Source organism: Phascolarctos cinereus, unplaced genomic scaffold, assembly GCF_003287225.1.
Source record: "Phascolarctos cinereus isolate Bilbo 61053 unplaced genomic scaffold, phaCin_HiC Scaffold_7;HRSCAF=346, whole genome shotgun sequence".
Lineage (NCBI taxonomy): Eukaryota > Metazoa > Chordata > Mammalia > Diprotodontia > Phascolarctidae > Phascolarctos > Phascolarctos cinereus.
In genome coordinates, this window is record NW_027556180.1 from 26,037,299 (window position 1) to 26,109,387 (window position 72,089).

The window sequence follows — 72,089 nt, forward strand, 5'->3', positions numbered from 1 at the left end:
CATTATTTCTCTTTATATGTTTAATTGTATTTGGTTTGCTGATATTGACCCTTTCTTGTATTCCTATGTCAATTCACCTGGTTCGTAGTATATAGCTTTGGTTGTTGATGGTGGTTTCTTGGTTTGGTTTTTGCTACATTGGGGTAGTCCTACTGATATTTTATTTAGCTTCTTCACTAATTGTCATGAGTGCTATTGGTTTTTCATTCTCTTTTCCGTGGTGCCTGCCCAAGTGTCCTCTCTCAATTATTGAAAATGTCTTTTGTATCATAGATATTAATTGTTCTTTAATTATTAAAAGCATCCCCTTGCATTTACATTTTGTTTTGAAGGATTATTTTTCTTTAGTAGTTCACTTATGGCCTACTCAATTTCTTTCTCTGAGATGGCTATTAAATCTCTAATATTTTTGCTAATGTATGATCATGCATAGATTTTAAAACTATTTTTTAGATTTAAAAGCTTCTTAATTTTGATTTTATCTTTGTTGTGGATTCACCTTCATTTTTTTATTTTGGTAATTTGAATTGTCTTTCTTGTTAATGATAGATAATGCTTCATTTATTTTGTTAGTCATATAAAAAGTTCTTTGAAGAAATGGAATTATAGAATTGCAGAACTTTAGGGATGTGAAAGCAACATAGATGGCTACTTGATCTCACACATACAGGAAAAGAAATCCCCATTACAACACACTGCACAAGTGATTAAGTGACATTTGCCAGAGGACTCCAGCAAGGAGAACCATTACCTGAGAGACAGCCCATTCTACTGTGGGGCAGCACTGATTGCCAGTATGTTTTTCTTTCTCTTTTCTTTCTTCCTCTCTCTCTCTCTCTCTCTCTCTCTCTCTCTCTCTCTCTCTCTCTCTCTTTTTCTCCTCTTCCTTCCTTCCTTCCTTCCTTCCTTCCTTCCTTCCTTCCTTCCTTCCTTTCTTTCCTTTCTTCCTTTTCATTCTTATTCATTCATTCATTCATTCATTCATTCATTCATTTATTTTTGGTGAAGCAGTTGGGGTTAAGTGGTTTGCCCAAGGTCACACAGCTAGTGAAGGTCAAGTATCTGAGACCAGATTTGGACGCGGGTTCTCCTGACTCCAGTATCCACTGTGCCACTTTGTTGTTGCCCAGATGACATCTCTATTTAGTTCTTTTTAACTTATGTTCATTGAGCCTTTTAACAAGTTGAACAAGTTGAATCTATCTTGAAGACGAGTACTATGTCCCTCTAAGTCTTGTCTTTTAATGTCTTTTAATTCTATAATGGAAGTTGGCCCAAGACGGAAGGAAATTTTTCAAGAAGAAATCCTGAAGACACATGCAGAAATAATTCTGATAAGAAAAACAAGAGGCTTTCTAAACAGACTGATGTGGAATTACATTCTATTCTAGTTAAGTGCAACACATGTTTATTAAGTGCCTGTTAAGAGAATGTCTTGCGTTTTTGCAGTTGTCATTCAGTTGTGCTCTACTCTATATGACCCGATTTAGGGTTTTCTTGGCAAAGATATAGGCGTGCTTTGCCATTGTCTTCTATAGCTCATTTGACAGATGAGGAAACTGAGGCAAACAGGATGAAGTGACTTGCCCAGGATCACACAGTTAGTAAATGTCTGAGGCCAGATTTGAACTCAGGAAGATGAGTCTTTCTGACTTTAGACCCAGCCCAAGCATTACGTTTTACACTGATTGAAAAAAAATATATAAAACCTAGGAGAAGGTTATTGGATTGCAAATTAGGGGCCAGTCTCAGGAAACTGGCTTTGTCTCTGTGCTGTTAACTATTCTATCAGTTATTTGGCATATATGTAAATTTTTCAATTTGTAGATGTTATGAAGCTGGGAGGGACACTGAAACGTTTTACATGGCAGACAGGTTCCAAGAGGGTTTTGAAAGCTTCAATGATGGGTCAAATCTAACAAAAAGGAGGGTATTATATATATATATATATTCCTTCATTGGTTCAAAAAAATTAACTTCACAATTACCAGATGGAGGAGACTTACTAGGTAATAGTATGTAGTGAGGGGATTGATTGACTATAAGTACAGTATACTTCAACTTAATTAAAATGAGGGAGCTGAGTGTAAATGATTAATCACTAGACTTGATGTTAGAAAGACTTGTTTTCAAATCCTGCTTTACATACTCACTAGCTGTGTGACTCTGAGCAAATCACTTAATGTCCCTGTGACCCAGTCTCCTTATCTTTAAAAGAAATTTAGACTTGATGACACTAAGGTCTCTTCTTCCTCTAAATCTATGATCTTATGATCCCTACCATCTTTTGTTGCATTGGAGAGTTTTATTGCTATAATGAGGGAGTTGATTGGCTAATAGCATTCTGTTTCAGTCAGACTACGTTGGAACTATTGTATCTAGTTCTAGGTTTCACATTTTAGGCCAGTCATTGACAAGATAGAGAAACAATTGGCTGGTAGGAGAGGAAACTGGAGATCATGAATTGGAGTGACTTGGGAACAGCCTGGGGAAAGCAGAGAAAACTCTGTGAGGACATGGAGGATTAGGGTTTCAGGTATTTGAAGGACTGTTATATGGAAGAAGGGTTAGATTTGTTTTATGGAGACCCAGAGGGCAGAGCAAGGGAAACTAGGCTAAAGGTGCAGAGAAGACTTGGTTTGAGGAGAAACATCCTAACAATTTTGGAGCTGACTAAAGGGTCAATAGTTTGCTTCAATGGAGTTAGATAAATTGAAACTGAGGAGGTGATGGGTTCCCCCTCAAAAGTGTTTCTTTAAGCAAAGGGTAGATGATTGTCAAAGATGGTATAGAGAAGATTCTTAGTTAAGGACTCTGACACCCTTCCAACTGGCATTCGGTGATTCAGAGAATCTGGGATTTTCTGTTTGAATGGTCATGTACATTAGGCCACTTGAAAAAACAATGAATGAGACATTCTCTGATAAAGCGTCATCAATATTAGCTTTAGAATTCCTTTTCTTTTGACCTTGACTATAGTGTTTCCTAGAAACATTCTTTTCTGAGATTGGGACTCCGTGCAGTTCAGCATGGATATAGCAGGGGTAAGCTCATGGAAGAATCAGGTTAAGTTCATTGAAAATGTCACAGTACTGAGTTGAGCTGTTTATCCAAAGGTTGTGTGGTCCAGGATGGGGGCGAAGTAGTGGATTTAAAATTGAAAGTCCAAGGTTTGAATTCTAACCTAGATTCTCAATGCCTTTGAGGCAGCTGATACCACAGTAAGTACACTGAGCCTAGAGTCAGGAAAGCTTGAGCTCAAATTTGGGCTCAGACACTTACTATGTAACTCTGGGCAAGTCACTTAACCTCTGTTTGCCTTAATTTCTAAAGCTGTACCATGGGGATAATAACACCTCTAAGGGTTGTCGTGAGGCTCAAATAAGATAATATTTTAAATACCACTTTGCACAGTGTTAGCATGGTTGGTGATGTATAAATGGTTATTCCTTTCCCCCTTTCTCTTTCATGTCATAGAACCCTGTGGCAATCTGGTGAGGCCAATGGGCCAGTTCTCAGTACAATGTTTTTAAAAAATAAAATAGGATTACAAAGGAGATCAAAGGTTGGTGGAAATAAGGAATATACATATATAATAACACAATATGTATAAACTATTTATACATATATATATATATATATAATTTCCCACTAAAGTTCACAGACCTTCTATCCAGGGAATATGGATGCCAGGTTTAAAAACAAAGTTATCATTAAGATACCATCTAGATCTAAAATCCTATAAATCTGGTTCACAGTTATAGATTTCTCCTGGATCTATAGTACAGGTTTAATTGAGTACTTTCTCCTCTCACTTGGAAATTTAACCTTTCTTTTCTATGTAGATATCAAAACACTTAACTAAGCCTTAGCGGGTTTGATGGCTTTCTCAGATCACAATTAGAGGTTCTCAACTCTTGTAGAATATATAAGTTCCCTGTTATAAATGTACAAGTTGCTTTTAACATATTATATCTTTACTTCATGTTCCTACCAGAGTATTTAAACTGATTTCTCTAAACTTTTAAGAGAAAGAAAGTTGATCTTATTAGTGGATATAGTTGTTTTGTATTTGGGACTGAAGAATGATGGGGGATTTGATTGAGAACTAATATAGTGCTATGTGATCTCATCATTCCTGCTGGATGTTTGTATCTAATGATATGTATGTATGTATGTATGTATGTATGTATGTATGTATCATCCATCCCATGTGTTTTATTTTTATTCATTTTTAATTTTTAAATTTTTTGTGTTTTTTAAAATTTATTTTTAGTTTTCAAGATATGTATATTGTTGGTGGATATATAGCAACATAGGAACTTTAGACTACATACAAAAAGGGCATTATGGATTATCTCTTCCGTGCCTGAATTTTATAGATGAGGAAAATGAGAACCAACAAGGTGAATTGACTAAGGTCACCTAGCTAGACGTAAGAAGGGGTTGTAAATTGGGACGCATAGTCAGGTGCTCTGATTCCATCTTATCTAGTGATCTTTGACTTTATTCATACTACTTCATCAGAAAGCCTTTCAAAATTCTTGTTATCGTTTTCTGAATGTCTAAGAGACTCAGTTTTTAAGCTTCTGTTACAGGTATTCATTTAGGTAATAAGAAACTGATCAAAATAAAAACATATGTTTTCTACCCTTTATATATACAAATAATGATGACACCCTCACCATTTTATGCCAGTGTCCTTTTAATAATCTATAGATGTGTCAGAGACTCCCTCATCTCTACCTCTTGGATTCCCTGGATTCCTCAAAGTCCCAGGTAAAATTCCATTCTGTATGGGAATATGTTCTCCTTTCCTCTTAATTTTAGTGCCTTCCTTCTATTGCTTATTTCCTCTTTATTATGTATGTAGCATTTTTTTTGGTAAATTATTTTGTGTGTTGTCTCACACATTATACTGTGAACTCTTCTAGAGCAGAGACTGACTTTTCCTTTGCTTAGCACTATGCCTGGCACATAGTAGGCTCTTCATAACTGTTTAATTATTGATTGATTATGCTATCCATTAATGGCAGACAAAAAAGAAGACATTTAGAGATTCTTAATTTGGGGCTAATGTAGACTAAGAAATTAACATGTAGAACTTAGCGATATCTGTTGAAATGCTTCCTTGAGCAGTCAAGAAGCCACCATCTAGCTGTGTGACAGTGGGAAATTCACTTAATCCCTCTAGAACTTGATTTCCTCTCTTCCCATTGCAAAACTCTATGATTCTATGGTTATGGAACCTTGGTGCTATGGTTTTAAGAACTATGTAGTGCTTGGGCCAGAGGAGGGCGCTGCTCACCTGGCAATCCTAGCCAGTCCAGGTATAAAGGGGTCGGAAGGAATAAATTCCTTGAATGGGGAACCTAGTGCTGAGAAATGTCTAGAGCTTTCAGTTCTGAGATGGAATTTGGTTTTGAACTGAGTAGTTATTTTGCTTTGAACCTGAAAAAGCAGATCTTACCTGCTTTATAAGAAAATATTAGGAGAGGTCTTTGAGTTGATGAGAACTGGGAGTGAAATGTGGTGGAATATAAACTCAAATGGAAGTGGAAGGTAAGCCGTGGCATTTCCAACCCTCATTTCCTTAGTAAGTGAAATTTCAGTTCTCCACAGCAGAAATCTAGAAGGCAAGACACTGTACCTTTAAGAGTTAGACTCTATTTCTTCCTTCCTTCCTTCCTTCCTTCCTTCCTTCCTTCCTTCCTTCCTTCCTTCCTTCCTTCCTTCCTTCCTTCCTTCCTTCCTTCCTTCCTTCCTTCCTTCCTTCCTTCCTTCCTTCTTTCCTTCCCTTCCTTTCTCATTCATTCTTTCTTCCTTTCTTTGAATTATTTGACTGAATTTCTTTAATTGATTTTTTTAAATTGAGATTTTGTTGGAGAAGGGGCTCCCTCCATTGATGTAAATACCACTGCATTTGGAGTTGTAATTCCTGGGTTCAAATCCTGACTGTTGTTTATTTACTTTATGACCTCAGGGAAGTCATGCCAACTTTCTGGATCTCAGTTTTCTCACGTCTCTAATTAGGGATTTAGACTAGAAAATGTCCAAGGTCCTTTCCATATCTAAATCTTTGAGCCTTTGATGCCTAGAAGCCATTTATACCTTCGAATATGGCCTTTATTACCTGTAGCCAAAAAAAAAATAATCCTGATCCTATTACTTTATTTGGACTATTGATATACATACTTGTGAATATTGATTACGAATATCAATTTTCTTTTTAGCAATTCAGTATGCATTTAGTAACTTACTGTAATTTATAAAACATAACTCACTTAGGGGCTTCAGGTGCAGAAGGCTTGAATGAGTAAAAATTTCTACAATATTACTAATTTTATTTTTCCTGATTTGATACCTAATCTTAAACAATACAAGAAGATGGTATAATTTCAATTTAACAAGCATTGATTAAATGCCTAGTGTGTGCCCCAAACTGTGCTAGGTTTTGGGGTCACAAAAACAATAATGAAAAGTGTCGGCCCTCAAGGAGCTTACCTTCTACTTCAGTGGTGTCATGACATGAAGATGTCCACCTTATTGGCCAGATATCCACTAACTAGCTGTTTGATCGCAATCCAGCCATCATGGCTTTTCCCTGGGCCCTAATTTCCTTTTCTGTAAAAAAAAAAAGTTTCCTCTCCTGGCTCTGCTTCTGATTCTCTGAATTTCATCACCATACCTCGGCTGTCTTCTCACCCTGAAATCTCCCTCAACCTCTTTGCCTTCCTTCTTTTATTTCTGAACTCCTCCAGGAAATTCCATTTTGAGGAAGTGCCTTGCCTCTGATTCTGACTCTCTGGATTTTGTTTCCATTTGGTGATGTGAGTAACTACCCTTGCTCTAATGTCCTTTTTATATACTATCTTCCCTTGTTAGAATATTAGCTCATCAAGGGCAAGAGACCACCTTTCTTTTTACTTGTATTTATTTGTATATTCATCACTTAGCATAGTGCCTAGATTGCAGTAAATGCTTAATAAATGCTTGTTGACCATTGTTGAATGGGGGAGGCAGATATAAAGAAGCAAGCATTTATTAAGTGTTTACTATATGCACTGTGCTAAATACTTTACACATAATATCTCATTTGATCCATTGGACTAGGTCACTTTCACTTCTAAAATTCTGAGGTCCTTTCAAGACCTAACATCAGTATATTTTCCAAATGTGATGGGACCCAAAAAAAAAAAAATCTATCGTATTATGAGTACACACTGTATCATGAATAGATTTAGAGGTGGGAAATTAATCTCACTTAGGTGTGTCCTACCATCAGCAAACATACTGTCAGATTTCATTATCCATTTGTCAATCCATCAGTTATATTTGGAAGAATTAATGACATTTCTGTTTAGTAATTATAATGAACCATTTCCTTGCTCTTCTTATCTAGCACAACTTTTATAATTTCTTAAACATTAAGGGGAAAAATAGTTCACAGTTACGTTTCCTTTTAAAGAAGTGATAATGAAATATGAAAATGTTGATCATATCTCATAAGTTAATATCAATGAGCTTCTTGTTATATTGATGCTAGCCAAAGGCAGTGAGACGGTAGAGTGCTGATCCTGGACTTAGGAAGACCCACATTTGAATTGTTCCTTGGACACTTATTAGCTGTGTGATCCTGGTTAAGGCACAACCTCTGTGTTTCTATTTTCCTCGTTTCTAAAATACGATACTTTTTGTGGAATAATAAATAGAGAGTTGTCCTCAGGAAAACTTTGGGTTAAATACTGCTTCAGACATTAGCCATTGACCTTGAACAATTTACTTAACTCCCCTGTGCCTCAGTTTCTTCATCTGTAAAATTAGGGATTTTTGCTAGATAATCTCAAAGTCCTTCCTAGTTCTAAATCTATGATTATTATTGAGTATTATCAATTAGCTTATGAGTATTATCTCAGGATGGGGGGAATATGATCATAGCATAAATTAATAAAAACCAAAATCACATATTAAAAAGCTGATGCCAGAATTTAGAAGACCTTGGAAAGTATTGAAAGTGTCACAGTACTGTTTACTAATAAGGCAGCATCCCAAACTGCTTTTCCACAGTCTAGCCAAGTAGATTAATCTCCATGAATCTTTCATTTGAAATTTTCTAATGGTAACTGGCAGCTCTTCATGATAACAACTGTTTGGATCAATGTGATCATAAGTCCAAAGATATTTGGGGAAATCTGGCCAGGCCTTCAGAAGGGCTTCTGTCACCAGAGGATTAGAGGAGGCTGAACAATCCAGGGCTTAGGGGTTCGATGACCTCAGGGTAACACACCAGTTTGGATTTTCAGTTTCATTGGAAGCAATCAAAACCATTACCAAAGAATTTATCTTAATGTTCAGATAAATTTTCAGCTCATTTTTATATAGCTCCTCTTGATGAAGCATTGCTTTGATTCCCTTTAAAACCGAAGTTAATGAGAAGATAATGGAGAATAGTGGCTATAAGCAATTTTTTCACGATCACTCTCATCTTTTATACAGCCAGAGGGCTCCCTGAGAGGGTAAGCTGGATTTATTTTATGTACACAAAAGCCTTCAACTTTTTTTTTTTTTGCATCAAGCTTTTTGATTCCAGCCCAAAGTCCCCAAAACTTACTGTCTAAACACATTTCTAAATCCATAGATCTTTCATAAATCTTGTGTTATCCTTAATAGTAAATTTAAATGGTAACTCTTAAGCTTCACCTTGGTGACATCCATTCTTATTTTATTGGCTCCTTCTCTAGGCTGGAATCATTGCGGAGATATTGTATGTGATGAGGGAGTGGGGATTGCCTGTCACTTGCTGCATGTAGTCAGCTGTGTAATGAAGCCTTCTTTGTGGACTTTCCCTTGTCAGGCACTGCAGGGAGTCCACATACTTTTTCAGCTGGTGAATGACTTCTATTCATTTCATCACTTCTAAACACTCGGTAGCACTTGGGGGATTGTTACTGATGACCATCTCAGTTTGTCTCCCTAATTAGGCAGTAATGGAATCGTTGGTACTGCCAAGGCTAATAGGTGCTGATGCCAGAGAAAACATCATTATGTTGATATGGAGAGGACAGACAGAACTGGAAGCTAGAGGACAGAATCTTAAGCATCTTCTCAAAATTAATTGCCATGACTTTCTAGCTCAGTCTTCAAATTTCATTTATTCAACATCAGTTCAGCCTGAAGCAGCAGATAGAGAGATGGTTTCAGAGTTACTTAGACCTGGGTTCAAGTTCCTCTTTTAATATATAACATATACCAGCTGGGCAGCTAGGTGGCACATTGGATAGAATGCTGGGCATGGAGTCATCTCAGTTTCCTCATCTGTCAAATAAGCTGGAGAAGGAAATGACAAACCACTCCAGGATCTTTGCCAAGAAAACCCCTGGAGGGGTCTCAAAGAGATGGCCATGACTGAAATGACCCGGTAACAACAACAAAAATATGAGCTTCATCTCTTAATGCCTTTGGCTAGTATGTAAGATTATACGTTGAAGAAGTGGTACTGACTTGCCTTGATACAAAGAGCTTCCTCATCTAGGAGTGCTCTGTGCCAATTAAATCACAAGTCCAGTTCTGCCCCTATTTGATTCTTCACATATTGGAATAATAAAATATTAAAATTAGGAAAGATTTTCATTGTACATATTTTCCAAATCATAGATAACAAACAATCTCTCCTCTACCATACTTGACAAATTGCCATCCAGCATTTGTTGGAAGATCTCCCATGAAAGGGATCTTATCCTCCAAGCCTACCCAGTCCACTTTTGGACCACTCTAATAGATAAGATCTGCTTCTTTACCTAAAGTCCAAGTTTGCTTCTTTATAACCCTAAACCGTTGTTCCTTCTACCGGAATCTGGAATCAAAGAGAAGCAAAGCACTTCCTCATGACTGCATCCTTTCAGATACTTGAAGCTAGTTCTCCTGCTCCCGTTGCATGTTGTCTCCAGCATTATGTTGTGAAGTCTTTGGGAGCAGGGACCTTGTACTTTTATTTGTATCCCAATGTTTAGCCCATAGACATTTAAGGAATATTTATTGACTGACCAACTGAGTGACTGACAGACTTAGAGATCATTTTTGGCATCTATATTGCTATTCATTTGGACTTTGAATTTCAGGGTGTCATCACCTCCTGAAAATGCTGAATTATTGGCCAGCACAGTCTAAGGACTGGGCACTGTTCCTGTATTCACTTGCAACAATTCTTCCTCTAGTAGACTCCTTGCCTCTAAATTTCGCCAGATCTTACTTTGGATTGATTAATAATAAATCACCCCAACAAATGTAGCTGTACCTCAAGCCACATATACATATGTACATACAGCAAAAGAAAATGAAAAGGATAAAACCAGACATCAAAGAAAAAAATTAAATTATTTTGGAAGGTGAAACTAGTAAGTGTTCCAGGTTAAAAACTGAAAAGGATGTCCTGGATCTGGTGGACCAAAACTCCCACTGCTTTACTAGAACTCTTAGGCTTATTTTTCCCCAGAGGGATTCTGTTCAGGTCAGGTGTTAGTGCATGAGGCATCAATAAATCATGAAAGAGGTGAAAGCACAAGCACAGTTCTATTATTTCAAATCTCCATCAGTTTGAGCAGTTGCAGGAGGTCTGGAGAATGTTTGTGGTTGAGGAGAGCTGACAGCATGATGCTGCTTGCATTTTATAATTTGCTTAACTGGACAGTGAGTGAAAAGAGATGGCAAGAAGAACACCAAGCCTTTCATCAGATAGCAGTGAAACATATAAGTTGACAATGACCGCTTATATCAAAAGAGACTAGATCAGAAAATGGGTAGGGGGTGATGGAGTGTGTGTGTGTGTGTGTGTGTGTGTGTGTGTGTGTGTGTGTGTGTGTGTATGCATGTGGGTGGGAGAAGGCATAATAAAACAGAAATATGATCTGACTGGTTAACTAAGGTAGGGGGAGTAGCATAGAGGGTATCATAAAAGGCTTAACTGAATGACCTCTGCAGTTTTCAAAGGCCCCAAGGAGGCGCTGAAATTTCAGCTTTTCTAGCTGGATTCTTTATCCCTGGACTATTTCTGTGAACTTTGGCAGTGTGAAGCATGCTGGCTTGTAGTATTTCCATTAATACCTTTTGTTGACTCAGGAAGAGTCAGAAGCAGATCTGTGTGGGCCTTAGGGAGCTGAGAAGGAAATCCTTTCATATTTTATAGCTGGCAGATATTCTTTTCAAGGGAATATGAAATAGCCTACAGGTGAAAAAGTATATTTAGAAGGGTCTCAGAAAAAATTGGATGTGCTCATTGAACCCCTTATCCTGGACTGCTCAATGAAACCTGCTTGCCATGCCCAAGACTTTACCATTCCATTCCTGAAGAACTTCAATGATGGAGAATCCACTAACTTCCAAAAGAGCCTGTTCTGCTTGGAGTTCACTTAGTGGACTTTTTTTTTTTAAAGTAGTCAAGCCCAAATTTGCCACCCTGCACTTTCCATTATTTTTTCTTTGTTCTGCCCCTTGTGCCCAAGGAGAATGAGTGTATGTTTTTCAACATGTTTAACCAGAATTTGTTTTAAGTAGTGTTAAATTCATTATTTAAAATGTCAGGAATTCAATTATGAACCCTATGTCTTAATATACTCCCTCAATACTGAAAATTCCCTTCTCATTAACATGGCAAGGGGTGTAGAATGAGGGATTATGGAACTCTGGACCCATTTAGAAATCTCTTCCCTTCAATGTTTCAAACTTCCTTCACTAACTCTGTCTCTTGTTTTTCTTACCTAGCGCTATGGGACAAGGTATCTGAGCACCAAAGATTCCTATGTGTTATTAACTTCCTTCCTCTTAGCATAGGTTATCTTCCTTTCTATAACAGGAAGTCAGAGGGACTGGGCAGTTCAACTGGAAGAAGCCATAGGTCTCTTTCCAGTGGTCATGAATATAGAACATCTACTCTTTAAGGCAGGGACATTTTTTGCTTTTTAAAAAATTCCTCAGGTGGCAGCTAGGTGTACCAGTGGATAGAGCACCAGCTCTGGATTCAGGAGGACGTGAGTTCCAAGTCAGCCTCAGACACATAACACTTACTAGCTGTGTGACCCTGGCCAAGTCACTTAACCCCATTGCCTAGGCCCCCCCCCAAAAAAATCCTCTACACATTAAGTATACATAAGTCACGTCACATGAAGTCGAATCAGTGAACGTTTATTAAACACTTATGTGCCAGACATTGTGTTAAACTCTGAGGATCTGAGGATACCCCTTCTCCCCCCCACCAAAAAGGCAAAACTAGTACTTGACCTCAAGGAGTTATCAGACGGAGGGAAAGGGTGGCAATGTGCAAACAGCTATGAATATGAAAGAGATATATGGTGTCAACACCAGGTAATTTTAGGGGAAGGCAGTCTGGTGTATAGTAGACCTCAAGAGACAGAGAAGCCTGTTCAAAGTTATCGTAGCTCAGTATCCCATTGTTCTCAGCCCTGTTTATCGACCAGAATAGGGGAGCCTCTGTTGGGGAAGGAGACACCAGGTCTTTAGCTTTTCATATTACCCGCTCTTTGTCATATACTTCTACCTGCAAATTATCATGTTCTTGTTAACCTTTGGAAAGAACTGAGATACAAGCTCTCAACCTTTTCTACTGAGATGGACCTATCTGAATTGTCTTAAAGTTACCTATAAAACCTGGCCCCACCTTGAAGCAATGGCTGATGTCCAATAATCAGCCTGTCAGCACAATTTCTATCTTGATGTACCTCTAATAAAATCCTTTTAATTCCCTTTGGCCTGAGTTTTGCCTCATTAATCAGAGTGAAAAGCCCAAAAGAAGAATTTTTCCTTTCAACAGCCTCCAGTGGAAAGTAGAACTTTAGCAAAATCTCGAAGGAAATCAGAGAAGGCTGGAGGTGAATGTGAGGAGCATTCCAGGCATGGAAGATAGGATAGCATTTGAGGGATAACCAGTGTTACTGGACCATACAATGCACGGAGAGGAGTGTAATATAAGGCGATTGAAAAGGTAGAAAGGGGCCAAGTTGTGAAAAGCTTTAAAGCCAAACAGAACTTGATCTTTGCTCCTGGAGGTAACTGGCAAGCCCTAGGATTTATTGAATGAAAGAGGGACATAGTCAGAGCTGAGCTTTATGAAAATCATTTTAATAGCTAAGTGTAATGAGGAGAGCCTATAGGCAGGAGGACCAATTAGGTGGGTATTACAATAATTCAGGCTAGTGGTAACGAGGGGCTATACTACAGTGGGAGCTGTGTAAGTGGAGAGTAGGGGATATAGGGAAGATGTGGAAGTTGAATGATGAGACTTGAAAACAGATTGGATGTGTTTGGTGAATTCGATTGAGCTGTTGAGGATGACACTGAGATTGCGAGGCCGACCAATCAGAAGCCTATTCTAACAGCAAGAAGTGATGAGGACTGTCCTAGGGTGGTGGCTTATATGAAGAAAGAGAAAGGGACCCTTAGCACGAATGTGAAAGTAGAGGGTCAAGGCTGATCTCTAGTGAGTTTTCTTCCAATTCCAAAAAGAATTTACAAGCCTTGTGCTGCTTAATCTGACCCCAACCTCTCAGCCCCTCCCAGAGCAGAAAACTAAGCAAGCTCTAACTCATACATATTTTAAATAAGCCTCATTATAATGCAGATAGGTTTTAAAACCACAACTAAGAAGAATGGTAACAATTGGTTATCAGAATTAAGAAAATCGGTATCAATTACGTTAGACTTCTGTAATAATAAACATTTATTTTGTAGTAATTTATTTGTAGTAATAGGAATTTATAAATTCCCACCATCTAAGTTTACAATATTCTTGTCTTTATAGAATTTTTGGAGTTGGGAGGGAATGGAGAGATCATCTAATCAACCATCTGCATTTCACATGTGTGAAAATTTCTGGAAGCCCAATCAATAGAAGGTAACACTTCTTAAACATGCCCTCCCTGTCCCCAGCGGAATGTGCTGCCTCCAAAGCAGTGACTTCCGTAGGACTTGAAGCAGTTCACAATCTTTTGTTGCGGTTATTGTAAGAGGCTGAATTAGGTGATCTCTGAGGGACCTTGTTCTATAAACCTGATCCCACCTGTCATCTCACTCTTCAGTCGTCTTCGGTATAAAACGAGAAAGTGCAAGCGCATTCAGCTGTTCACATTCAGGCAGGCGGTGTCAGCTTGGATTTTCAGCAGTGCTTACTCTCCATAGTGGTTGAATGGTATATGTGGAAACTGTTAGTCGATAAACCACCAAGCCAGCAGGACCCAAACACCTTTGAATTCAATTCGCCCAATTCAATTCAGTTTGATTCAGCAATATCGATTAAGCAGCTTCTCCGCAAACAACGTGCACGTGGAGGGGTGATAGAGATTTAACCTTCTTAAAAGGAATCTAGGCTGCCCCCAATGAGTTTATTTTACTGGAGTGACTCAGAGTTCCACCTCCACATTCCCTTCCCCCACCCCACCCCCAAACACATACCAATAAAAACACCATGCACGCAGAGTCAATAAACATTTATGAAACATCTATTATGTGCCAGTCACTGTGCTGAGCACTAGAGATACAGCAAAAGGCAGACAGTTTCGATCCTCAAAGAGCTCACAATCTAATGGAGAGACAACACATAAAAAAGCTGAGGAAGGATAGGGACGTGATGAAGTCCTGTGGCAAGGGGGAGAAATGATCTCAGAAGATGTGAATTTCTGAGTTGATTTCAACTTGCAAAATGACTAAATTCTGGAAATGGTGAAGTCCAGGAAGGTAGCCAGGTGTGAATTTGCTAATGAGGAAAATTCCCTTAGTGCTTTCCTTAAATGGAGGAGGATCAGGAAGGAGCAACACAAAATTAGCTTCTATTACAGGAGTTCTTTTGGGGGCAAGAACCTCTGGGGCATTCAATTTGTTGTAGCCTATGGAGCACTTTTCAGAAAAAAAAATGCATAAAATAAAATACATAGAATCACAAAGGAAATCAGTTATATTGAAATACAGTTATTATGGAGCAGCTAGGTGGCACAGTGGATACAGTGCCAGACCTGGAGTCAGAAAGACTTGAGTTCAAATGTGACCTCAGACACCAACTATGTGACCCTGGGCAAGTCACTTCAGCCTGTTTGCCTCAGTTTCCTCATCTGTAAAATGAGCTGGTGGTGGATGTGGCAAACTACTCCAATATCTTTGCCAAGAAAACCCAAATGGGGTCACAAAGAGTTGGAAACAATTGAAATGACTGAACAACAACATAGTTATAATTTTTTTTTAAGTTCATAGACCCCAGGTTAAGAAACCTTATTCTGTCATTTTGGTCTCCTGACTAACCAAGTGGGTCATCACCAGCAAATAAGAGGATAGTCTGTGCAGTTAGAAGACTTGTGTTCATATCTTTATCTCTGACATTACCTGCTTGTGTCGGCCCTCATTTTCATCATTTACAAAATGAGCCATTCAGAGTAGATCATTTTTAAGTTCTTACTCAGCTCTGAATCTATGATCCTATAAAGCTTTACTCTGTATCTACTTTGCATCATCTAATGACAGGCTTCATTATGCTGTCTAAGTCAATAGTATATCAGCTCTCCTCTCCCTACTGTCCTGAGTCTTGGTACAAGTGTAAGAAAGACATGGGGAAGAGCAGTGTTTGAGCTTGCTATCTGATAACTGATATCTAGTTATAAATTATATAATGTAAACTTTAATATGTGCACCAAAATAATATAATTTGTGTTGTTCAGTTGTTTCAGTGATGTCCAACTCTTCATGACCCCATTTGGGGTTCCAGCTCATTTTACAAATAAGATAACTGAGGCAAACAGGCTGAAGTGACTTGCCCAAAGTCACACAGCCAACAAGTGTCTGAGGCCAGATTTGATATTAGGAAGAAGAGACTTCCTGACCCCAGGCTCAGCATTCTATCTACTGCACCATCTAGATGCCTAAATAATATAATTACAAAATATACATTTAAAAGGATGAAAATTATGAAATGCATGTTTGATACATTTTCATTTTGTTTATTGGTAATGCAAAACTTCTTTTCCTTAGTAAAAGTAATCATAATATATGATTGAACATATTTATTTTTTTTAATACTCGTATATTTCCTGAGGGACGAGGCATACTTGAAAACAATAATATTGTTTAAAAAAAAACAAGTTATTCGTTAATTTAATCAATGAGACTAAGCATTAAAAATCATTTAAAGAATTTTTAAAGAAAGATCTACAATAAAACAATCAAATAACTTTTAGCTTACATAACTTCTGCCGGAGTCGTGTTTCTCTGTGTGAAGATATTTGTCAAACACAATGCAAAAACAATAATCAAAAATGGATTGTTTCTGAATTAATCTATTCCTTTTTCTTCCCAAGATTGTGCTGAATGCACTATAGTTTAATTTCCTATTCATGTTCAGATATTTCAAATTTAGTTTTGTATGAGCGTGAGAAACAGCAAACTGTTTGACTGGACGGTAGAGCTTGGGGAAAGGAACAGTATGTAATAAACCTGCAAAGGTAGGTTGGGGCCAGATTGTGAACTGTTTAAGTGTCATATAGATGAGCTTATAAAGTCACTCGATTTTATTACCAAAAAAGTGTGATACTCAGTCCTGCACTTCAGGAAAGTCACTTTGGTAACTGAGTTCAGGATAGATTGGTTTGGGGAGAGTCTTGTGAAGAGACAAATTGGAAGACTGTTGCAATAGTCCAATTAAAAAGTGATGAGGGTTTGAATCAGATAGGGGTTGTGGAGAGGAGGGATAAATATGAGATAACATGGAGATAGACAAGAGATTTGGCAATGGATTCGATACATTGGATTAGGAGTCAAGGATCACTTGAGGTTAAATGCTGAAGTCCTGGTAGGATGATAGGGATTCAGGAGAGGGATTGGTTTGAGTTTTTTTTAAACTAAAGTTCATGAACTTATTATTTAAATATATGTGTGCGTGTGTGTGTGTATGTATATATATATATGTGTATATGTGTATATATAATATATGTATATATGTATATATATAATATATGTACATACATACATACATACATATATGTGTGTATATATACACACACACACACACACACACACACACAAATACATGACTACTTTAATGTAATTGGTTTCCTTTGTAATCCTATGCCTTTTGTTTCGTACACTTAAAAACATTATTCTGAGAAGAGGTCCAGCGTTTGCACCAGTAGAGCATTTTCTTCTGTTTCCCTTGTGGCATATATTGGCTACTCAGTGGCATTTGTTTTTTTCTCAGGATTATCTATGTACTCAGCATTTATAGCACTAGTTAAGTCCTATTGAATAGTCTGGATTGGAATTATGCCAGCTGTGCTAGCTGGTTAGGTATTCAACCCAAATGGGCTGCAAGAAGCGGTAAGGATTATGAACTCCGTGGTCTAGAAAATGTTCAAGGACTGAATCACTGGATGCTGAGGTGACACAGTGGGCATGAGAGGGGCTATCACCCTGACTGGATGGTGCAGTGAGAAGAGCAACATGAGGGGAGAGAGTTTGTGCATAGAGGATATGGGTTCAAATGTTGATTCTGAGAGTTTTCCCCACATAATATTGTACAGGACACTTCATTCCTCAGGGCCTCAGTTTTCTCATCTGCATGGTGATGATGAGGCATCTAAGGTCCTTTCCACCTCTTGCTCTATAATCCCATACTATATGCAGGACATTCCTGCAGAGTCACTCTTCTCAGAGTCTATGCTTGTCAATTCTTTAATTGCTCTTTCTCATCCACCCACTCTATCCTGACAAGGCATTGTGACTAGGGAAGAGGAGCTACCTCTCTGGTGTGCTGGTATAACTGCTACATAAATCCTTTTCACCTTCTTCCTCCTTCCTTTCTCAGGACAGGAACCCAGAAGCTGGCACAGCTGGTATAATTCTGATCCAGACTGCTCAGTTGGACTCCACTATTCCTTTATGCCTTGCTTTCTATACCTGTATATATGCTGAGTATGTGGACACTAGAGCATCCTGAGCCACAGACCTGAGAAGAGACAAATGCATCGGAGTAGCTGACATGTACCCCAAATTATTCTACAAGGAGAGAAGAAGGAAATGCCATACTGTGGGCATAGCTCTCAGCTCTGCCAACCTCTTCCCTAGCACTCTCCCCACTGGTTCACTTAGCAGCCTAATACCACCAAGTAATGCTCTCTTTTGCACATGTTCTTGGTGGTATCAAACAATGCCTTGACTATACATTCTGCAAACTGCTGGTATGCCAACCTCCATCCTGTTTTCTGAGACCTCGAAATACCCAGTCAGACATCTTCATAAAATCAATGACTTCCCTTGTGTGTGAGCCTCTTTGTCAAGAAAGCTGAGTGGGGAGCTCTTCCTTTGCTCACCCTCCTCCTTTCAGTGAGGCAGTGCCCTCATCTCTCCAAAGTCTTGAGAATTATAAACTTCTGTGATTCTATGAAACAGCTTGTCCCAGTTCACATGGTAACTAGCGATAGTACTTGGATTAGGATTTATTCATCAATAACCTCAGCCAACCTACTATGTGCTTGACATTATGCTGGATGCTGGGAATTCAAAGAGAAAAATGCAAGTCTTTGCACTTGAGGAACTTGCTTTTCATTGGTGATAGTGATGGTGGGTGTGTATGTGTGTGTGTATGCATGTGCACACACATATAATATACATAGCTATTCAAAAGACAATTGTATAGAGCAACATCTAGGTGTTGGGGGAAGCCACTAACAACTAGGGTATTAAGACTGGCTTCCTTTAGGAGAGAACATTTGAACTGAGCCGCAGAGGAAATCAGGGCTTCTATGGGGTGGAAGGAGTAAATTTCAGATATGATGGGCAGCCTGTTCAGAGACATAGTTCTACTCCAACGTTTACCCATAACTTGCTGGATGTAGAATCTTGGGACATTTTCCATTACTTTCTAGAAGGTGACTTTCAATTAACTTCTGGTTGTCTCAATGATTCACTGGGGATGAAGAAATGATTGTAAGCACCAGCAGTCTTAATATTGTGGCAAATAATAATTATCCTCTTTTAGCCAGATGTCATGAAAGTTTGATTGTTCCAGTGACAAATAGTTAATCATCTGCTCAATGAGAACTTTGGAAAATCAGTTTTAAGTCCTACAGCTTTGGCATCTGCATTCAGTTCATCCAAAGTGCAATTCTATTATCATTGTCTCATATTTCTGTTTCATTGAAGAAGAATTCTTATCATCACTGGTGGTTTCCTTCTTTAATATATTACTCCAGGGTATATTCTGAAAATAAAATTTAAAAAATCAAACCTGAGCATAATAATAATCATAGCTTATATTTACATAGCTCTGTAACATTTGCCAAGCTCTTTATATGTTAACATTAGGTCACTACTCCTGTACCTGCTGGAGCTAGGATATAACACCCACTTCTCCCTTAAGGAGCTGCTCTGGACTCATATATGGATTCAATCCTGGGAGAATCTGGCTTCTAATGAGAAAAGTTTGAGGTTCCATTTTCTCACATTCTTCAGCTAATTAAACTTCTGTCCCATCACCCCAGAGGGAAAAATAATGCATAGGTTTGACCTTACATCTAGAGCTTCCTCAAAAGAGGAGAAAGAAGGTACACAATATATTCAGGTATTAGGACTTGTATTTTACTCCTACACACACAAAGAAATGTTAATAGATACAAAAGGCTCACAAAATACATTGATAGAATAACCTAAAGCAGGACTTCCAGATATCTCTAACCCACCAGCTCATCTCCAGGCCTAGACATGGCCATATGAGGAAAGTTACTCATTCACCTAATATTAGAAAAGAATAAACATAAAAGAGGTATCCCAAGTCTAGACTGGACATGCACTTAGATACCATCTGCTCATGGCCATCTGGTGACAAGGGTTGGGGATAGGGCAAACTGCCTCACTCCCAGGAACTTGAAATAAACCAAACCAGAAGAGAAAACTGGAACTGGGAAGGGAGGGATGTTACTTCCTCTTTAATATAAACTCAATCATTAGCATTTCTAACTCAGCGCACAGCAATGGAACTCTTTATAATTTCAAAGAGCAAATCCTTCAGAGTCAAACATAGCCAGTAGTGAGATCAAGGTTGGGGAAAATGTGTAGACTACAATTTATGTAAAAGAGATCTGGGGATTTCAGAGGATTGAAAACTCAAAATGAGTCAACAGTGAAACCTGGCACCCAGAAAAGCAAGCTAATTTATATTACAATGGAGAAAGCTATACAACAGATGATAATTTCATAGATCTATGCCATAGCTGGAACACTGTTCAAATATGGATGTCAATGTTGTATTAAAGGGAAGACATTGAGGAATTGGTCCTTTATTAGAGGGAGGTGAATAGGATGGTAAAGGGAACGGAGATTGCACTGCAGAGGATTGATTGAAGGTATTGAGGCTGTTTGTGGAAAGTTCTGCACAGATAGATGGTGCAATGGATACAGCACTGGTCTTGGAATCTTCATAAGTTCAAACCTAGCCTCAGATATTTACTAGCTGTGTGACCCTGGGCAAAGCACTTAACCCTGCTTCCTTCAGTTTCCTCATCTGTACAATGAGCTGAAGAAGGAAATGACAAATCACTTTAGTATCTCTACCAAGAAAATCCTGAATGAGGTCATGAAAAGTCAGATACGACTGAAAAATATCATCAATGTTATATGACCTGAAAGTTCATATTTCATAATGTTTCTATTTTTCTATGCCCTGATGGAGAAATCAAATGTTCACATTGAAAAAAACAAACATTTCATTTAAATTAAAAAAGAACCAGACATTTAGGAAATGAATTGATCTGCTAAAAAGAGAAACAAAAATCATATTTTTTGTTCATAAATTATTGACCAATATACCATTCTGCTACTGATTTATGAGAAAATAATGTAGTTAAAGAAATGGAATAGGGAATAGGGAAGAGAGAAGAAAAGACAACATAAATATGTCAACAGAACTCAAAATATCTTATTTTGAAACACATCTCCTGCATGGTACTTATTATGGTATGTGTAAATTAATATAAAATATATGTTCTTTCATTTATTTCCCTAACTATGATGAAATCAGAAATAGTACCTGATGGTCCTTTTAAAATTCAGGGACAACTCGTGGAACAAAATTTTAAGTAAGGAATTTATTAACTGTGTTCCATACCTTCCCCAGATACAATTTATTCAAAAATAAACACCTTTGTATGCAAATATATTAAAAATAGGATCTTAAACATCCCATTTCAAAATCTTCCCCTTTAAGTAAGAAAAACTCTCATTGGAGGTCAAAGGCATTTGTTATTGTGAGGTTTTTTTTTCTTTCTACAACAATTTCATCTCTATTTGTTTATAAGGACAAGAAACCATTAAAAAATGCCTTCTTTTTCTAAATCTCTTCCAGAATTCAACAGTGACATTTTGATATATTTTGAAAAATCTAAATCATCACTTATCTGGAGTTCACTTCTCTGATTGCCTCAACAACCAAAAACTGGAAGGAAGAAATGTAATGCCCTCAAAGCTAGCCCAAATAGACATCACAAAGCCCACGCGCATTGCTCTTGGAGAAGTTCTCATTAAGTGACCATTTGTATAATTCTAACAAGCTTGACATGAAATTTCCTAGCAAACAACATATTAATAGTAGTATTTGGATGGGAGATGGGGAGAGCTGTTGGAGACAATCACTGATGGCCACAAAGAATGACAGATTGGGATCTGGACAAAATTAGACACAAAAACTCAAAGATCATAGCAATCTGGCAGTAATTTGGCATAAGGGAAAGTAGCTGCAAAACAAACCTCAGTACTGAGCCCATCATATTTAGTGTTTTACAGCACAGTACAGTACTGCTTCATGCTATTCATAGAGTCAAACAATATCAGATTCAGAAGTTGAATCTGAGGTTCAGCTTTGAAATCCAATGGTACTAGGTGCAACTCGGTGCAGAATCAGAATCTCCACATACACGATCCCCCCAAAAGGGCCATCCTGCCTTGTGATTCATTAAGGAAATGTTGGATTACATTTTGTATAGGATGCATAATATGGTTAAAAGGATTTTCATCCAAATTGCTTACTTTTTTTTTTAAGTTGTGGGAGTTATAAAGTTATAAACTTTAGTTGTCTGGAAAATTCACTGATATAGAACCACTCATTCCCTGACAGTGCTGAGAAAATGAGTCATTTCTGTATTTGAAAAAAAAGAATTTCCTTAACTCTTTTAATGATGGAAGCAGATATTATTTTCTATACAGTCTTCAAGTGCTGGCTTGTGATCTTTCTCACATTTACATAGCACTCTTCTCTTTCTCCCTTGGAGAGCAGTAGATGGAAAACATCTTGAGACTATCTCTTAGGATAGGGTTTATTCTAAAACGATATTTTCCAATCTCCACTATTTTTCCCCTCAAGGCCTTAGTTGTTGCATCTTTTTATCCACACATAGAATGTGATTTGGGAATGTACTGCAGAAAAAAGGTAGCTTTTGCCTAGAACTTTTCCTTTTAAGAGGGACATGCTACCTTCATTGCTATGTAACAAATATTTACTTAGTCTTGCTGTCTTTACCAGAAATTTGTAGTTGATATTTTCCCAACCAGTCAGAAAATGTATGAGGGTAAAGTTGTAAAATTCGTGTCATTTATTTATCTATTTTTAAACTTACTGTACTCTGAAGCAACTTTGTAATGCTCCCTAAAGTGGTGCTGTCCAAGTTAGTAAACCTGCAATACAGAGGTATGCCACTTTTCTTAACATTGATAAATGGGATTTAAAGAAGTACCCATGTACATGACGCTTGATGGTGGCAGGACCGTTTGTCACATGCTCATTAAATGTCAGACCCTTATTGTTTCAGTTAGCATCTTTGTCATGTTGATTGGAAGAATCAGTAACATCTATCCTAAAGTAGGAGCCTTTTATAATACTAAATTAAATGAATTGGACTTAATGTTGTTCATACTAGACATTAATATTTGCAAGCATCTGGTGATTTTATCCACTCATGGTACAAAAGATCAATTTAACCCTTGCCCCCCAAAATAGAATGCATTTACAATATCTCACATCCATAGTTCAAACCTCTGCAATGAAACAAGGCCAAGCTTAGTCATTATAATTATACAGTGTTGTGTTTTTTTGTCCTTTGTGTTTACATTATTGTAGTTGTGTATAGTCAATTAAACAACACACATATTTCTTTTCTTTAAAATTTATATTTGCATGTTTTTGTTTTAATATCACCTCAGTACTGAAATATATTCTTACCTCTTCTCCATGTGGAGAACAATCCCTCGATAACACACACACACACACACACACACACACCTCTCTAAAAAAGAAAGTGGAGGTGGAGGGAGTCAGTTCATCAAAACTTAAAAGCACATCAATGAAGTTTAGCAATATATATAGTGTTCTGCACTCAAAATATTCCACCTTGGCAAAGAATGGAGCAAGGTATATTTCTTCATTTTGTCAAGGTGGGGTCAGCTTGATCATTATTACTATAGTATTTAGTTTTATATTATTTTCTTGTTAGGTTTGTCTTATGTATCTTTTCCCTTGTTCTGCTGATTATACACAGAATTGGTTCTTGTCTTCCTATTTTCTCAATGCTTCATATTTACTGCTTCTGGTGATATAATAATTCATTACATTTACATACCACTATTTAGATAGCCATCCAATAATTCATGAATACTTACTTTGATTCCTATTTTTATAACACAATAAATAATGTTGATGTGGATATCTTGATGTATGTGTTACCCTTCTGTGTGCTTTTACCCTCTTTGGAGTATAGGCCTACCCATGAGATCTCTGGGTCAAAGGGAATGCACATTTTAGTCACTTTTTATGAAGTAATATTCCAAATGGTTTTTACAGAATGTTTGTCTCAATACTCACATATCTGTTCTCCTATAGCTCCTATCATTTACTATTTCCATCTTTTATTATCTTTGTTTCAATTTGCTAGATATGTGTTATTACCTCAGAGCTCTTTTAATTTGCAATTATTTTGTCATTAGTGGTTATAATCAATCTCTTATATTGTATTTTATGGACTTTTGATAATTGTTCATATTGTTTGGCAACTTATTCATTAGGGAACTAGACATGCTATTATTTAAATCAATAATCTGAAGCTTATAAGGTGACTCTCTGCATGAGATTGAAAAGAATTTTTCATGATCCATAGTTTTTTTCACACTGTTTATGTAAATATAAGAAACTCTCAAATGGGGAAATTCTATAGAGGTTAACCATTACCACCTTTAGTCAAATATTAATCCATCTACATCTCCAGAAGGAGTTATCTAGTCTTTGCTTGATGATTTCCAGTGAATCAACACTACCTTCCTCTCAAGAAATGCCATTCTGTGGTATCTTTGGACAGCTGTGATTGATTTTAATGTTTTCCTTATGCTAAACCTTCATATTCCTCCACATAACTTCCACTCTTTCCTCCTAATTATGCCTTCTTAGACTAGGTATTACAAGTCTAGTGTCCCTTTTATATGACAGTTTTTCAAATACTTAGTGACAGTGAGTGGGCTCCACAACTAAGTCATTCCTTTTTTAGGCTAACAATCCTTAGTTCCTTCGACTAATCATCATAGAAGGATTTTAATTATCTTGATTTCCCTTCTCTGGACACATTCCTATCTAAAAATGTCCTCTCAAAAATGTGGTGCCCAGAAGCGAATATAGTAACCAGTGGTCTGACCAGTGTAGAATGCATCAAAATGATGTCCTCCCATGTTATGGCCATATGACATATGAAACGGCAGAGCATCAAGTGAAATGGTATGGTAGAGTGGCTTGATGGTTGGCCATAGAGTCATGGAAAATTGAATTCATGTCCTCTTTCTATAATATAAACTAGATTTTCAACTTTGGGTAAATCATTTAACCTCTTTGTATACCAGGCATGTCTCAAAAACAAAAACAAAAAAGTTGCAAACTATCTTCCGATCTACATCAGTATGGGGAGTTTATAGAATAGTTATCTCCTAAATGAAAGAAAGAAAGAAAGAGAGAGAGAGAGAGAGAGAGAGAGAGAGAGAGAGAGAGACAGAGACAGAGAGACAGAGACAGAGAGAGAAAGAGAGAGAGACAGAGACAGAGAGAGAGAGAGAGAGAGAGAGAGAGAGAGAGAGAGGGAAAGAGAGAGAAAGAAAGAAACAAAGAAAGAAACAAAGAAAGAAAAAGAGAGAGAGAAAGGCTTACTGACTTATATGGAGCTTATGATCCACTAAAATACTATAGCTACTTTTCAGAAGAACTGTTCTCTAGCCACAACTCCTTCTTTTATTTGTGCAGTTGACTTCTTCAAATCAAATATAGAACTTTATATTCAATAATAAATGGCATCTGCTTTTCCCCCACATGAACTTGAGAGTTCTCAAAAATACTAACGTGGTGAAAAGCCAAAATTCTTGTCACCTCAGGGTCTTTTTGCCATAAATAAAAGCATGTTTGATTATCTGGATGCTAATGAACAAAATAGATAATTTCACCCGAGAGAGAGGAAGAGAAAATTATTAAGGTCTTGGAATCACATGGAATTTAAAAAAAAAATAAACTATATTCATTTCTCAGAATTTATTTTTATAATTGGGAATTAATGTTTTCTAAGTAACTGTAATGATCCAAAGTATACACACACACATACACACACACATTCTTTTTAATAGGATGGGGTTGAGATTACCTGGGATAGAGTCAAGATGACAGAGTAGATAGTCTCTACCCCTAATGGAAAAGGCAGCGCACATTTCCTCAATCTCTCTTACAGAACCAAGATTAGTCATTATAATTGCACAGTTTTTATCTTTGTTTTTTTTTTCAAAATAAATTTTATGATTGTAATCCTTGTGAATACTGTTTTCACATTCTGATTTTCAGTTCCTTCATTTTGAGGAAGGTCACAGGCCAGCCATCCTATCTTCCTTTCCCTGCTTTGCTTCTGGCTCTCCTTACTTCATTACCATTCCTCAGAAGCCTGTTTACATTGCACAACTCCTCATCATCCCTCAACTTGCATCCCAACTTCCTTCTCTTATTGGTCAGCTTTTCCTTTAATCTCCATTGGTGGAAAGACCTGCACTATTCATCCTTCATTCCTTTGTTCTGATTCTGATCTAGATAGTGTGTTGTCTTCCTTTATCAGAATATAAGCTCCTTGAGGGCAGGGAATGTATTTTTTTCCTAAAGAGGGAGCCTAATATTGGTATCTCATATCCAGTCCAGTGTCTGGCATGTAGTAAGTACTTAATAAATGTTTGTTTACTTGACTTCATAACTTAAATTTGTATCATTTCATGAAAATCTGTTTCTCCAAATTCTTCATCTTCATCATTTTTTTTTTCTTGTTAGAATTTTTACCTGTCCTTTAGATCTCTAAAATTGTGAGAATTTTCATACTTTCCAAATTCTAAACTGTCAGATCTATGGGGTGAATATAATTATTTCTCTGTTTTCAGAGCAAGTTAGTTTCAAATCAGAAGGGTCCTTCTCTGTTCACAATGAACTAAATTTCCTCAGGCCATAAAGAAGTGATTACTTGATCTTTTTTGGATTGACTTTCTTGAGATTGATTATTTTGACTGGAGTTAAGTGGAGGAAGGGCAGATCATTTTGCTTCTCTCCACCCTTAATTTTAAATACTTATAAGGTAAGAAATAGTTTAGTATGATTATGGTGCCCATAATGGATATATAGAAAGCTAAACATTTATCTCTATTATTTTTGAAATAACTTCTGGCTAGAGATTGGATGGTCCCCAGACTCCCTGGGATTTGTAGTTTTTCCAAGTTTGGAAAGAGAGGAAATAGATGCAAGATCAACCTTTGGAAGCGGAGAGGAAGACTTTCATCTTCAGTGAGTAGGAATTCGGGGGGAGTTTCAGGGAGAATGAGGACAGAAGAAAAGATAGGTGACAGTGGTCTCATGGCAGCAGGTGGTGTCTGCACCTCTGAAGTCCTTTTCCTTAAGCCCATGAAAGATGACCTCAGTCTAAATGGACAAGCTGGAAGCTATGTGTGTGGTTTGTTGTGAGGTAATTCATTTAAGAGAAACACACCAGGGGCAGCTAGGTGGCACAGTGTATAAAGCACTGGCCCTGAAGTCAGCAGGACCTGAGTTTAAATCTGACCTTAGACCAAACATTTGACACTTACTAGCTGTGTGACCCTGGGCAAGTCACTTAACCCCAATTGCCTTTAAAAAAAAGAAACATACAGCTGAGAAGAATTGGCCAGCCATATCTTTCCCCAGTCTTACTTTTGCTTGTGCATTTCTTAAATTTATTTTGCTAAAAACACATTTGCTAGTCTTTATTTCTCATCAAGGCTGTGGTCATCTCTGTCCTTCTGTTACTGAGTGTCTTTTTCTTTGGAGCATAAGGGCAAAGCGTGAGCCAAAGAGGAAAGAAGGATCTTTCCTAATACATGGCTGGGAGCTAAACCCCCAGCACATTGTTTGAAAGTTGTGCCCCTAACTGGGGTATAAGCGAAGCAATTTCGTAAATTTGTTAGCTATCCATTTCAGCTTTGTAACATCTCTAAACTTGCTATGCACTCTATTTTTGTTGAGCTGAAAATCATCTATAATAAATTTACTAAAATAAGGAAGATCCCAAGGGCATGTCAACTTCCCTCTAAGCAGATATGGATCTGTTAATGAAAAATAAGTGAGTCCAGTCATTCAGCCATTCCCTAAGCCACCCTAACTTCCCTATCACGTAGCTATCCCTATCATGTTTCTCCAACTTCTGTACAAGAATGACTGAGTTGCAGCCAAGCTCAGAGAGAGGAGAGGAACAGTTTTGTCCCCTCCCCTTTCCCTTAAGGCTCTATGTCAAGGGCTGATGTGGAACTCTATTGAGATTTCTGCCAGTTTAAAATGATTAGAGCTGGCAATGCACCCAGTTGTCTGAGGCTGGGGAATGTCTAATCAGTTTGGCATATATGACATTGTTCAACATTCCACCTGGTAAAAGTGTACTGAGTTTTATGGCATTGTACCTGGGAGGAAATAAGCATCTTCTGGGTGACTAGCCTTGGAAACTGAAGACCTCTGTGATAATGAGTGTCAGAAGCATCACTATTTATGGGGTAAAGCCCAGATCTATTAGCCTAAATGCAAGTCCTCTGCAGGCTGCCTTTAAATCACCATCTGAACTTATCTCTGATTATTCCTCAACACAGATTACTTGCTTTAGGCTATAGGGTGGCCTTTTAACATTCTCCTATCTAGGATCATTTTTGTGTTGATACTTTTTGTCCTTCGTGAAGGGTTTCCCTTTCTACACTCTCAATAGAATAACTCTACGTAGTCTAATTATAGTCATCTTTTAAAGGAGTCATCAGGAAGACATGAGTTTGAATTTAGCTTCAGACACTTACTATGTGACCCTGGGCAAGTCACTTAATCCCTGTCTGCCTCAGTTTTTTTTTAACTGTAAAATGGGGATCATAATAGTTTCTACTTCACAGGGTTGTTGTGAAGATCAAGTGAGATAATATTTGTAAAGTACTCAGAACAGGGCCTGGTACATGGGAGGTGGTTAATAATTCCATTCAAGTCTCCTCTTAGGTCCTTTCTTTACCATGCAATTTTTTTTCCTGAACTGGCCATCAGAGCAATAAATTCATTCTTTTTTAAATATCTGGGACAAGGTCCAGAACAACTGGAGTAAAGCCAGAGCACTGGAACCATGGATAAAGACCTGCAAACAACTTTAGACAACTGCTGGAGAAGCCATGCCAGTGGAGATTGGGATGGGAATTAGGTCACGATAGGACAGAGCCCACCTAGAGTTTATTTAACATCTGGTATCTCTCTACTTTAGATAATTATTACCAATCACATACAGATCTTGTTTATGCAATTGTGAGTGCTGTGAGCATCATCTAAATTAAGCATCTTGGGACAAAACCTGAGTTGCACCAACCTAGTTACCTCTTATTGACCTTCTTGACCTACAGTGATCTCTCTCTTCTTCCAGCTCCATAATGTAGTGTTTAGAGTATCCATTTGGTATTTGTTTATACTCTATGCCATGTCCTTATTTTAGCTTCTAGAATTTGTGAACTTTGTCTCCTTAACTTGCAACTCTATGTCCATTGCACGGTACAAACATAATGCTATTATTTGGTTATATGAAGATATTCACTTGGCTTCTACTTTTTAGCAGTGTGGAGAACTGTAGATTAAGATGCTAACCTGAGAACTGAAGGGAATTTCAGAACTCACTTCGTCCAACCCTGTCATTATTCAGATGAGGAAAATGAAGTTCTGGAAGGGAAGAGAGCTAAAATTTGATCCCAGAATTTCTAGGAAACACTAAAAGTCGTTGGGATTTATTTTTCTGTAATATATCAAATTGACTTTTTTATCTTTACCTAATGTTTACATTTAGATTCGATCTTCTTTTACTAGTTGTTATTTTCCATATATTTCCCAGTAATAGTGTTTGACATTTGTTTTAGTGCTTTAAGGTTTGCAAAAAGCTTTACATCCATTACCTCCATTCATCCTGATAGCAGTCTCATGATGTCATAAATATTATCATCCCTATTTTACAGATGAAGAAACAGAAGTATAGAAAATATTTTATGACTTGGCCAAGATGACATGACTAGTAAGTATCAGGGATGGAATTTGGACTTAGGTCTCACTCATGAGTTCATGTTTAGTGTTCCTTCCTCTGCATGCAATTTCTGTGTGTTCCATTGACTACTCCTTGGTTCTGTTTGGAATTTCAAGTTCAGAACGTGCATACTATGACCAAAAAGCTGTGCTAGGATACTGGGGGTAAGCTCCTTATGTTCTAATGATGGGGAAGGTAGCAGATGTAAACAGATAAATATGGTGAATAAGTAGAATTTGGTAATCGCAAAAGGATATTGAATTTACCTCAACTTGCAAATAAACATTGCGATGAGAATTTTTGGTAAGATTTTGCCATTCTGGGAACATTGAATGGTGGGGCTATGATTCCAGATTGAAAATATTATCAACAGTATCAGTGATGTTTACAGGTTATATTTGCTATGATTATTTTTCACAGCTGACACAACGTAAAAATTATTTATGTTTTTGTTACATTAGTTTTATAATGTAATAAACATAATTAATAAGCTTGATGTTTAAACATAGGATATTAAAGGGAAAATATATGTGTATTTATATATGTTTGTATATATATGTATATACTTATGCATACATACATAGTGAATGAATAATCTATGTATGTTTGGAGAGAGGAAGAGAAAGAAAGATACATAGGGAGTGAGGAGTGTATGAAGAAAGTTTAATAAACAAAAAAAAACTGAGGGTGAGTCTCAGAGCTAATTCATGAATTAACGAAAGATATTGCAAGCATAATAATAATTGACAGCCCTAAGAACAGATTCTGATTGCCTTAGTACCTGACATGAAAATGAATAAGCTGTAACAGAGAGCTATAAAGTTTATTGTTGTTGTTGACTAACATGGGCCCCACATAATGCATCCCCATAAACTACATATTAGTGTTAACATTAGCCATATCCTCTAAAAATCTAACATGCATACTAATGTATGCGTATATATAATGTATGTACATCTGCATGTATGTATATACACTAGTTGCTGCGGACAAAAAAGACAAAATGAAAATGAGTCCATAGCACCAAAGAGGTTCCATTTTACTGACTACATCTAGATAGAGCATATCTTTCTGTTTATTTCTAGTTTCACATATTTTTTACATTATTTGCTTGATTGTTATCTGAGAGATTTATGTCATTGTCACTGAAAGAACATTATTTTTCATTTCAACCTTTATCTCTTTCACCCATTGTCTTGACTTCCCGATAAAAGTGTCTTATATGTATTACAATCAATAGAAGTATTGCCTTTAAAGGATATAATCTGGTAGAATATTGAATTAATTCTGAAATAACATCTTTTTCATCTGCTGTTCTTGTTTCATATTTAATGAATACCTACTCTATGTTAGGCTTAATATAAACATTGAGTTTCTAATTTCCTCACTATTTGCCCTTCTTTATGGGGACAATCATTTAAATATTTTTGAAAGACCACGGGGAAACTATGCAAGATGGAAAACAGCATGTTTAAGCAAAAAATGTTCAGGCTCTACTGCTCTTATCCTCAGTAGGAAGCAAAAAGAGGAACATTGATTTCTTTCAGGAAAACATATACCTGTCTAGAAAGCTGTTCAAATAGATAGGATGCTACAAATGAGCAAATAATACATTTGGGAACATGGTATGTTAACTCTCCAGTTTTTCAGGAGCACAAGTACTATGAATAATATAGAGGATGACAATAAACAGGTTTCTATGTACTGTGTTTTTATCTTGTTTCTGATGGATCTGATGGATTGATATTTTATTCTTGACACTAATATAATTCTTATTTCCTATAATATTATATATATATATATATGTATATATACATATATATACATACATACACACACACACACACACACACATATATATATATATATATATATATATATATATATATATATATATATATACATATATATTTCTCTTAATTCAGCTTTTATACCATGTTATCCTCATTTCCTGCATGGTCTTTATTATTCCTTCATTATTGGGAAATATCTTATTTCCTGAAGTATAAAACTTTAGAAACTATTAGTATAACATTAATTTATCCCTTATGTGCTTTATATAGAGCAAACAATAAAATCGCTTTCACTCATGTGTTCATACATATATACATGTATACATGAATACACAGACACACACACACATATAATTGTTATCATTCTCTTGCATATTATTGATCAGTGAGGCAGTTGGACTGGACTATCTCTGAGGACTCAGCTAGTTGTGAAATTCTATTAATTCTTTAAACTCTGAAGCCCCAATAAAAGTTCTACTTCATTAAATGTTCACTGTATAGAGGAGACCCTGAATTCTTGAAGGTTATGCAGCAGGTATAAATAATATTCCCTGGCAGAGACTACCAAGCTATAAACACTTCAAGTATGGTATTGGTGACAAGCTGTGTCTGCTGTCTCAGGACTAGCCTAGAGAAGTTAGAGAGGCTTATCATTAGTACTTGCCTGGCTAGAAAATGACTCTTTGGCCTTGAAAATATTTATAAAAATAAAATATAAATTGGCACTCTGTCTGGAAGGGCAACCTTGTGTTTCCATACTGACAGTGACAGACTGTGAGAAGGGGGGTGGTGAGAAGGGTCCTCTGTAAGACATATTCTTGGCGGGGCAGCTAGGTAGTGCAGTGCATAAAGCTCTGGTTTTGGAGTCAGGAGGATCTGAGTTCAAATTTGGCCTCAGACACTTGACACTAGCTGTGTGACCCTGGGCAAGTCACTTAACCCAAATTGCCTCACCAAAAAGCAAAAAAAAAATTCTTGGACCATCTCTAAACATTGATTTAAGTATTGTTCTCATCACCTGAGATCTTTGTTCAAGGACAAATACATAGTTAGGAAGCAGTTGGCAGAGTGTTGAGGGCCAGGCTGAGAAGTCTAATGTGGGATAAGGAATTTAGGCCATAGCTTGACTCTTTCCTTCTCCTACCCTTAAGGGCTCACTTACTCAGAGTGTTTGAGTAACATTCTGTGCCCAGGAGGTGTTAGAACACTCTGACCAATCATTGAACCTTGATAACAAGCAGGTGTATATAATTAAAGTAGCACATTAGGGCTGGGGTTAGTCATGTAAGACTCATGGGAAAGCCTTGGGGGTGATTGTTAGCCTTTACTATTTAAACTGATCCCTAAGATTAATAAACAGCTCAGTCTTCACTGAAACGCCTGGCCCACGTCTCTTCATTTCACGCTCTCCCATGAAGTGCCTCACTTAGTTGCAGGGGACAGCAGAGAAAGTGAAAGCATTCAGGGGCAGCTAGGTGGCACAGTGGATAGAGCACTGGCCCTGAAGTCAGGAGGACATGAGTTCAAATCTGGCCTCAGACCAAACACTTGACACTTACTAGCTGTGTGACCCTGGGCAGGCAAGTCACTTAACTCTAATTGCCTAGAAAAAAAAAAAGTGTGAGCTTTTGATATCAGAGGATCTAGGTTTGAATTTCCAGCTCTTCTACCTTTTACATTTGTATAAAATGGGCATGCCAGTTAACTTCTCCAGGCCTTATCTGCAAAATTATCTCAATCAACTAGAAATTCCTGGAAGCCCTTCACCACGAACCTATTAGAGGAGCTGAAACATATGGAGAGGGACAATTTTAGTCACAATGAAATCAGAAGACAAAATGGAGTCAAAGTAAAATGGATGTATATCTTGAGGGATCTGTTGTGAAGGAAAGGTGACAAAAACAGTTGGCTACACCCTATTCCCAGAGGAAACAAGAAAAACAATTTTATGAGACACTTGGTCATTTTGCTTTGCGGTATCACTATAAAGTAATAGGAAAATTGGCCAAGATAATTGCAGTCTGTGGCAGCAAATAAAATAGAGAAGATCTATAATTTGGCAAGCTCCTCCTAAACAAGTCAACAGTTGCCTTGATAGGTTGTGAGCAAACACACTCAGGTAGAGACAGTGATCGACAGAGTCAAAGACTGCAGAGAGGTCAAGAAAAGTGAGAACTGATAAACAGCCATTATATTTGGCCGACTTTTATGAAAGAAAGGGACAGACCTCCCAAGTGCTGTATTGATGCCCTGGAAATATTAAAGAACCCAGAGGACAGTCTCCAGCACTTTGGGTACATAATTTCTTCACAATATATAGGGTGATAAGGAAAAGAATTGTACAAGATCAGAAGGCACAGACAGATTGGAGTAGTTACCAGTGGAAAGAATACCTTCATTGATAAAATCATGAATCCATTGAAATATATACTCCTTCCTATGTAGAAATATGGCTGCAGTACTTTGTTTTGGGCCTCCCCCAAAGGCAGGAGTGGACTTCATTTTATTTATTTATTTATTTATTTTTGATAGAAGGGATGCTGCTCTGGTGCTGAAAGCCATCACTATCATGAAATACCTTCTAAAATTCTTTTTTTTTCTTTTACAAAGAATATTATAAGATGGCTAACCCATTATGTTTCTATTTCGTGCTGGGATTATTGAAAGGAGAAACAGACCATCCATGGGTGGATTTGAGACAGTATAGTAGTGTCCTAGAAATAGCATTAGGTGAGAAGCCCAGAGATCTGAGTTTTGATTCTCAATCTGCTACTTTTTAGCAGAATAACCTTGGGTGAGTCACTTACCTCTTAAAGGTTCAGTTTCCTCACCTGTAAAATGTGTCTAATAATAGCTGTCCCGTTGTGAGGAAAATATAATACAGATGATTAAGATGAGATAAAAATGTAAAATATTGCTCTTTTCATGAATTTCTGTGACTTGAGAATTACCTAAAAGTTGTTTATACCTTTGGGGATTTCCATAGATGCAGAAGGGCCTAAGCTTTTATTTGACCACATCAAGACTCATTCGTCTTTAAAAGCTTCACAGAAAAGCATCAGATCCAGAACTTTCATAGTCTATTGGCTGTAGACAATAATTCTTTCCCCAGGAAAGTCATATAGAAGAAGGGAATGTATGTGTGCTGTCTGTGTGTATGTGTGTGGGGAGATAGAGAAGGACACAAACACAGACACAGACACAGATCACACACACACACACACACACACACGCACGCGTGCACTCATGCATGCACACACAAAGACCAGACAGACTGATAGGAAGAAAAAGGACAATTTCCTTTGAGATTTCTGAAGATTGTAATTTCTTTCTTTGATCAGCTGTAAGTTAAAATACATTTTAATGCCTCAAGTAAAGAGAGAAATGCATAACCTTCAAGCACATATATTTATGCCATATACATATGTGTATACATAAACATTTGCTGTTTGGAATGTTTTGTACTGTCATTTGGATGGTGTACTGTCATTTGAGATGGAATTGAGTCACACTCTTCCTTGATCTGGAAGTGAGGCAAAAGTAGGGTGAGTTTCTCAGAATGTAGTGATCTTACTCAATTAATGAAACTCTGAAATTTGAGCTCAGTAAGGGCACTGAATAAAATGTGAGCCTTTTGGTGTGAGCATCATGGACAGTAACTCCACAGCTCTCCTTAATTCTGTACTAATCCAAGTACAGAAGATATTTTAAAAATGTTAGACAATTTATTAAATACAAAGATTATTTACATGGGGATATTTATCTTATGATTTTGGATGTGGTATGATGCAATGTACTTAATACCTATGATTTTAACAGGGTGTGGATTCTTTGCAGTGACTCAGAATTTAGTCTTTCCATACACCAGTATCTGTTCTTTGGGAGCTATAGTGACCACCACCTCCCATGGGAAAAAAGTCATCTTGGAATTTTGCAAATAACTAGACCATGTTATTGCTAAGGGTCCATCACTCAGTTAATGCTTGGAGCTTTTCCAATTTAGCAAGACCTATCAATTCTATTGCTTCTATGCAGCCTTTAAGAACCCAGAGTCACCTCCAAACCATATTGTGATACCAGAGGAAGATTTTAAAGGATGATTGAACCTATTTGATATGTAAGGAAATTCTTGGATAGGAAAATAAGACTGATAGACTTGAGAACTCTGATCAATACAGAGACTAATTCATGTCAGAAGACTAATGATAAAGCATACCTCCTACCTGGTGGGAGAAAGATGGTGGGTTTTAAGTGTAAGACTTGGTATACAGTGTTAGGCGTGACTAATATATTGATGTGTGCATGTTGAAATGTTTTTCTTTGTTACAAGACAGAGTTCTGTTGTATAATGCTAGAGTTGGAGTCAGAAAGTTTTGAATTCAAATCTTGCCACAGACCTTATTGGCTTTGGAGCTCTGGATGAGTCATTTATCCTCACTCAGCTTCAATTACCTGATCTGTTACATGGGAATAATAATTGAAGAGGATTATGAGTATCAAATTAGGATATGCATATATATTAATATATTTCTATCTATATAGAGATCCATATATATATATATATATGCAAATTTTAAAGAACTACATAAATATTAGTTATCATTATTATTATTTATTATTGTTGCCTGGTTCATAATAAAGGCTTTGAAATTGATTCATTCATTAGAATGGTTGAAAGGAGTCATGTGGAAGTTCTAAGGATTAAAAAAATTCAATAAAACATTAAGCAAAAGAAAGCAAATTTTTATTGAGAATGTTGTTAACTTTATTATAAAGGAATCCATGGGTAAGAATGGATTTCATGATTGGAAAGGAAACAGACATTCATTTCTGGGACATACAAGGCAACCATGCCATGTAAACTGGAGATGGGAAGCCTCAATGACTGAATTCCTGCTAAAGACAGATGATGATTCTATATGTGAAGCCTGTCTTGTATACTCTGTGGCTCTGTGTCATATCTGACATGTCACATTATTTTATCCTGTCACATTGGGATATACTGTGAGGCAGCTCAAGCAGCATAAGAGATTGTGACAGAAAACATTTAGGCAAAAATCTATTCACTTATTTATTTCAGATACTCACTTTCACTTTGAATCAACATATCAAATTCTGAATAGGAATGACATATTGGGGTGGATGGTCATAGCCATTGTTCTCAGGCTAGCCTCTACTTGGCATATATCTGATTTGTGCTCCTGCTCTTTTTTTCTGCTAGAATTAACCTTTCATACAGGCATGCATACACGTTACTTTCAATATGCATTTTCTTTCTATAAATCAATGTTAGTTTGATACAACAAAGCAGGCTTTTGAATTCAGATTGAAAACAATATAATATATTTGAATTCATGAAATTCTCGTTTCCTGATATCATACTTGTGTGGCATTAACTTGTAACTGACTAACTTCCCAAAACTGACACCAAGAAAATTAGGGTGCCTTGAAACATTGTATTTTTCAAACTGTCAGAGTATAATATTAGAGACATGTACTTTATAGAGGGTAGGAGTAGCTTAGGTGATACTTTGTGAAAAGGACATCAGTTTTAAGTGGAGTATATTAACAAAGTTCCATTCTTCTGTATTCAGAGAAAAAAAATGTTTTAGGAAATGTCTTTTCTCATTCCGCATTCTGAAACGTAGCCAGTGTGGTGTAGAGGAAACCTTGCCGGCCTGGGTGGTTGGAGACCCAGGGTGAAATCCTAATTATATAAAAAACTACTTATCTGACTTTGTGCTACTCAGATAATCTTTGGTGCCTCAGTTTATACATTACAAAAAGAAGGGCTTGCACTAAGTTATTTCTAATGTCCCTATCAGCTCTAAATCAATGATCCTATGAGTAGATGAACTCTGGGATCTTTTTAAATCTATGGTAATATATATATGAGTGTGTGTGTGTGTGTGTGTGTGTGTGTGTGTGTATACACAAAACAGAAATGCATGCAGTAGTAAATTTTGTGGATCAAAATAACATTTCTCCATTGTTATAGGCCTGTTTTTTTAATCTTAACCTTAAATTATTTCTTTCAAAGCTCAGCTCAAGTACTCCCTTATTCATGAAGCTTTTCCTGATGCCCAAGTGGCTAATTAATCCCCTCCCTCCAATTATCTTGTATTTATTTTGTATATATTTGGTACGAAAGACAGTGTAGTATAGTGGATGGGGAGCTGGCCTCACAATCAGGAAGACCTGAGGTGATGTCTCGTTCTGCTACATGGTAGCTGTCCAAGCATACCTTGGACAAATCACTTAACCTCCTAGTCCTCTAGCAGCTAAAATTATAACTTGCAGAAAAATTGTTAAACATTAATAGTAGAAGAAGCTGCTTACTAGGCATTAGCTATATGAGTTAGATTATAAGCCCTTCGTCTTCTCCCACCCCCCTGCATTCATATCTAGACACAAATACATATGCTTATATATTCTACGTGTAATAGTTGTCTTACCTGTTCAGCACTTCAGTCTTTCAGGATTCCCATTTGTGTTTTAATGGCATGGTTGCCTTGTATATCCCAGAAATGAATATCTGTTTCCTTTCCTGTCATGGAATTCATTGTTGCCCATGGATTCTTTTATAACTAAGTTAACAACATTCTCACTAAAAATTTGCTTTCTTTTGATTAGTATTTTATTGATATATTTTTAATCTTCATAACTTCCTCGTGACTTCCTTCAACCATTGTAATGAATGAATCATTTTAAAAGAATTTACAGGGCACTATATGTAAATGTAAAAGTTTCCTGAGGGCAGGAAATGTTTCATTTTTGTCTTTTTCACCTTTAGTGATTTACCTATCGCCTGGCACATAGTTGGAACTTAGTAAGTGAATGGATTAATAGATTTATATTCTCAAAATAGGAAATTATTCTAGAAGTATTGAAATGGAAATACTGAAATAGCTCTCCCCTCAAGGAAGGACAGTTCGGGGAAGAACTCTACTGACTTTATCATGCATCCTTGTGCATACACCTCCATTCTGACACATAAATCTCTGCTAACCCACTTCAGGGTGTCTCTGGAACAGAAAACGACAAGTGAATGAAATTGAATCATAGTACTAAAATGTGCATAGAGGAAAGACATCCTTGCCTCATTTTCAATTGTGACTGAAGGTAGGATGTGAACTATGAGGGGTGTGCTAATATCTAAGCTTCCATTCTTCTGCTTCCCTGGTATAGTACAATTGATTGTCTAAAATGTAAACTGTAAAATTAAAGGAGAAACCAATAAGTAAGAGATCAGATAGACTTCATTTTGAGCAAAACTTGGAGAGAGAGATTGACCTCTATGATCTATAAGAATTTGCTATTGTGAAGATTTATTGAGGAACGTTAATACTCCATGTTCTATCTGTTATGAAAGTGACCTCCTTTGAAGACCTGAGGTTTGACTCATGTGAACCCTCTGACCTGTGCTTTTATAGGATCAGAACAAAAATATTATCTGCTAGACTTTCACTGTGAAGAAGATGAGAATGAATGGGACCTCTTCCTGGGACAGATGACAGATTGTCAATGATGTTCTTTGGATTATTGGCCAAGTTTTGGCAGCCCAGGGATCTACTGGAGGTAAGTGAGGTTATAGTGACTTAGAGCTTGTAGATGTACACAATTTCACTAAGGTTAGGCTTAAAATTCTTTAAATCATCTATCTGCTCATAGGTAGGCAACAAACACATAAAAACAATAATGTTGGCCATAATTTATCTTTTTGGACTAGAGGTAAGTAGTGATTGTACCTGAGAAATGTTCACTTATTTTTCTTTGAGACAATGAATCTACACACCAATCTATAAAAGATAGTATGATGTGGGATCTAACAATACTGGGTTTCAATCTCACCTTTGATGCACATTGACTGTGGGACATTGGGTAAGTCAGTTAATATCTTAATTAGGACTCTAGGCATCCAAAGCTAAAAATTCTAGTGAAGGTACATCCTTATAGTGGTAGAGGACATTTTCCCATCTAGGAATCCATATACCAATTAGATCACAAATCTAGGATAGATATAGATAGATAGATAGATAGATAGATAGATAGATAGATAGATAGACAGACAGATCGCTAGCTAGATATAGGCAGCTAGGTGGCACAGTGGATTGATCCCTGAGTCAGGAGTCAGGAAGATTTAAGTTTGGATCTGACCCCATCTACTTACTATATGTGTGAATTTGAGTAAGTCACTTAGCCTCTGTCTTCCTCAGTTTCCTCAACAAAGTAATAGTGATCATAATAGCATCTCCCTTATAGAGTTTGTTAATTCTGCCCTCAGAGGTTATACATCAACTGTCGACTCTGAAAAATAATATAAAATAAACCAAAGAGCCACAGAGGTTATTACACCAATTGTCAACTCTGACCAAAGAGCCACAGAGATTATAGTAAAAGCCTTATATCCACTGTCAACCCTGAAAAAATAAAATAAAATACCAAAAGAGCTCACAGGTTGTAGGCAAAAAGCCTTCTTTATTCCATAGAAGGAGGGAAACTAGACACATATGCTGGGGTCTCCTCTAAGACCAAGGAGACCCAAAGGCAGTGAGGCTAAGCTTTGAGATACACACACACACACATATATGTATATACACACACACATATATACATATATGTATACACACACACATATATACATATATATGTATATACACACACACATATATACATAGGTGTATATATATATACACATATATGTGTAGATAGATAGATATAGATATAGATATATAGATAGACATAGATATCATAGATATCATAGATATTGATATAACTGTGGCTTCACAAGGAACTAAGCAATGAGTTGTAACCGCAGCAGTGAGGTGTGTAACAGCAACAATGAGGCAAGTGTGCGTCGTGACCAAAAACAATTCTCTTCGTAGAAGAGCTTTGTGACCAGAACATGGTTCACGTAGGTGCTTGTCCAAGCTCAGAGACCACCGGGGGTTGGTTTGAGCAAATGCTGTACTTTAGCTGTAGCAGAGTTCATCCAGAGGGTGAGCACAAAGTACGGTTGTTATGCCCAGCTCAGGGCATGTCTTGCTTGCTGGGCCATAGCTAAGGCAAACAAAGTATCTCCTAATAATAAAAAAGGAGAGGAATGAAAAGAGAGGGAGTCCTGACAGGTTGTTACGATGCTCAAGTGAAATGACATTTATGAAACATTTAGCAAAGTGCTTGGCATCTAGTAGGTGCTAAACCAATCCTTATCCCCTTCCTTTTCCCTCTTATAAAACATTTATTAAGGATTTATTATATTTCAGGCACTGTCCAGATTCAAAAACAAGAAAACAAGATAATTTCTACTCTCAAAGGTCTTGTACTCTAAGGAGGGAAGACAATAAAGGAAAAGTAGAAATTGGGGGGGGGGGCTGGTATCTAGGGCATTGGGGAAGCTAGGAGGCACAGTGTATAGAGTGTTGGGCCTAGAATCAGGAAGACTCATCTTCCTGAGTTCAAATCTGACCTCAGACACTTTCTAGCTGTGTGACCCTGCCCAGGTCACTGAACTCTGTTTGTCTCAGTTCCTCATCTGTAAAATGAGCTGGAGAAGGAAATAGCAAACCACCCAATATCTTTGTCAAGAAAACCCAAAATGGGGTCACAAAGAGTCAGACACAAATGAAAAATGACTCAACAATAATATCTAATGCATAGATCGCGTAGACCAGAAAATGAACTGGGAAGAAAGTGGGCAGCATGGCTCAGACTTTTAATGATTTGGCAGTTCTAGCAAATACTCACCAAAATGCAAGTAAGCCCTGGTGGTAAAGTCATATTCCAGAGAACAAGGCAGCTCGTGTGTTCACCTACTCCCCAGAATGAGTGACGTATGTTGCCTTTTGGAATAGATGGAAACGCAGAAATCAATTTTATTTCCCTTTTAGTGGATGATGTTGTGGAGGGAGAGGATGGTATAATCTAGTCTGTAGACCAGACTCTCAACTTTGCTGTGTGTTTGTATGTGGGGGGGGTGTAGGTGTGTGGGTGTGGGTGTGTTTCAGCAAACATAAGGATCTCTGCTACAGTTCTCCTCCAAGGTCTTCTCATGGCATGAAGGCGAGTCTGTGCTCTTGAAAGCAATGCCAAAAGCCTAGTCTCTGGTAGGTTGACTAAGATGGAAATGCTTTGATTACATGCCCAGCAATGAACTGTATATCTGTTGGCCAAGGACCAGTCTGGTTAAGTTCAGAGCATCTCATTCTAAGAATTATGGATACTAGCTAATGATAATGATAATGATGATAATAATAATAATAATGATAATTATTATTATTATTATTGTTATTATTATTATTATGCCACAGGACCTCACATGGGATAGCTTGCTACAGTGGGGGAGTTGTTTCTATAACCATGGCTCTTTCAAAACTTTAAAAAATATTGGGCAGCTAGGTGATGCAGTGGATAGAGCACTGGCCCTGAAGTCAGGAGGGCCTGAGTTCAAATCTGGCCTTAGTCCAAACACTTGACACGTATTAGCTGTGTGACCATGGGCAGGTCATTTAATCCCGATTGCCTCACAAAACAAACAAACAAACAACCCCCCCCAAAAAAAAAACCTTTAAAAAAGAAACTATAATGAATTCTGGATAATTCATTCCCAAAAGCTTTTTACTGAGGGCTTGTTATGTTCCCAGCTTTCTATGAAGGTGCTCTGACAGAAGAAAAGTTCATTTTAAAATACTAGAAAGTCATCTCTTCCCTCAAATACCTACAATGTAGTATAGAGTATTAGACAAGTATCTGCGAGAGAAGATATGTGCTGTATGCTACATGAGAAGTACCATGTTTAATATTTTATTGTAAAGGCCTCCCCCAACTCTTAGTCTCTTCCCATCTATTCCAATCCTTGTTTACAAACAGAATCATAGAGTATCAGAGTATGAAGGGGCCACAGAGGCCATCTAATGAGACTCATCTGTGAACCAGAATTCTTTCAACCACTTAACTGGCCAGTAGTCATTTGCCTCAGAACTCAAATGAAAGTGGACATACTTCCTCCTGACATGGCCAATTTGTCTTTGGGTAAGCTCTAATTTTCAGAAATATTTTCCTCCAATTAAACTTAAAGCAACATCTCAGTAACATCTACCCATTACTCCTAGCTCTGCCTTCTGCTTCTGAGTAGAACAAGCCTTAATCCCTCTTATATATGATATCACTTCACCTACTTGAAGAAAACAGACACATGCACCTTCTCTTCTCTCTGTGTGAGCTGTCCACCAACACATATTTAATACCCACACTGCTTCAACCAAGGACATATTTCATGACGTGGAGTTCACCTATCCTACGGAGTTCAGTTATCCTACTTGGGATGCTGTCCAACCTATCAATGCATTTTCTAAAATACCATGTTGCAATTGTCATCTCATGGGTCTAGAATACATTGGAGATCACAGCTGCCCTGGTCCTGAGAATTTTACTTGTCTCAATGAAGCTTAAAATTGCCTTAGTTTTCTTGGCTGCCATACAACACTGTTGCTCATTGAATTTGTTGTTCAGTCATTCAGTTGTGTCTGACTCTTTGTGAACCAAGGACCACAGTGCCCATGGGGTTTTCTTGGCAAAGATACTGAAGTGATTGGTCATTTCCTTCTCCAGTGGATTAATGCAAACAAAGTGACTTGCCCAGGATCACACAGTGAGTGTCTGAGGCTAGATTTGAACTCAGGTCTTCCTAACTCCAGGCCCAGTGCTCTATCCACTTAGCCATCTAGCTGACTTCATTATAGAATTTACAATCCAGACTGTAAATTTCAGTTTATTCCATACTACTCCAGCCCCTAACAACTTTTTTAGACGAACTGCTGCCTAGCCACAAGTCCTCCATCATGGAATTATAAAATTTTATTTTTAACACAAATCTAAGACTTTGCATTTAACCCTATGAAATGAAATAATGAATGAAAAAATATTCAACACAATGTGCTAAGCACTGTGTAAGATACTGGGGATATAAATACAAAACAGAAAAAGAATAATGCGTTAAATCTCAGCATTTTAGATTTATTCCATGTTATGCTGTTAAGATCTTTCTGGATACTGACTTTGTTATCTAGTGTTTTATTTATCTCCCCCAGCCTTGTGTCAGATGCAAATTTGAGAAGAATCCTATATATGTGTTTTTTAAATTTAATTATATAACTGTTAAATAGCTCAGAGAAAGAGAAAAAAACATTCCTGGAGCATTCCCCTGGAGAATGGCTTTGAAGCTGAGATCGATTAATTCATGATTACTCTTTGAGCACCACCATGCAAACAGTTCCATATCCACCTAACTCTACCTCCCTCTAAGATTACCTTCCCTTTGCACCGTTTATCACTTTTATGGCCTTAGTTCTTTGCTTATTTTCTCCCTTATTAGAATGTGAGCTCTTGGAGGGCAGGGGTTATCTTTGTCTTTATATCCCTAGCACTGAGCACAGTGCTTAGTAAGAGTTTGCTGGCTGATTGACTATTATCACTGAATCCACATCTTTTCCTTTAGTCTCCAGAAACAGTAAGTGAGGTTTTATGAGATTCATTGCTAAAATCTAGGTAAACTCAACTTGACCATTCCCATTATCTATCCAACTGATAACTCTGCCAAAAATGAAGTCTGACATGATCCATTATTGATAAAATCCTGCAGGCTTCAAACCAGTTTTTGGATGCCATTTCTGGATATATTCCTCAGCTTTCCCTTTTGTTACCACCCAGTGATTCCTTCCTTATTAAAGAAAAAAAACAAGTTAATCAAAACCTACCCACATAACAATCACTTTGGGGACATATGAACCATTCTACAACCATAGTCCACCACTTTTCCAGGGAAAAGACAGTAGTATATCATCTTATATATCCTCAAGAGCCAAGACTTGTCATTATGATTACACAGCATTTGGTTTCATTTTTGTAATTAAAAATTTTTTAGTCATTTCATATCTTATTTCTTCTGGTTCGGCTTACTTAGCTTTTCATCAGTTTCATGAAAGTCTTTCAGAGGGGTGGAGCCAAGATGGCAGAGTAAAAGCAGTGACTTGCTTGAGTTTTCCCCTAAGACCCTCCAAATACCTATAAAAATGGCTCTAAACACATTCTAAAGCAGCAGAACCCACAAAAAAACAGTGAAACAAATTTCCACCCAAGACAACCTGGATGTTTGATTGGTAAGGTATATCGTGCCAGGCTGGGAAAGGAGTGCAGTTTGGCATGGGTGCGCACGCCTCAGCAAACCTGGAGCAGGCCTCAGAAGACTGAATCGCCAGCAGCTGGGGAAGTTTCCAGACTTCTCAACCCATGAATGCCAAAGACAACTTAGAAGGTCAGTGGGACAAGTCTGTGTCTGCAGTGAGAGAAAGAGAGAGAAGTACAGTGGTCTCAGATCCGGTCCCCAAGCCTGGGCCTGGGGTGGCAGCTGACTCCTGAGCTTCTGGCCAACAGATTAAGGGGGAATTGAGTGGCTAATCAGAGAGGGATTGCAGAGATCTCTTTGCTAGTGCAAGATTCTCTTGCTTTGCCTGTGCTTGGATCTGGGTCACAGTTCTGGGGGTGGTCCTGGGGTGAGAAGGAGAACTGGCGTGATGGAGCTTGTAGTGGCAATGAAGAGTAAATCCTCCTCACAGTTTCAAGACAGAAAAAAATGCTTGTGATTACTCATAGACCAGAGCACAGGCCAGGAAAGGAGTAAACACCTGGCCCTTGATCATAGCACCCTGGAATAACTGAAAATTTATAGGTCTCTAGAAGTATCTCTGAAAACAGCTGCACAAAACCCCTGAAGTTTGGGACAGTACATTCTCCACACTGGAAACAGACTCCCACCTTAACAAAGAGTTTATAACTCAAGTAATTGGCTGGGATCATGAGCAAGCAGCACAAAAGAGTCAGACTATAGAATCTAACTTTGGTGACAAAGAAAATCAAAACATGCAACCAAAAGAAGATAACAAAGTCAAAGCTCCTACATCCAAAGCCTCCAAGAAAAATATGAATTGGTCCCAGGCCATGGAAGAGCTCAAAAAGGATTTTGAGAAGCAAGTAAGAGAAGTAGAGGAAAAACTGGGAAGAGAAATGGGAGTGATACAAGAAAATCATGAAAAACAAGTCAACAGCTTGCTAAAGGAGGCCAAAAAAACTCTGAAGAAAATAAGACCTTAAAAAATAGCTTAAACCAAATGGCAAAAGAAATCCAAAAAGCCAATGAGGAGAAGAATGGTCTAAAGAGCAAAATTGACCAAATGGAAAAGGAAGTCCAAAAGCTTACTGAAGAAAATACTTCCTTAAAAAAATGGAATGGAGCAATTGGAAGCTAATGACTTTATGAGAAATCAAGACACTGTAAAACAAATTCAAAAGAATGAAAAAATAGAAGAGAATGTGAAGTATCTCATTAGAAAAAAACAATTGACCTGCAAAATAGATCCAGGAGAGAGAATTCAAAGATTATTGGACTATCTGAAAATCATGATCAAAAAGAGCCAAGACACCATCTTTCAAGAAATTATCAAGGAAAACTGCCCTGATATTTTAGAACCAGAGGGCAAAGTAGAAATTGAAAGAATCCACCGATCACCTCCTGAAAGAGATCCCCAAAGGAAACCTCCTAGGAATATTGTAACCAAATTCCAGAATTCCCAGGTCAAGGAGAAAATATTGCAAACAGCCAGAAAGAAACAATTCAAGTATTGTAGAAACACATTCAGGATAATACAAGATTTAGCAGTTTCTACATTAAGGGACCAGACAGCTTGAAATATAATATTCCAGAGGGCAAAGGAGATTGGATTAAAGCCAAGAATCACCTACCCAGCAAAACTGAGTATAATCCTTTAGGGTAAAAAATGGTCATTCACTGAAATAGGGGACTTTTAAGCATTCTTGATGAAAAGACCAGAGCTGAGTAGAAAATTTGACTTTCAAATACAAGACTCAAGTGAAACATGAAGAGGTAAACAGGAAAGAGAAATCATAAGAGAATTATTAAGGTTGAATTGTTTACATTCCTGCATGAAAAGATGATATTTGTAACTCATGAGTCCTTTGTCAGAATTAGGGTAGTGGGAGGGAAAAATTATATGTATGTATGTATGTATGTATGTATAGACAGATAGATAGATAGATAGATAGATAGATAGATAGATAGATAGATAGATAGATAGATAGAGGGCACAGGGTGAGTTGAAGATGAAAGGGTGATATCTGGAAAATAAAATTAAGGGGTGAGAGAGGATTATACTGGGAGAAGGAGAAAGGGAGAAGTAGAATGTGGTAAATTATCTCACATGACACAGACAAGAAAAGGCTTTTACAGTGGAGGAGGAATGGAGGAAAGTGAGAGGGAATGAGTGAATCTTATTCTCATAGAATTTGGCTTAAGGGGGGAATAACATACACAATGGGGTATGGAAATCTATCTTACCCTGCAGGAAAATAAGGGTGAAAGGGGACAAGAAAGCAAGGTGTTGATAGAGGGGAGGGCAGATTGGGGGAGGGGATAATCAGAAGCAAACACTTCTGAGGAGGGACAGGGTCAAAAGAGAGAACAGAATAAATGGGGGACAGGATAGGATGAAGAGAAAAATACTTAGTTTTTCACAACATGACTACTATGGAATTGTTTTGCATGCATATAATCTGTATCTAGTGGCTTGCCTTTTCAATGAAATTGGCGGGGGGAGAGGAAGGGAGAAAAGTTGTTACCCAAAGTTTTAAAAACACACGTTAAAAAAATTGTTTTCACATGCAGCTGGGAAATAAGAAATACAGGAAATGCGGTATTGACATATATCCTGCCCTACAAGAAAATAGAAGGGGTAGGGGATAAGAGAAGGGAGGAGAGATACAAGGGAGGGCAGATTAGAGGAAGTGGTATACAGAATGCATGCCATCTTGGGGTGGGGGAACGGATGAGATGGAGGGAAAATTTGGAACTCAAAATCTTGAGGAAGTGAATGTTAAAAGCTAAAAATAAATTAAAACATTTTAAAAAATAAAAGTCTTTCATAATTCATCATGTCTGTATTTGTTATTTCTTATATTGCATTGATATATTGCAATTTGTTTGACTATTCCCCATTAATGGATGCTCACTACATTTCCTTTTACCATTATAAAAATGTTGCTATGAATATTTTGGCATTATATGTGGCATTTATTTTTGTCCTTGACCTCCTTGGACTATATATCCTGCAGTAGAAATTATAAGTTAAAGGAAACAATTTGTTGACTTTTCCTTCATAATTCCAAATTATTTTGCTGAATGGCTATATCAATTCATATAACCCACAATGGATTTATGGGCCTGACTTTCCATAGCATCTTCAACATTAGACTATTTCTAATTTTTTTCTTGCTTTACCATTTTCCGTATGTGAGGTGGATCTTTACAGTTGTTTTAGTTAGTATTTTTCTCATAATGATAGACTTGGAACAATCTTTCAATAATTCTTAATAATTTGTACTTCCCTTGAAAACACGGCAAATCCTCTGCAGATATATCCAGTTTTTAACTGATATTTGATAGTTTCCCCATCTTCTTTCCAACTGTCAGCTTACATTTTAATGCTAGTTTTCTTGATTTTTCAAGTGTTTTCTGTTTCTATTTCTCTCTTTTAATGATTTACACTATCCTTCATTTGGTCAGGGATTCTTGGTTTCCCCAGCCAGAATTATTAAAGGTATCTCCATCTGTTCTCCTTTAATCTTTTCTTTGATGTGACCTCTTATATCCAAGTGGAATATAGATTCAAAAAGTTTTTTGTGATATATAGTATAAAGTGCTACTCTAAACTTACTTCTGCTTGATGCTTTTTCATTTTTTACCAACTTCTCTTGTCAAATCAGGATTCCTTCCTCAAGCACATTATGTTCTGCAGTAGGGTATGAGTTTAGCTATTTCTGATTTGTCATTCTAGCTTCTCGTAATCACTGTTTTTTTTTCTATTTATTCACTAACCACCCCATTAGCAACACATTAAAAAATTTTTGTAAGAAGTTTAAGTCAAATTCACTGATATAGATTATTGATGGCATTTTGTTATCTTTTTTTAATAGCCAAAACAATATTTGCTCCTGTCTAATCCTGAAGAACTTTCTTCTTGTAAATGCGGATTGTTCCAAATGTCTTAGTATAATTTTACGTATCAAAATATAAAACTGTGCTAAGACTTTTGGGACATCTTTTACATCAAAGATCATACTTGTTCTTTCTTTCAGCTCTTTGGGATGTAGTTCGTCTGAGCTTGGTGACTTGAATTCATCAAGGAGAAATAGGTGATGATTTAAATTTTTTCCATCTTGGGCAGCAACACATTAATAGACATTTTTCTTGTCTTGATAGAGAAAACAGAATCATAGGAGTTAAATATTTGTATTTTATCTATGGCATTCATTGTCACCACCCATTCCTTTATGAATAGCAATCCTATTTTGTCCTAGATTTTTCTCTTTTTCTCCAACATATTAAAAAAACTGTTTTAATATATGAGTTTTAATTGCCACTCTAGTTCTTTAAGAGCCTAGCCCCCTGACACTATTTTTATAGGGTCATAACACTAGTCAATATTCACTATCCTCTACATATCCCAGCTTTTGTCTTGCACACATAACAATTTATTACCTAAGTTGGTTGACAGTTTCTCTGTGCATCCACATTGAGCTCTTCAGACACCTCTCCTGTTTCCTTCCTCTTTGGAATTCTTTGTCTTTCTATATTCAGAACTTTAATTTTAGGAGATTCTTAGTCCTCCCAGGACTAATTCTTCCTGTTGAATTTTAGTCAGATAGACATTACTTCTCTTTTTTTATTTCTGCCAAAATAATTCTTCTGAAGCACATCTGATAAAATTATAACCCCCACTAAAACACTTTGAGTTATATCCTTTTTCCTATAGGATGAAATACAAATTCCTTAACTTGCTGTTCAAGGCATCCACAAAGTCACTCTAGCCTGCCTTTCTGGGCTTTTTTTTTTTCTTCAAATTACTCCATTCACTTTCTCTTTCAGGGAAAACAATCTGTTTCTTTACTCTGCTATCTGTGTATCTCCTTGGGATGTCCTCCTCCCCCCAGATTAGAGCATATATCTACTGATATAACTTTTTTCATGGCCCAATTTAGGTGAAACCTCTTCCTTCATGAGTACTTCTGGGATCCTTACAGTACTGTGTGAATTTTCCCTACTTAAAATTTCCTAGCACATTTCATCTGAATCTATCTGTTATTTCTATCACATTTCACATAATACATATTTGTGTACATGTTATATTATCCCTATTAGATTGCAAGCTCTTTTTGTCATTACTAGTCTTATTTCCCATCTTTGTGCCCAAAGAGTTAGCAAAGTGACTCACAAAAAAAATACTTTCTCAATGGTAGTTGAATTATGTTTTTCTTTTAAAATTTAAATAAAGAGTAGAAGTGATGACATTGGAAATATGTATGCAGATCTTGGCCACAAGCATCAAAAAAGATTAATAAAAAAAAGCTTAATAGAACCTCCACTGACACATACTGGTTATGTGATCCTACACAAGTCCCTTAACTTCTCAGTTCCTTTAGTGACTTTCTAAGACTCTACATTAAAGAGAAGATGCCCGTCTAGTTTGAGAAAGGGAATTTTTTCATGGTGGATTGCCCTATACCAGTGAAATCACAGATCCACTTCCGATCCTTATTTCAATCTTTGTCCCTATGCCAAATGAAAGCCAGTATTTTGTAGTGGGAATATTTCTTGACATGGAGTTAGGGAGATGGATTTGAATCCCATTTTGGACTTTCTTGAAGTGGGACCAAAGGAAAATTAAAACTCCTCTGAACCTCAGATTCCCTTCTGAGACAAGAAGTTATAGATAGATTGAAATTTGTATTTGTGGAAAAAGCCCTTACACTCACTATACAGTAGATCATTGATACACATAATTGAAAAGTCTTTCTAGTTATAATGTTATAAGGTATTATATATGACATTCTTTATAAGGATAAGAATTGGACCTGTGATTTCATTTGGTGTAGGGGGCTTTCTGATAAGCAAACACCCTCTTGTAATGCAGATCAACATTTTCTTGCAACTTCTAATTTTAAAGAATTGCCTGGAGCACTGAGGCATTAATTGACTTGCCTCAATTATTCATACAACATCTATGAAGGTGGGTCTTGAACCCTTATCTTACTGGTATTAAGGCCAGCTCTTATCAAATATATTACATAGTCTCTCCCCTCTCCTCTGAAGCTGCCACTACCATGGTGCAAGCCCAAGGCACCTCACACCTGAAGTATTACAATAGCCTGTTGGCTGGTCTCCCTGCCTCCCCCCCCCCCCCATTCCATTCCATTCTGTCTTAAACTCAGCTGCCACAATTATCTTCCTTAACAAGATTGAACATGTGACTCTTCCTCCATACTCAACAAACTCCAGTGGATCCTTATCATCTCTAGAATCAAATATAAAATTCTCTGGTGTTCAAATCCCTTCATAATCTGCCCCTTTCCAGTTTTGGTAGACCTTCAATCACCCCCCCCACACACACACACACTCTATGATACAGTATCACTGGGCTCCTTGCTGTTCCTCACACAATCATCTCAATCTCCTGACTCCAGGCATATTCACTAGCTGTCACATGTGTTTGAGATTGTCTTGCTCCCCATCTCTGCCTCCCAGTGTTGCTGGACTGCTTCAAGTCCCAGCAAAAACCCTACTTTCTACAGGAAATATTTCCCAACCCACCTTAATACTTGTGTCTTCCCTTTATTGGTTATCTCCAATTTATCCTGTATATAGCATGCCTGAACGTAGTTATTTGCATGTTATACCCTCCATAAAACTGAGTTCATTTAGAACATGTATTATCTTTTGCTTTTTTTTATCACCTGCCCTTAGTGTAGTGCCTGAAATGTAGTGGGTGGTTAATAATGTTTGTGGACTGAGTTATTTAAAATTTAGTTTTTATTAATATTTCTTAATGTGCTTATAATTTCTATTTCTTCTGGCAATTTATAATTGCAAGTTAATAATATAAAAACAATTGCTTGACAATGAAGAGAGCTATAATACTCTCTTTGTTTCCAAAGAAGCCTTAGGATACTTAGTCATGGCATCTGTGTACCCCAAATGAGCCATGCCCTTTACCTGAAGTCACTTTGTAGGGAAGATAGACATCCCATTCAGAAATTCTAATAGGCAGCAGTTAAGAAGCCAACAAAAAAGACCATTAGAATGATTCAAAGGACCTTATCCTCCTCTGTAGACTTTTGAGGAGGGTTGAAGAACCATATCAATGAGGGCTGCAATGTTAGGGAAACTTAACCTTTAATTCCTTCTATTACAAGGACTCTCATGTGGCTTTTCTGGTGAACAGATCACTTTGCTCTATTGTAAATCTACATATTTCCCCAGGGATCAACTTTGTGGATCTTCTTTTAGTGCAGGCTGGTTGGGACTTCTGAGTACCTGAAATGATTTGGTTCCTTTCCATCACCACCATTATCTGTGTGGATCTGTGTCAGGTGGGAGGGATTTGTGGGAATTCATGAAACAGTCAATTTACTGGGGGGTCCTGGCTGCTGAAGAAGATTGGCCCTCAGGTTTTTTCTATATATCATGTTTATTAGGGTATCCTGAGAGCTCATCTACGTCTAAGAGAGAAATTAGGGAAGGTATTATATCCTCATACATTCTCACTGATTTTCCCCTGCAGTCTGAGCTACTAATTCAATGGTGCATTTAATAAATGCATCCAGAACCCTCTGTCCATATGCATCCAGAACCCTCTGTCCATATAGAAGTGTTTGGTTGTTACTATTTTTTGCACAATTGGGGAAGAATCAGAAGGGAGGAATATTTTTAAAGGTATTCTTCCCTATCTCTGGGATTTATATGATAAAGTGTAGAAATCTCTGGAATAGGTATTAGATAAACCTTTTTTTCAAGCCTGGCTCTTCCCCTTTCCATGGCTTTATTTTTCTAGGCCTCAGTTTCCTTCCAAAATGAATTGGTTGGGTTAGATGATTTCTAGAATCCCTCCATAATCCAAAAGTTTCTAATTCCAAAGATTTTACAAAATGCTTAGAGAGGAAAAACCACGCCTACATAAAATAGCTAAAGGACAATTTCACAGAACTGTCAAGCCAACAAGCTGTAATACAGTGCAGAATGCCTAAGTAAGTTCTAAGGAGACATCTTTGTTGGAGCTAGATGAGATATGTGATTTACAGAGGCCAATGAAGTTTCACCTCGTCATACTTGTAGCTTCACACTGGCCATAAGTGAGTAGTGAATGGTCTCCACAAGACTGAAAGCATTCATCCTTTAAATCTGAGTGAAATGTAATTGTGTTGCAGCTGTGCTATCTCATATCCTCTGGGTTCAAAGCCATATTCAGGTCCTCTAAACATTGAATTCTGGGAACTTTCCCAGCCTGTAATCAAGGCAGGACCCTGTGGCAGAAATCCAGTGCAGATGCTTGGCTAGATGGTGACCTCATGTTTTTTGCTGACTCCTACTACCTCTGCTTTGGCTGCCAAGAAGTCCTGGACCAGAGCCACACACAAGAGCTCAAAGCAAATGGACCCAATAAGCTCTGTGAGTTCGGGTGTGTTGATCTCCAGGCACCTAGGAGGCCAGTCATTGAAGGCTGAATTATTGCTACAGACACATGAAATAAAAAAAAATTTCAGCTGGGTATCAGGGTGACCAAAATCATTGCTCAGTATTTAGTTTCATTAAAAGATATATCCTCAAATACTAAAGACCAAACTCATTTATTTTCTTATAAATTTATAAGGCATTACAAAGTGATTTCAAAAAGTAGTTTACCAAATGTCATAATCAGAATTACATGCAGAGAAATTAATGAAAAAATCATAGCCCATATTTATATAGTGCCTTAAAGACTGCAAAATACTGTACAATCAATACTTCAGTTAAGCCTCAAAATAGACTCTTTTGGTAGGTTCTATTATTATTCCCATTTTACAGATTAAAAAAAAAAACTATGCCTCAGAGAAATTGATTGAATTGCCCAAGATCACATGGATCATGTAAGAGGTAGAATTCAAACTCTGATATTGCTGCTTCCTAAGCCCAGAATTCTACTCATTATGCTATAAAGGTAAGGTGAAAGAAGCTCCAGGCTCCCAATGATGATGACAGCTTGCATTTACATAACAACTTATGTTCTGCAGTGTACTTTACATATAACATCTCATTTGATCCTCATTACAACTCTAAGAAATAGATGCCATTATTTTCCCCATTTTACAGATGAGGAAGCTGAGGATGAGAGATGTTAAGTGAATTATAGAGGCTCACAGAATTAGTAAGTGTCTGTGGCTGGATTCCACTGCAAGTCTAGCACTCTATTCTATTTCATGATACTACAAATTTGTTAAGTGGCTGGCCAATTTTTATACTATTCTTTTAGATTTATAGAAGGTCCACCTTGCCAAGGTCCCTAAAGTTCATCTAGTAGATAACCTCAATGTCCAATTGAAGGAACCAAGGCCCAGAAAGTCTCAAAGTGTCCTTAGATTTTTGTGTCAGTCTTGTATCTCTGGATCACAAGCTTTGTGAACAGAGAGGTCAGGCCTTATGTTTTGTATCACCAAGCACTGTCTGTCACACGGCTTTGAATGTAGAAGTCGGTCTTCATTTCACTTGCATTTTTTATATTGTTCTATAGCTACTCTAGTAATTTAGTGTATGGATGTACGTAGCTTTCCTTTTCATTTATGAATTACATTGTAAGATGAATTGTTGGATTTTAGAGCTAGCAAGATACGGGTTAAATAGGATGGCATTCAATTTTGCTATTGGTAGCCCAGTTTCCACTTAGTTTTATATGGTCAGTTTCTCTCCCTTTGAATAGAGCCTAAAACTGTAGAGTTCAGCTGGGAATTAGGTTTTGCTATGCTGAGGATAAAAGTCTGTCAGCAGAGGCAGGCTTTATTGAGACTTTTAGATAGTAATTCAGTTTGCCTCTGGGGAGTCTAATCTTCAGGGAATTTTTCTATGTTTCATTTCAATCTCTCTGAGCTTGAAGATGAGAGATTTAAGAAAAAGAAAAAAAAAACAATGGGGAGTCAGTGTAGGAAAGAAAGCATCATAAGCAAGGAGACTATTCCTTATTGCACTAAGATTGGGCCATTTCTGTCTCTTTTGTCATACGAATGAGGAAAAATTATTTTAAAATCAGTTACATGGTGGATTAATCAGCAAACAAATTTGTATTGTGGAGTGAGAATTTGATTCTGTGACTGGTTTGTCATATTCATTAGTCAATCTCCATATCCTTTTTAGACATATATCTATTCTTTTGCAAAATGAAGATAGCGATACCTGTTTTTTCTTGCAGTATGTATTCAGATGTGACATATTTGACCTTTCAACAGGTGGCACTGGAAACTGTAAAACCCTGGAATTACTGCCAAATGGTCAGCACAGCATAAAGGCAAGCACTCTTCATTTGTAGTCAGTAAACTTGGGATTTCATTACCAGTTTTGTTAATGTGTTTTTTTACCTATATGACTTTGGACAAAACAATTTGTCTCCCTGAGTCTCAGTTTACTTATCTGTAAAATAAAAGGAATGAATCACATATGAATCCTTATTACCTTTTTAAAGTCACATGGTAAGTTGTTTTGAGACTTCATTGAGATTCTAAGCTTTATTTGAAAGATGGAGAAGACAGGTAGGTCCCAGGGAAATGGTGGTTCTAAAGTAGGACTTCTTGTTGGAAAGCTCTTGTTCCTAGTTTTCAAATGATCCAAGCCATTTGATCCTTTTAGGATCACTTACATTATGTGTCCTCCTAAATTTATTTTTCTCCTTCCTCCCATTTATTATTTTTTTTTCTTATTTGAACTTGTAGAGTCAGTCAAGAATAGCGAAGTAGTTCTCAGAGGATGCATCAGCACCAAAACCTAGAAGAGGCTGCTGGCCATGGTGCTGATATAGCTGGGCTTTCATACAGCACAGCTGTTACTGCTGAAGGCAGATTAGCTAGTATTGCAGTGCAAGCAGGGGTTGTTGGCTCTATGAACCAGCTAGGAAGTCCCACTTAGAACTCATAGTTGTACATTTGTTTCTCCTCTGCATGTTGAAAATAATTTAAAAACTGTAGTGAGTAATGGTCAATACAGCACAATAGCAAGAGCTCTGTATTTGCAATAAATGAACTAGGAATTTAATTACAGATGTGTTATTGTCCTTCTTACCTATGTGATTTTGGACAAAACAACTTACCTCTCTGAGCCTCGGTTTACTCTTCTGTAAAATAAAAGGATTGAATCATATGAATCCTAAGGCCCTCTGTAGTTGTGATCCATATTCTGTGTATTCTGAATCCTGGCAGGTTTACATTATCATATGTGAGCTGTTTGGAGATAAGAGTGCATCAGAGTTTCATCTTGGCTTAGTTGATCTGCTAATGAGTTTGTGGCCTGCAACAAATATTGGCTTGTCAAGTAAGTTCCTACATTCTTGTGTGAGAGCTAAGGTTCTGAGGTCCCACATTTATCCACCACATTGAGAGAAGGCAATCATTAGTATCAGAGGCTGGTCCTACCTTGACCCCAAATACCTCATAGCAGTCTAGGGAATTTTAAGTATTTTAGAATTTGGGAGTATTGGTGAGACATCCCTGCATCCCCCACTGACTAGACACAATCTTGTGAAGTTTTCTTCATGGTCTTCACACCTCTCCATTTAGTACTTTCTCTCACTTCCTGACCCTATTTGATTTTAGCTTACTTTCTCTTATTAGTAGCTAGTAATAAATAGCAAACGTTTATGTAGCACTTTAAGGTTTGCAAAGCACTGTGCAAATACAAACTCTTTTAATCTTCACAAGAACCCCAGGAAATGGGAAAACTGAGGCTGTAATTTTCCTAGGGTCACACAGATAGCAAGTTTCTGAGTCAGTATTTGAACTCAGGTCTTCCTGACTCCAAGGCCACTACTCTTTCCTCTCTCCTCTCTCTAATTACATTACAATATGTTACTTTAGAACATAAGATTTCTAAGGGGAGGATCTGGTTTTGTTTTGTTTTGGTTTGGTTTTTTTTGTATCCTAAGCCCTTAGCATAGTGCTTGGCATAAAGTAAGTGTTTAATATATTCTTGTTAACAGATTGGCTGAAGATTCCTTACCCTTACTCCTTTTGGCTACCAAGGTGCACTTTCTGTCTCTTTTATTTTTGTACCTGATGGTAGATAACTTTATTGTTCTTGGCTGTCTAGGGAATTAGCCATCACCAGAGAAAGGATCTGTTAAAATAATTATTGCTAAATTATTGCTGATAGCTGGAAGTATCATGTGCTTCTCTCCCAGTCATATCTAAGTTTCTAAAATTACATAGTATAGAATACAAGACAAGGTAGCATAAAATTTAAATCTGATTCATGGCCATTCCACTTATTTGTAATGTAACCCTAGGCAAGTCCCTTAACATATTGTTAAGGGAGGTATTAAACCTCAATGTCCTCATTGGATAAATGGGAATAGTATTATTTGCTGAACCTACACACAGGGTCTTTGTAAAGAGAAAATAAGATTGTTATCATAGCAATTCCTATTTATATAACTCAATTAGGATTATAAGGTGCTTTCCCCAGAATAATCCCATGAAGAAGGTAGTATAAGTCTTACTGTTCTCAATTCACAGATGAAGAACAAGTAAGCATCGGTGCCATAAGAAGAACCATGTTCTTTCTAAGTCTGAACCAAACGATACTACCTTGTACTATTGCATCTTGGGCAGCTACATGATACAGTGGATAGAGTGTTGGTTCTGGAGTCAGGAAGACTCATCTTCTGAGTTTAAATCTGGCCTCAGCCACTTACTAGCTGTGTGACCCTGTGCAAGTCATTTAACTCTGTTTCCCTCAGTTTCCACATTTATAAAATGAACTGGAGAAGGAAATAGTAAACTACTACAGTATCTCTGTCAAGAAAACCCCAAATGGGATCATGAAGAATTAGACATGATTGAGAACAACTGAACAATAACAAAACCATTGCTTTATAAATGTAATATGCCATGTTTGAATAAAGATATAAACCCAAAACAATGAATGAACTCTCATGGAGACATTTCCTATCTCTCCTTTTTTAATTAATTAATTTTGATTTATCAACAATCACTTGCACATGTTTTTGAGTTTAAAATTTTTCTCCCCCTTCCTCCCCACCACCCTCCCTAAGCCAGCACACAATCTGATATAGGCTATACATATATATTCCTATTAAGCATATTTTCACATTAGTGTTGTTGTAAGTAAGAATTTGAACCAATAGAATGATGATGAGAATTTGGTTGGTAAGGCTTGTAAGATCTCTAGGCACTTTTTATTTTTTATTTTTGCAAGGCAGTTGGGGTTAAGGGTCCTGCCCAGAGTTACACAGCTAGTAAATTTCAAATGTCTAAGTCTGGATTTGAACTCAGGTCTCCTGACTCCAGGGCCAGTACTCTATCCACTGTACCACCTAGCTGCCCCTCTAGGCATGTTTGAAATCACACAATGTAGGTATCAAGCCTCTGTGTCTTGTAAACCGAGGGAGGTCTATTGGATGACCTCTAACATTGTGTGTGCCTGTGATTTTGTACTGCTTACCCATAAGGCTAACCTTTCCCGTGATTAGGTGGTGTACATTAGAGAGCTCCATGACAATTGACTAACTAGGCATTCATCCACTTAGCTACACACATTCAGGACTCAGTGCCAAGTTGTTCAGTAAAGTTCATGGTAATAATACGTGTAATATCTCTTTTCTTTTTACTTCACAGGAATGTCATGAGGATTGATGAGATCATTTAGGGGAAGCACTTTGAGATCCCAGGAAGAAAAGCATTACATTAATTTGGTTTATTATTTTTTCCTTAGCAGCAGTAAGAAGTACTGTTTTGAAGTAGACTTGAAATTGAAGTCTAAGCTTGCCTGGTCCTTGAATGTAGCGGACCTTTACAATTTGCTTACTGCCCATTTCCCATTGGCAGGGATGGTGGACAACCCTCTCATCCCTTTTAATTCTGAACATTAGAGTGGCTTACCTTTCCGAATGTTTGTAATGTGTACAATTTGCTTTATAAATAAAGGGCATTTTTCATAGTTGACAGTAATTTCCAACAGAAATGTAAGCTAAATTGATGAATTCATTAAGGAGCATATAGTAAGGTAGTCCTCATTCATTTTCATGGGGTGAAGGCTGTGTCTATGCCCTGTTTTGTTTTTAGATTAGTTAAATGTTTTTTTTTTTCTTTTCCTTGATGTAGAAGTCAGGAAACTCCAAAATAAAAAAAAAAAAAGAATTAAGTGTATAGAAAAGCGGAAGAGCTAGAGATTAGTTTTTTGGAAAGATTATTTTAATTTAAATATTATCTTCACCACCTTTTGTATGTTTGGAAGAAGGTAAATCCTCTCTATTGTGACATATTCCCATTTCCACAGATTAACTACTCTCCTTTTCCTAAGCCCCATGGAGACTCTCTTCAAGGCTGCTAAACCTCACAGCATAAATACAGGGTCTAAACAGTAGGAGGTCTGATGCATTACTTTAGTTTCATGACAGGCCTAATTTTTTCCCTTTAATCTTCTCCCTCTTCATTCTCAATGGATCATTTATATCTGACTGGGAACAGCCTGCCTCCTCTAGCAGAAGTGTCCTTATTTATCCTTGAGCCAGACCCTCACAGAAACTGCCTTTCCTTAATGAGAACATTTGAGACTCTTTTTTAGTATTCTTCTTTTCCTTGGCCTTAGACAAAAATCTTCCCCTCAAGTTTGTCCAATTTTTATAAACAAAAATATATTGATTTCCATTGTACCATGACATGCAGGTCCCTTGTTTGACATGGCAAAAAGAACTCTCCCACCCAAATGACAAATTCCATACAACAGAATAAAAAAAAACAGAAAAAAAGAATTATGAAGTAAAAAGGAATTATTTATAAGATCATGACTTAATACTTCACATGGAAGTATTAAGATATGTAGATAGAACAATCATCACACCAAATATTAAGAAAATGCATTATTCTTTAACAATAACTGTAATAATACCATTTCCTTGCTCATGTGATATTAGTGCCCTGAATATATTGTATTCTGGATATTGGAATTAAAGACTGGAATTGAAATATGATACAATATAGTGGGAGAGAATGTAAAAAGGTGGCCAAAATGAGTTGTAAGTAAATGAGAGGAAGACTGGAAACAATGAGAGAATATACTGTTTCAGATTGAGTGAGAGAGAGAGAGAGAGAGAGAGAGAGAGAGAGAGAGAGAGAGAAATACAGATAGAAGCAGAGAGACAGAGAGAGAAACAGACAATTTAGAGAGACAGAGACAGAGTGAGAGTCAGATAGTTATAGACAGAGAGACACAGAGAGAAACAGAGACAATCTAGAGAGACAGAGAGAGTGAGAGACAGACATAAACAGAAAGATAATTTAGAGAGACAGAGACAGAATGAGAGTCAGATAGATATAGACAGAGAGACACAGAGGGAAACAGGGACAATCTAGAAAGAGACAGAGCATGAGAGACAGACAGAGAGACACAGAGAAAAGAATACATATTAAGGGAATATGAGTGTTGAAAAATATAATTATGGACTTGAGCTTAATTTGAATGTCAGTTATTTCCTGGCATTTAGAAAGTACAATAAAGAATTATTTCTACACCTCTTTTGTTCCCTCTCTCCATAGATTTGTTTAACATTCCAGAGATTTAAGATTATCTGGGGATAGATAGGCCTGGCAGTGAAGTCTGAGTTAGGGAGGATTGGCCTATTGAAGACCTGGAAGGTGAAGCATTCAATTCAATGTGATTTAACAAACATTGCACACCTGTTATGTGCCAGGCAGAGTAGTGTACATTGGTTTACAAAAATAAAATAAAGTAGTCTCTGTCTTCAAGGAAGAAAAACAATCCATATACAGATTTTAAAATACTAAATTAATATATAATCAATGTTTTATTTAAAAAAAAATTCAATTTTCTCGTCATGATTTTCAATGACAAGGAAATAATACTGAAGAGGATGAGGATGATGATTAGCATTTTTATATACTTTGCATTTCATTGTGTTGTACTGCAGACTTTCTCCATTTTGGTCCAAAAAGCTCTTCATCCTAGAAGCTCATGTTGTTTGCAAGAACAGATCCCCAAATCTGAAATAGTTTTAGAAGAACAATTTATTAGGGTATTTGGTAAACAGGAATGAGCTGGAAAGGGAATAGTGCTCTTTATCTAGATTCAGGAAGATTTACATTACATAGGATTTTAGCAAAAGTTTCCCACTCAGGAACCCCATGCACCTCATGTATGCAGTTAAACAATTGTGCTAAGAGGACAGCCTGAAAACAGATTGAAATAGATATGAATAACTGTAACCCAAAACAGAAGCTTCAGTGTATCTCTAGGAGATCCTGGACATGGCAACCCAAATTCAGAAATTTGGGGGTGGATATGGGGTCTGGGGGAATTGGAAATACCTTGCCACTATCTCTGGCATTTTTAAAGAGTTACTGGGGTCAAGTGACATTCTCTATGTGGGCAACCTTTAATCACATAAGGCCGGATGTAACCAGTATAATTTTTCCCCCAAAACAGTATAATAAATCATTTTTCCCAGACTCTCTCTAGCCCTGGGTATCACAAACTGGAAGTACCCTAAGGCCACTTCCATTAATCAGATAGATCCTTCCAGAAACTCCTCTTAAAAAAGGAACTTAGGCCAACCATATCTCATTCTTCTCCAGGTTGCACTGTGGACCATTTCAACCATTTCTCCACCCCGACCCTTCTTCAATTTTCAGCTTACTTTTTATTTATGCTCTTCCCTCCTTATAATATAAACTACTTGAGGTCAGAAACTGTCCTTTTTTATGCATGTTAGCACTCATCACAATGTGTGGCACAAAGCAGAGTTTAAAAATGCTTGTTTACTGGACTTGACTCAACTTGACAAAGTAATTTCAGATATTGGAGATAGAACCAGAAGCTGGGTACCATGAAAGACTTCATATAAAAGGTGTAAGACTTTTGTTGGCACTTGAGTTGTAAAAGGACATTCCAAGAGAAAGAATTTTGAAGGGAAAGCATTGTAGGAATGGAGGATAGCCTGAACACAGGAAAAGAGGCAGAATGAAGAGTGTCATGTACATGGAAAAGCAAGGAGGTCAGTTTGACATAAATCAACACATCAACCAGTCCATGGCATGCTGAGAGTGGATGTTCATAATTCTGAACCCAGAAATGAATGTTTCTGAAATACATTGTCAAATATCAAAAATTAAGTGATATTCATTCAGTGCACTTTTTAAAAAAATTATTGTACTATGTCTTTGGGTCATGGGTTGCCATGACCAGGTCAGAAAAAGTGATGTGCCTTTCTATATTCTGTTTAGCTGATCGTAAGAAAGCAGACTCCATGATAGTTGGACAGCTTGACTGATCTACCAGTTTCTTCCCAAAGTTAAAGCAAAGCAAGGAATGCCCACTGCATGTTAGATGTACTCTGTCATAATTTCATGAGAGGGCAAGGAAAAGAGTCACGTAAGATAGGAAAGCGTGGATGGTTTATGATTTGTGTCTTTGGAAAGAATATTCATTTTGAGGAGATTACAGATCCACTTTAACGTTTAAAGTATTTTGTGACATTCAACTTTTCTCTACAATATGGGGGAGAAAAATAGCTATTCTTCATTAGACTACCTAAAAATCATTCTTTTCACCCTAGCTCTCTATCTGCTCTCCTATCCAATCTGGGTTAATTTGCTAAATTTTGTAAAGTCCTCAATATTAATAAAATAATAGCATTTTAAAATTAAAGCAGTTATTTAAAATTACCCATGTGAGAATGTTTTATTATTTTTTTTCTTTCAGTTTGTTGGAAGAGCAGCTTTTTAAATATAGGCCAACTTGTGCCAATGTTTTGACAACATTGTCAAATGCGCTGCTTAACATTTTTTATCAATGGCTCAATGACTTAGAAAAAAGGAGCAGATGATATTCTTATCATATTTGCAGTTAATTAGGATAGCTTTATACGATGCTTTAAAATTTTCAAAGCATTTCACATACATCATCTGTGTTTTGTTATACATTGTCCCCATTTTAAAAATGAGGAAGTGTAAATAAAGAGAAGTCAAATTACTGGCCAAGGATTTTAAAGTTAGAAATGTAAGAGGTAGGGTTTTTGAAAAGCTCTGAGGGATTGCCAACATACTAGATGACAGTTAAAATATCCAAGGACCCTGACAGCCTAGAACACTGGGATATGTGAAACAAGATTAAGTCTAATTGGGTTCAATGTAAAATCTTATCAATTTCAATCATCTGACTTTAGGAATATAAGATGAGGGACAGAATGGTTAGATAGCACTAGGCCTGAATTGGGCATTTGAGTAGCCTGAAAGATTAATATAGGTCAACAATGTGAGATGGCTATCTGAACAATTAATGAGATCCTATTCTGGGTTAAGAGAAGAATAGCTCAGCAGAATATGGAGTCATAGTTCGGATGTTCTCTGCCTGGCCTGTCTGTGCATGGAGTATCTAATTCAGTTTTTTGCCACCACAGCTTAAGGAGGATTTTTGGTAAGCTGGAGTATGTCCAGAGAGTGATGACTGCAGTAATGAAGGACTTCAAGTCTGTCCCCTAAGAGGATTATTTGAAAGATCCAGTAATGTTTATCTTGGAGAAGACAAACAAACAAACCTGATGATGCTGAAGAGGGAATATGATTCCTACATTCAAGTATTTGAAGGACTGTCATGTGGAAGAGGCATTGCATATGTTTAGTTTGGCTACAGAGAGAAGAGCCTGGAACAAAGAGTGGTACATGCCAAGGGGCAAACTTATGTTTGATAACAGAGAAAACTTCCTTCAAAATCAGTATCCGAAAGTGCTGTGGGCTACCTCAAGGCATGATGGGTTTGTCTTCATTGAAGGTCCTCAAACAGAGGCTACTTAATTGCTTGTCCAGTATCTTGTAGAAATGGATATTTATAAGGTATGGGTTGACCAGGAGTTAGCAAAGTTCAGCCTGTGGGTCAATTCTAGCCTACTACTTGTTATTGTATGTCCTGGGAGATAAGAATGAGGTTGACATTCATATAGTTTTTGGTAAACAAAAACAGGTAGCCAGTATCTGACTGTCACTCAGGCCATATTTTTTGACCTTTAGCTAAACCAAAGGGATTCTAAGATTTCTTTTAAATGTGAAATTTCTATAATTGTATTATTTTCTTACCAATTTAGTCTCAGAGGGAAATGATTCTTTTCAGGAAGACAGAAAAAATACCAATAATGTTGAATAGATATGTGGAAAAAATAACTTTTTTTGAGACGATATTTTTCTGGTTCCTTCTCACATTTTTAGAGAGCTGATTGTCTACTAAGACATAAGCTCCTTGAGGTCCAAAGTTATTTTTGTATCCCAGTGATTCCTAAAAGCATTAAATATAGTGGGCCCTTAATTAATGCCTGTTGATATATATTTTATGGGATAAAGATAAAACTTGCCCTAATATCCATAAAGAGTCCTAATAAATGTATTGCTTAGTGTTCCTTTTATAGTTCTTTTGGTAAAGAAAAAAATATTCTCATAAATTATTCTTTATTCCAGCATGCAAAATTATTTTCTCTGGGATTTTAAAGAAAGGATGAAATGTAAACATACTATTTTTTTTTTTCCATAGTAGGTGGTGAAGAGGAGGGAGGTTAGGTGAACTCAATTTAAGTAATCTGATTTTAGTGATCCCATTGAAAGAACTTTAGACTTAGAGTCAAAAAAACTTGGGCAGAATGCTAAAGTTGAAAAATTATTACATATATAGTGATAGAGAGTCAGGCCTGAAGTCATTAAAGACTCATCTTCCTGATTTCAAATCCAGCCTCACAAACTTACTAGCTATGAGATCCTGGATAAGTCACTTAACCCTATGAGCAGGGGACTTTATTTTATATAGGGTCTAAACTGGATGGCACCAAAATTCCATTCCAGCTCTTTGGGCAAATCACTTAATCTTCTGTGCCTCAATTTTTTCACCTGTAAAATGAGGGGAGATAAATTAGATGATATTAAATATGAAAACACTTTTATCTTTGTTGAAAATACTTGTAATGATAAGTGTTAACAATATTGTGTATAGATTATTGGAGGTTTAATCATATTTCTGCTAACCTCTATAAATAGAAATGTCAATGTATTTTTTGTTCCAACCATCATATTGTATGCTGTTGTCTTTTTACATGAAGATTTTGGGGTAAGTGAGGGGGAGTAGTTTTATGTGGCCAAAGAAAGAATTTGTTTTGCTTAAACATGCTTATTTATAACACATTTCATTTTTCTTGCTTTCTCAATTGGGGGTGGTGGTGGTAGGCAGGGAGATAATGCAGGTCTGAAAATAAAATAAAATTGAATTTAAAAAGAAGAAACGAAGGTGATGTAAAACAAATACATCAATAAAACATTTTAATTTGAATTGAAAAAAATAAATACTCTGTCAAAACAAAATTCATCAAAAAATGTAAAGGAAATGAAAGCATACAAAAAGCTTGTCTTTAATTGATGAACATCCTATTTAATAAAATATTAATTTCAATACCTTGTCATAATTCTCATTGCCCAGGAAATGGTACTTATAAGAGTTTATTAATGACAACAATAAAAACAACTAGCATTTACATAGCACTTTAAGGTTTGCAAAGTATTTCACATATTCTGTCATCTGGTTTGGAAGGTATTTACTGTCATTACCTGCATTTTATAAATGAAGATCTAGAGGCTGAGAAGGTTAAGTGACTTGCCCAGGGTTACATATCCTTTAAGTGTATGTAGTTTTGAACTCAAATTTTCCTGCTGTCAAGTCCAGGAAGATATTCATTGCACTATCTGAACTTTGTTTGGAATCCAGTTCTTTATTTAGAAAATTAGATAGGGCTCCTAGTACCTTGCAAAGAACACTAGAATTGGAGGACCTAGCTCCACCCCCCCTCCCAAAACACACACATTAGCTACCTGTGAATCTTTAGGCAAATTGCTTCATTTCTTTGGAAATGCATAAAAGGGCTTCCATGTCACTACCAAGATGCTGATATCTTACACACAAAAGTTTTTGCTTTTTAATAACCAACTTACAATATTCTCATTAGCATGAAAGAGCATCATTTTAGTAAGATGTCTCTTCTTATAAATGAAATGAGGCAAACTGATATGAGTTTTCTAGCATCTTTGAATGGAATGGGAAAAAAAAATGTAGGATGTGACTTGCTAGTAACACACCTGATACTTCCAAAGAAAAAAAAGATAATGGTTGAATATTGTGTACATGGGTTAAAAAAAGGAAAAAGGCTTAAGAATACAAACTCCCAATTGGTAACAGCAGCCAGCAGGCTCTTTTTTTCCTAAACATTAAGCCCTCTCTTCAGCTATAATCTTTTATTTTTCATCTTTTGCTTTAATTTTTTAAAATTTACTTTGATGTTGAGATATTTAAAAGAAAGCACAAGAAAACAAGAAAAAATCCTCTTCTGGGGGGTAGTCCTTTACTATGGATGAGCTGCTTATGAATGAACATTGTGACAGATTTCTAGTGCTCTATATCCATTAATATAAAAATATAAAGTCTAGTAGGTTACCAGGTTCAACTTTTAAATAATGTATTTAGCAAAGATAAGTTTTTTGGTGTCTCTATATTTGTGTGAGAGAGATAACAGAGACAGCAAGATAAAAGACCAAGAGAAGTAAAATAGGAGACATAGGAGAAATGCTAGGAGGGAGAGGAGAAGGAGGAAAAGAGAATGTGTGTAGGAAGGAGAAAGGAATTATTTTATGTATAATTGGAAATGAGAAGGGGAGCCATTTAGAAAGAATGATGACACATAGTTTGGTTCAGAGACAATGAGGTCTGTGACAATGGGAAGCTGGTCAGTTTCATCTGATATTAAAGGTTGAAGCCACAAGCTCCTGTATTATCCTCATTCATTGCTGCCAAGTATACGATGTGCTGAATACCACCTGGTTAGTCGTAAGCATCCATTTATATTGGATAGAAACTTGTGTCAAGAGAAGAATTTTTCATAGTTTTAGCTCACCTATTTGCAGACTTCCTCCCTCTCTCTCTCTCTCTCTCTCTTCTCTTTCTCTCTCTCTCTCTGTGTGTGTGTGTGTGTGTGTGTGTGTGTGTGTGTTTATATTGTCAGGTGTTGTACATCAGGAAGAATATTAGAGCATTGCACATGGATTCAGAAAAGCATAAATTTGAATCATGCCTCTGATACTTGTCACCTGAATGACTCCAGGTAAGCCCCTGGACTTCTTTAAGGCTCTATTTTTTCTATAGAATAAGGGTAATAATTGTAAAATCCACACCTCAGAATGTGGTTGCAAGGATTAAATAAGATCATTCATGCAAAGTTGTTTGCAAATTCAAAGGACTTTGTCTACTTTAGTCTTATCTGAATCTAATCCCCCAAGGTTCAGTGGGGCCAGAGGATGATAGATACAGAGCTGAAAAGGATCATTGTGGCCATCTACTGTGACTCCCTCCTTTTGCAGCTAAGTTTGACTCTTATCTCAGACAATTCCTAGCCTCCTACTACATGGTTCATGTTGTCAGGTAATGAATTGCCAGGGCCTCTCCCTGATGCTGCCTTTGAATAGGCAAGGAAAGGTCACTGAGTCCCTCCCTTCCCTTCAGGACATAGATGTTATTGATCCCATTTTAAAAATATTTCCAGAAATGCAATTTCCTTAAGTCTCATGAGAGCCCATTTAGTAATTAGCAGTCTTTTCCCATCCTCAGGGGTTTCTTTCTTCTATAACTTGTTTTGCAGCTAAAATTCATTTTTCCTTGTTCTGTTTTCCATGGAAATGGAAAGATTACCACACTCTGAGTAATCACCCCTCACTTAAGAACATTATTAATAATCCTTCAACCATCTCTTCTCATGTCTAAACAATATAAATCTTTTTAACCTTTTTTTTGTTCTTCCACAACTCCCATTTTCTAACCTTTTAATTATCTTTGTTACTCTTTTCCAAGCCTTCTTAAGTTGCAGAATCTAGACACAGTTGGATCTCACCAGAATTGAATAGAATGGGAGGGCTGCCTTGCAAGTTTGATAGGGTGTGCTCCTATTTTTGTATCCAGTATCACTCTGAGAGTGGTGGATAAGATGTAAATGGGTGCCCCAATGTTCATGGTCTTAAGTAATTACATAGTACTTTTCTTAAAGATATCGGTGTTATTCCCAGGTACCTGGCTAGGTTGTATCTCAGGTAATTACTTTTTGCCTCTCTATAGCATTCTAAATTTCAATTAAATGAATTATTCTTCACATTCACTGTGAAAGCTATCATTGAGAAAAGTTGTCTGAACAGAATACACTGGCTTTGCATTTTAACCGAGGGAGGAACTTCTTTTTATAGCCAGCATGTAAAATATTTTGAGATTCCTTGATGGTAGAAAAGGCAATTGAACAGGACAGTTTGCCTAAGCCAGCACCCATAACCTATACATGATTCTTCTTTTTAGCTTTATGTGTCCATAGTACATTCCAATTCAGGGACTACACACACACACACACACACACACACACACACACACACACACACACACTTATGTATGTATATATGCATGTATAAACACATACCACACACTTGTGTGTGTATGTGTATATATTGTATGTATGTACTATCTAACTATCTATCTATCCATAGAGAGAGCACATTATGTGCATGATGTTGCATTACGGGTTGGCTAAAATGAAAAAAAAATCCTGCTCTCAATGACCATACATTCTTAGGTGCACATATGAGGTGTAAATAGGTACCTATGTCCACAATTATATAATGATGCAGAGAATCCTTCATGTAGGAAATGGTGCATGAACTGAACCATGAAGGATACTAAGGGTTCTTCTAAGAGGCAGATGTGAGGAAAGAGAGCTTTCCATATTTGAGAATTAGCCTTTGAAAAGGTACAGAGGTTGTAATTAAAACTATTAATTCAATTGAATATGCATTCATTAAGTGTTTACTAAGTGAAAAGCACTGCCAGGCCCTGGGAATAGAAGCTGTCCTCAGAGAGCTTACATTCTAATAGAGGAGGTAAATTTAAAAATGACTACAATGCAAAAAATAATGAGATTGGTACCAAGGAAAGATAAATAAATTTATGGCTACATGGTACACGAGATAGAGAAATAGATCTGGAGTAAGAATTGAGTTTAAATAAGGCCTCACTTACTAGCTGTGTAACCCTGCACAACTCAATGCATCTCTGGCTATTTCCACTTCCTCATCTGTAAAATTCTCTCTACACTTGTGATGACAAAATGAGATATTTGTAAAAGCCAAATCTTAAATCACTAGGTAAATGTTATTTATTATTATTACTATTAAAACTTCATTGAATTATTGAGTAGTGAGAGAACACAATAATTGCCTGAGATGACCGCCACCACCACCACCACCACCACCACCATCGTCATTATCATCAACTCTTATATTGTACTTTCAGATTGCAAATCATGGAACACCTCATGGAAGGGTTGGTGACTTTATTGGATCCTGAAAAAAATAGAGGACTTTGAATAGGCAGAGAGGGGTAGTGAGGCACATATTCCCGTCCAACTTAGTGAACAAAGACACAGACATAGGAAAGAGCGAGAAGAGAAAAAGATCCAAGAATAGATGTGCTGTTTGAATATCGAATAGATAAAGGACAGTGGTAGAAAATAAAGATATGGTATTAAGTGGGCAAGTAATTGGGGGGGGGGGCACTGCTTCCTTCCCAGGCTTATACTTGATTTGGAAGGAAGTAGAAGCCACTGACTCATTTTGAGCACGATTATGTGACCAGAATGGTCCATTAGGAAGGTTAATTTTGAATCCTGATGAAAGAAAGATTATCAAGGAAAGAGAATGAAGGCAATCAGACAAATATATTAGTCCTGGTAATAGCTGATGATGTCTGAACTAGCATAGTCTTCAGTTGGGGGAAGAAAGAGGTGTAATTGCTATAAGCGAAGTAGAGTTTGTTCAGTGTAGGAAATGAAGGAGAAGAGTCTGATAAAATTAAAATAAAGCACCTATCATGTGTAAGAAGGTCCAGTGCTTGGCACTAAGGAAGCAAAGAGAAAACCTGACATGGTCAAAATTCTCAAGGAGCTTACATTGGATATAAGCAGCAGGGATATGACATGTACATAGTTACTATACAAGATGGGAAGTGATGGGAGGAAAGGAGAGCTCAGACAACATATGTGGAAGCATCAGGGAAACCTAAGAAGAGAAAGTAGCACCTGGACTGAGTCTTTGAAAGAAGAAAAGGAATCTGGTAGGTAGAAATAAACAAGGAGCACATAGAGGAGGGAGATGGCATATTGAGTGGAGGGAATAGTTTGAACATCAAATATAGGCAGTATAGTAGTAAGGCTGGGGTGGTAGGTTGAAATTCAATTGCAGAGCTTTTAACACATAGAATCATGAAGAAGAATAGAACTGAGATGAGAAGTTGGACTTCAGGTGTGGCAGGCCTTAAATAACAGGCTGAATAATTTCTATTTTGTCTAAGAGGAGGTGATGAAGATTCACTGATTTTTTTTTTTTAGTGACCCAGCCACATTAAGGAAGATAATTTTGACAACTGTGTGAGGTTGGATTGAAGAAGTGAGATCAGAGTCAGGGAGTCTTAATGGGATATTATTACAGTAGTCTAACTGAATATTCTTAAGGGCCTGAAGTAAGACAGGTGAAAGTAGGTAAATGTGAGGCATGCTATGGATATAGAATCAACAGGACTTTTGCAGCAATTTGGATGAGGGCAAGTGAAGGAAGACTCATAGATGAACCTGAGTTACTTGGAAGATGGCAGATTAATCAACAGAAATAGGCAAATTTAAAAATGAAAGGTGTTCAGTTTGGGACATACTGAATTGGAAGTGCCTGCAGAACATTCATTTGGAGATGTCTGTCCTGGAATTTGGCTATAGAGGACTAGAATTTAGGAGAGAGATTAAATTTGCATATATATAGGTATGTAAGTCATCTGCAAGAAGCTTTTAATTAAATAACGAGGAAAATGAGTTAACTGAAAGAGGTAAATGAGAACAGAGACACAGAGGGAAACAGAGAGAATTTAAAAAAAAATAGAGACAGAGAGTGCAGGAAAGATATTTGAGGCTACAATATGGGGACTGAGATAATGAAGCAGCGAAGGAGACTAAGTTGGAGGTGTTAAAAAGGTAGATAGGGAACCAGGAAGAAGCTTAAAAAAGAAGAAGCTAAGGGAAAGTGGAGTAGACAGGAGGAAGGGTTGGCCATCAGTGTTTACAGATGCAAAAGGAAAACAACGATGAAAAGATAGGAACCGTCACCAGATTTACCAGCAAAGGAGGCCCTGCCAACCTTTGAGGCAGCAGTTTCTTAAGACTGGTGAGGTCAAAAGTCATTCAATATGGGCTTGAGAAGTGAGTGAGTTGTGAGGAAATTGAGACAAAAAGTCAATGCTGATTCTTAGGTTTTGAATCAGAGTGTTGGGTAGATGGTGGCATGAGAAACAGAAATACAGATGTAGGTTACGTAGGTAAATTGATGAGTTTTCTTTTGGACATGAAGTACTTCAAGGGGCAGTTACACATCCTGATGGCAATATCTAGAAGATAATTAGCAGTCCTGGACTGGAGCTATGGGGCAACCAAAGTGTGTATGTGAAGATTTGAGAGTCTGCCTCATGAAAGTAAGCATTTAAAACATGAAAAGTATATAGAAAGAAAGTCAAAGTTAAACTGGATCACAGAATTTAAAGCTGTGATGAATCTTAGAACTCATCTATATAATCCTATCAATTTATAAATAAGGAAAGTGAGGCCTAGGAAGGTAAAGTGACTTGCCTATGATCAAACAAGTATTAACAAACTGGGTTGAGATTTGAATCCACATCCTCTAACTTCAGGTTAAGCTCTATTTCTACTATACCATGATGACTTCCTAGCATAAGCATAGGTAACATAAATTTCTAGAGGGTCTAGTCAATACCCTTTCCAGATTGCCTATAAGGAGACTTGTTACTTAGAAGTAGGAGCAAAGGAAGCAGATAATAGGGGGTTCACAGGATTGAAAGTTAGAGGCAAAATATATCAGATCAAAGTTGCTGTGGGTTTTTTACTTGTTCCTTTTAGAGAAAACATTTGTGAAAACATTTTCTAGAGCAATGGTAAAATGAAAAGGGCAGATCTTCGGCTCTGGGGTCCTTACTGGTCTCTTTTAATCTGTGGTATGATGCAGGGAAAAAGGGAAATGATGGTTTAAAATATGTTGTTGTTGGCCTCTCAGTGCTTCATGCGGGAAAAGGATGAAGAAGCTATCTTTTGAATCAATAATAGCATGAAGTCAAGGCAACCTTTATCCTGTGAGTAGCTCTAATCCTGTTACAAGCAGCCTCGCTATTTGTTTTTTAGGTGACATTTTTCTTTTTTTTCTCTAGATATGGATTCAATATTTTTTTATGCTATTACTTTTTAAAAAGTAGGAGTACTGTGGCTACAATGCTACCTCATTTCCCTAAGATCTTTGACTTTTCTGAACCATAGACTACCAGGTTTTTCTTCTTGTCCAACCAATCAAATTATGTGAATTGACATAATACACA

The 72,089-nt window shown here is 37.0% G+C and overlaps 1 long non-coding RNA gene across 1 annotated transcript; it reads left to right on the top strand.

Moving 5' to 3' along the window:
- Positions 1-29,836: 29,836 nt before the first annotated feature.
- Positions 29,837-54,874, top strand: LOC110210218 (uncharacterized). The gene is made up of 3 exons (XR_002325053.1): positions 29,837-29,945; positions 38,869-39,013; positions 54,815-54,874. It is a non-coding gene; the product is annotated as an uncharacterized LOC110210218 (long non-coding RNA).
- Positions 54,875-72,089: the final 17,215 nt, after the last annotated feature.